The 71,853-nt window shown below is 40.8% G+C and overlaps 4 protein-coding genes across 4 annotated transcripts in view; 1 reads left to right on the forward strand and 3 right to left on the reverse strand.

Moving 5' to 3' along the window:
• The window catches only part of cdc42bpb (CDC42 binding protein kinase beta (DMPK-like)), a 50,254-nt gene extending 43,258 nt beyond the window's left edge, over positions 1-6,996 (forward strand). The window contains 7 exon segments of the mRNA XM_079642147.1: positions 3,130-3,227; positions 3,375-3,459; positions 3,608-3,725; positions 4,199-4,316; positions 5,718-5,826; positions 5,924-5,970; positions 6,375-6,996. Of these exon segments, the coding sequence (XP_079498273.1) occupies positions 3,130-3,227; positions 3,375-3,459; positions 3,608-3,725; positions 4,199-4,316; positions 5,718-5,826; positions 5,924-5,970; positions 6,375-6,485 (686 nt within the window). The 3' untranslated portion in view covers positions 6,486-6,996.
• A 3,753-nt stretch (positions 6,997-10,749) lies between these two features.
• LOC307016324 (putative G-protein coupled receptor 132) lies at positions 10,750-11,823 on the reverse strand (the record flags this gene model as incomplete). Its single annotated transcript, XM_079645365.1, has 1 exon — positions 10,750-11,823. The coding sequence occupies one exon, from the start codon at positions 11,821-11,823 to the stop codon at positions 10,750-10,752; it is 1,074 nt and encodes a 357-aa protein (XP_079501491.1).
• Positions 11,824-22,931: 11,108 nt separating this feature from the next.
• On the reverse strand, positions 22,932-59,274 carry vipas39 (VPS33B interacting protein, apical-basolateral polarity regulator, spe-39 homolog). The gene is made up of 19 exons (XM_079645083.1): positions 59,088-59,274; positions 54,441-54,533; positions 51,098-51,203; positions 49,813-49,950; positions 49,472-49,510; positions 47,039-47,103; positions 45,889-45,945; positions 43,319-43,411; positions 43,180-43,213; positions 42,496-42,598; positions 42,306-42,333; positions 38,749-38,822; positions 37,878-37,953; positions 24,359-24,478; positions 24,063-24,104; positions 23,801-23,977; positions 23,469-23,558; positions 23,268-23,372; positions 22,932-23,182 (listed from the first exon to the last, which is right to left on the reverse strand). Exons 2-19 carry the CDS (start codon positions 54,531-54,533, stop codon positions 23,162-23,164), a joined length of 1,461 nt encoding a protein of 486 aa, XP_079501209.1. The 5' UTR covers positions 59,088-59,274; the 3' UTR covers positions 22,932-23,161.
• Positions 59,275-66,895: 7,621 nt separating this feature from the next.
• Positions 66,896-71,853, reverse strand: part of LOC307016325 (transcription factor IIIB 90 kDa subunit-like) — a 20,605-nt gene continuing 15,647 nt past the window's right edge. The window contains exons 11-16 of the mRNA XM_079645366.1: positions 70,836-70,917; positions 70,667-70,719; positions 70,177-70,463; positions 70,039-70,090; positions 68,319-68,514; positions 66,896-68,169 (exon numbers count right to left, since the gene is read on the reverse strand). Of these exons, the coding sequence (XP_079501492.1) occupies positions 68,126-68,169; positions 68,319-68,514; positions 70,039-70,090; positions 70,177-70,463; positions 70,667-70,719; positions 70,836-70,917 (714 nt within the window). The 3' untranslated portion in view covers positions 66,896-68,125. The remainder of the gene's footprint in view (positions 68,170-68,318; positions 68,515-70,038; positions 70,091-70,176; positions 70,464-70,666; positions 70,720-70,835; positions 70,918-71,853) is intronic.

Below are 71,853 nucleotides of genomic sequence, written 5' to 3' on the forward strand. Positions count from 1 at the left end.
CACCAGCAGCTTCTGGTTCAGATGGTTCTTTCTGAGCAGTCTCAGGAAGTACAGTCGCTGCTGGGCCTTCTTTATCACTGCTGTGGTGTTTGTGCACCAGGTGAGCTCCTGAGCTCCTCCTCTTCTTCTTCTTCTTCTTCTTCTTCTTCTTCTTCTTCTTCTTCTTCTTCTTCTTCTTCTTCTTCTCTCGGTTTTTTGGCGGATTGCAAACAGCTTGAAGGTGCATACGGCCACCTCCAGAGTCGGCTTGACTCGGTTTGCATTTATAAAGACTGCACAAAAGTGTTTAATCGTTAATGTCAGATATGTTCTCAGTAAATACATTTGTTCCTGCTCAAGATTAGATTCAACTTTATTGATATTGCACAGATTACAGGTACTGAGACAACGAAATGCAGTTTAGCTTCCAACCAGGAGTGCAACAAGCAGTAAAGTGAAAAGTAATGTACACAATCTACAGAATAAAATATAGAATGAATTGAATGATGAATAAACAGTGAGGGGTATGAATACACTAGATACACACAGCAGCATGTGAGCAGTATGAACAGTGTGTATGAATACACTAGATACACACAGCAGCCTGAGAGCAGTATGAACAGTGTGTATGAATACACTAGATACACACAGCAGCCTGAGAGCAGTATGAACAGTGTGTATGAATACACTAGATACACACAGCAGCCTGAGAGCAGTATGAACAGTGTGTATGAATACACTAGATACACACAGCAGCCTGAGAGCAGTATGAACAGTGTGTATGAATACACTAGATACACACAGCAGCCTGTGAGCAGTATGAACAGTGTGTATGAATACACTAGATACACACAGCAGCCTGTGAGCAGTATGAACAGTGTGTATGAATACACTAGATACACACAGCAGCCTGAGAGCAGTATGAACAGTGTGTATGAATACACTAGATACACACAGCAGCCTGTGAGCAGTATGAACAGTGTGTATGAATACACTAGATACACACAGCAGCCTGTGAGCAGTATGAACAGTGTGTAGGAATACACTAGATACACACAGCAGCCTGAGAGCAGTATGAACAGTGTGTATGAATACACTAGATACACACAGCAGCCTGAGAGCAGTATGAACAGTGTGTATGAATACACTAGATACACACAGCAGCCTGAGAGCAGTATGAACAGTGTGTATGAATACACTAGATACACACAGCAGCCTGAGAGCAGTATGAACAGTGTGTATGAATACACTAGATACACACAGCAGCCTGTGAGCAGTATGAACAGTGTGTATGAATACACTAGATACACACAGCAGCCTGTGAGCAGTATGAACAGTGTGTATGAATACACTAGATACACACAGCAGCCTGAGAGCAGTATGAACAGTGTGTATGAATACACTAGATACACACAGCAGCCTGAGAGCAGTATGAACAGTGTGTATGAATACACTAGATACACACAGCAGCCTGAGAGCAGTATGAACAGTGTGTATGAATACACTAGATACACACAGCAGCCTGAGAGCAGTATGAACAGTGTGTATGAATACACTAGATACACACAGCAGCCTGTGAGCAGTATGAACAGTGTGTATGAATACACTAGATACACACAGCAGCCTGAGAGCAGTATGAACAGTGTGTATGAATACACTAGATACACACAGCAGCCTGAGAGCAGTATGAACAGTGTGTATGAATACACTAGATACACACAGCAGCCTGTGAGCAGTATGAACAGTGTGTATGAATACACTAGATACACACAGCAGCCTGAGAGCAGTATGAACAGTGTGTATGAATACACTAGATACACACAGCAGCCTGTGAGCAGTATGAACAGTGTGTATGAATACACTAGATACACACAGCAGCCTGAGAGCAGTATGAACAGTGTGTATGAATACACTAGATACACACAGCAGCCTGAGAGCAGTATGAACAGTGTGTATGAATACACTAGATACACACAGCAGCCTGTGAGCAGTATGAACAGTGTGTATGAATACACTAGATACACACAGCAGCCTGTGAGCAGTATGAACAGTGTGTATGAATACACTAGATACACACAGCAGCCTGTGAGCAGTATGAACAGTGTGTATGAATACACTAGATACACACAGCAGCATGAGAGCAGTATGAACAGTGTGTGTGAATACACTAGATACACACAGCATCCTGAGAGCAGTATGAACAGTGTGTATGAATACACTAGATACACACAGCAGCCTGAGAGCAGTATGAACAGTGTGTATGAATACACTAGATACACACAGCAGCCTGAGAGCAGTATGAACAGTGTGTATGAATACACTAGATACACACAGCAGCCTGAGAGCAGTATGAACAGTGTGTATGAATACACTAGATACACACAGCAGCCTGAGAGCAGTATGAACAGTGTGTATGAATACACTAGATACACACAGCAGCCTGAGAGGAGTATGAACAGTGTGTATGAATACACTAGATACACACAGCAGCCTGTGAGCAGTATGAACAGTGTGTATGAATATGCTAAGATATATAAAGTATGAAAACGGTAAGTAGTGAAAGTATAGTATAAATATATAGATATTAATTTCATGATGATAAACATTGTGGAACAATGATGAAATTGTGAATGGAGGGGGGGGGGGTAAAACTGACACAAAACAGCAACAAACATTTGCCGAGCCAATTGGAGAGTTTCATCAGCAGCACGGGGTAAAACCCAACAATGAGCGCTCAGCTCCAGATACCAGCGAGTCCTTTCCCATCAAGCATTTCGCTTCCTCAGCCCGTGGAGAGGAACTACGCCGCCGCGCCGCGCCTCGCTCTCAAGGCTGCGGGCGTCTTTGTCCCGTGAGATTTCAACGTCCCATGTAGGCGAGCCTCCAGAGCAAGTCGGACAAAATGACTAACCAACATGCAACGCAATAGCAAAACGGCGATCGCAATTGCGCAGGTCTGCGTCGGTCTCGCTCGTCTCAAACAAGCCTTCTAACTGCACCCACCAGTCTGTCTGCAGGCTCTAACTCCTCCCACCTGTCTCTAACTCCTCCCGCCTGTCTGTCAGAAGGCTCTAACTCCTCCCACCTGTCTCTAACTCCTCTCGCCTGTCTGTCAGAAGGCTCTAACTCCTCCCACTTGTCTGTCTGCAGGCTCTAACTCCTCCCACCTGACGGTCTACAGCGAGTACGGGCTGGACGTCTTCGACCTTCAGACCTCAGAGTGGATCCAGACCATCTCCCTGTGCAAGGTAACCAATAACAGCTCAGCACACAGTCACTTTGTAGAACCAGCCAATCACAGCTCAGCAAACAGTCACTCTGTATAACCAGCCAATCACAGCTCAGCAAACACTCACTGTGTAGAACCATCAAATCACAGCTCTGTGTTTCCTCAGATCAGACCTCTGAATGTTGAGGGGACGTTAAACCTGCTGAGCTCTGAGCCCCCCCGACTCATCTACTTCAGCAACACCACATCAGGTAACATACACACACACACACACACACACACACACACACACACACACACACACACACACACACACACACACACACACACACACACACACACACACACACTGTTATAACTAACTCTCCTGTCTCTCTCTCTCACCTGTCTGTCTCTCAGAGGGCGTCCTCACCCTCCCCCCCCCCTGTGATCACAGCAGGAAGTTGATGATGAGGACTCGCAGTAAGAGGAAGTTCCTGTTCAAGGTTCCTGAGGAGGAGCGCCAGCAACAGAGGAGGTACATATTAGGGATGCCAGCGATTCTTCGATTATTCAAATATTCGTTACAGTCTCCATAATCGAAAATTATTTTAAAAATTCGATTTTATTTATGTTTTTTTATTTTCTGGCTTAGTTTCAACCAAAATATAGACTAATGATAGTAATAGTATTAATAATTGTAAATGGCCATTGGTCACACCACCAGTTGGTTTTACTGTAAACTTGGAGGAAGCAAGCAGCGCAGGCTGCGCTGCTACACACCGACCCGAACAAAATCGAAAATCAGACAGCCCTGGCGAATAATAATCGATTATTCGCCGCCCGCGCCCCCCCCCTCTCTGTCACACGTGCGATTATTATTCGCCAGGGCTGTCCGATTTTCGATTTTGATCATGGTCAGTTTCTGGCATCCCTAGTACATATATACATATATATACTGTACTATACTATATATATATATACATGTAGTATATATTATACTCTTCATAGGGAGATGCTGAGGGATCCTGGTCTTCGCTCTAAGATGATCTCCGGACCCACCAACTTCAACCATGTGGCTCATATGGGACCAGGAGATGGTCTGCAGGTCCTCATGGACCTCCCTCTGGTAACTCCCCCTTATCATTAACTTGAAAATGACATTCCCAGAACAAATGACTATAACTTCACTTCTAAAAGGGGTAAATTAATAATCTTTGTTCTCAAAGCAATGATAAACCTGTGAGTTGGATGTAGAGAAGTCAGAATCAATATAGATGTTTTTTATTTTAAAGTAAATTCAGATTGAACATAGTAAAAAAATGAAAATTATAGTGTCCGTCCAAAAAACAAAAAAATGACTTATAGTGAAAACCACGCTTGGATGATGGGTTGGTAGACTAAAAGCTCTAGGAATCCAAACTATAACATATAATGAGTACCCTGTATCAAGATTGATGCAAAACAAGTGAAGTTTGACCTTTTTAGAGAGGTTTAGAAAAAAACCCACTTCTGGGGTCATTTGGGTGGATTTGACCTATCTATGGCCCCCCTCGGTCGATTTTGGTGATTGACACCTCTTTTGAACAGTTATAGCCAATAGAATCGAGGGGAAGTTCCTAAAATCCATTTAAACATTACCCATTGGTGAATGAGTGCTGCGCATCTAGAATGCCAAGGAACCGGAAGCTGCGATACACTCTGGTGGCTACCATTAGCAGCTAATATGAAATCTCAGTTTTTGACATAAAAATGGAATGATGGATTATCAATCGTTATTTCAAAGTGACAGACACGTTGGATTAACCTATGGATTAACCTTCAGCTGCATTTTTATCGTTTTAATGCCATTGAACACAACTTTTGATCAGAATTACACCTAAGGTGAGAATATCTACTGTGTTTGCTCCGTAATGCTCCGTGTTGTGATGTCTGTGTTTGCTTCCCCTGTCGCGTGTTCTGATCGCTCAGTGATTAGACCAATACCTATAGAATATATGGAATCTCAGCTTTAATCGGATATCTTGTATGTGCAGTTACGATTAGTAATAAGGGTATCTTTACCTTGAGTTCTGTGCCAAGTTCGTTAGCATGTTTTTGCTCAGGGGTCATTTAGACGCTTCTTATCAGACTACCGGGGGCTAAACAGGTTAAGCCCCACCTCTAACCATTGAGCCCCGTAACCCAAGTTCCAAAGGGGCGTGACCAGCAGAAGCTCGGTTTACATTTAAAGGGCCAGAGTCATCTCTTTAGTAACAGCTGGAAGAGAGGGGGGCGAGGTTACAAGGATCTGTTTGGTGTTAGGAGCAGGACACTTCAGAGACATGTCCTTATATATCTGTATATATCTGAGACCCATAATATCTGCCTACAAATTGTGTGTGTGTGTGTGTGTGTGTGTGTGTGTGTGTGTGTGTGTGTGTGTGTGTGTGTGTGTGTGTGTGTGTGTGTGTGTGTGTGTGTGTGTGTGTGTGTGTGTGTGTGTGTGTGTGTGTGTGTGTGTGTGTGTGTGTGTGTGTGTGTGTTGCAGAGTGCGATGCATTCCTCGCAGGACGACTTAGTTAAAGATAAGCCCCGCCCCCTTTCCAGTATTTCCCGGCAACAGAGGAGCAGGACACACATCACACGCACAGCCTCAGGTACACACACACACACACACACACACAGCCTCAGGTACACAAACACACACGGTGCAATCTGTGATGTCATCTGTTATCTTTGTTTTTATTGGTTCAGATTTTGGGGGCGGAGCTTCTCCTCGCAGTGACCAGGAGGACGGAGAGGTAACAGGAAGTTTACATAGCCCCTACAAAATAAAAGCATCGTCATTAAAGCATCATGAACTAACTTCTCTCTCTCTCTTTCTCTCGCTTTCCCTTTCCCTCTCTCTCCCTCGTCTCTCTCTCTTTCTTTCCCTTTCCCTCTCTCTCTCCCTCCTCTCTCTCTCCCTCTGTCTGTCTCTCTCTTTCCCTTTCTCTCTCCCTCCTCTCTCTCTTTCCCCCTCTCTCTCTCTCTCCCTCCTCTCTCGCTCTTTCCCCCTCTCTCTCTTTCCCCCTCTCTCTCGCTCTTTCCCCCTCTCTCTGTCTCTTTCTCTCTCTCTCTTTCCCTCTCTATCTCTCTTTCCCTCTCTCTCTCTCTCCCTCCTCTCTCTCTCTCTCCCTCCCTCTCTCTCCCTCCCCCCCTACAGCCTGAGTCCTCCCCCCCCTCTCACAGCTCTAATCCCAGTTCCCCCCCCAGCCCAAACTCCTCCCCGTACCGCAGCCGGCTGACTCTGGACAGCCTGGAGATGGAGCCCTGAGGCCCCGCCCCCTGCTACAAGAACCAATCAGACTGCAGACTGGGTTTTACACAATGATTTTATTGTGGCGGGGTGTGTCTGCGCTTCCTGCTGCTTTTATTAATGTTGGATTGTACCTGCTGGGAAGCCCCGCCCCTGGTTTTGGCCCCGCCCCTGGTTTTAACCCCCCCCTCCCCAGCTGCTGTGTTTTACCTTTGACCTGATTGGCTATCTGGGACCAATCACCTCTTCTTCTTTATTAAATGACCTCCTGTTGAGGGGAGGCCTCACTCTGGTGAAAAAACACTGTATGAAATAATTATAAAGTTTTGTTAAAGTTGCACATCATCATCGTCGTTGTTGTTGTTATAGGAGAAAATACTCTTTGATTTTGTGTGATGATCTTTCCTACTGCTCCCCCCGGTCAGGTGGGGGGGGGCACCTGAACACTACTGCTCTGTTTATCAAGAATCTGCATTAAAGGATCTCTGTCACTATGAACCGTGTACTCAATAAAGGATCTGCACAGGAAGTGATGTCACTTTGTAGTTTTCTAGTTTTTACAGGAAAAAAGGATGAAGACCTAAAGAAACAGTTTTATCACATTTTTTAAAACTCTTTATTTTTCACTACACAGGTAGAAAAACAACAAACACACAGAAAACAGGACACAAGTTTAGTCTTTCTCCCAGCGGTGTTCACAGATCTTTATTCTGAGACAGCAGGTCAGTCTTCCCTCAACAATGTCCAGGAGGGTCACTTTTTAACCAGTTCTGTGCGATGGCCTTTTGCCCGTTAGTATCAAGGATTTAAAGAGGTCCTCCTTTCCAATGATACTATCCGGAATCAGGGCGCTCTCCATGCTGTCTGCTGAGCAGACGATTCAGTGCCACAGCTGAACTGGACAAGGCAATGTTCAATAACACGGCGACTACTAACTCTTCTGATGACGCCACCCAGCGAGGGATCTGAGCCAGTGCAGCTCCACATTTCTGTTCTCACCTGTACTGTACACAGAAGGTTGGTGAATCAGCTTAAGAACAGAAAGTGCAAAACCATCTGTGTGAATTTATCAAATGTAACAGTAATTCCACGTACTCCACGGTTTATCACAACCAGAGTGATAGTATATCTAACACTTAAACTAGCTGTATTAAATGTCAGGTCTTTAGCAAGTAAAAACTTTTTAACCAATGATTTTGTCACAAAGCACAACCTGGATTTTATGTTTTGAACGGAAACTTGTATTGAACAAAATAACAGCACAGCTATTCTTATCGAATCAACCCTTATCAAAACATCTATTAGAAAGCTGCAGCTAATTCAGAACGCTGTTGCTCGAGTCCTCACTATCCTCACTAACACTAAGAAAGAGGATCAGTCCAGTTCTGAAGTCTTTACACTGGTTCCTCACTAACACTAAGAAAGAGGATCAGTCCAGTTCTGAGGTCTTTACACTGGTTCCTCACTAACACTAAGAAAGAGGATCAGTCCAGTTCTGAAGTCTTTACACTGGTTCCTCTCTAACACTAAGAAAGTGGATCAGTCCAGTTCTGAAGTCTTTACACTGGTTCCTCACTAACACTAAGAAAGAGGATCAGTCCAGTTCTGAGGTCTTTACACTGGTTCCTCACTAACACTAAGAAAGAGGATCAGTCCAGTTCTGAGGTCTTTACACTGGTTCCTCACTGACACTAAGAAAGAGGATCAGTCCAGTTCTGAGGTCTTTACACTGGTTCCTCACTAACACTAAGAAAGAGGATCAGTCCAGTTCTGAGGTCTTTACACTGGTTCCTCTCTAACACTAAGAAAGAGGATCAGTCCAGTTCTGAGGTCTTTACACTGGTTCCTCACTAACACTAAGAAAGTGGATCAGTCCAGTTCTGAGGTCTTTACACTGGTTCCTCACTAACACTAAGAAATTGTATCAGTCCAGTTCTGAAGTCTTTACACTGGTTCCTCACTGACACTAAGAAATTGTATCAGTCCAGTTCTGAAGTCTTTACACTGGTTCCTCACTGACACTAAGAAAGTGGATCAGTCCAGTTCTGAAGTCTTTACACTGGTTCCTCACTGACACTAAGAACGTGGATCAGTCCAGTTCTGAAGTCTTTACACTGGTTCCTCTCTAACACTAAGAAAGTGGATCAGTCCAGTTCTGAAGTCTTTACACTGGTTCCTCACTAACACTAAGAAATTGTATCAGTCCAGTTCTGAAGTCTTTACACTGGTTCCTCACTGACACTAAGAAAGTGGATCAGTCCAGTTCTGAGGTCTTTACACTGGTTCCTCACTAACACTAAGAAAGTGGATCAGTCCAGTTCTGAAGTCTTTACACTGGTTCCTCACTGACACTAAGAACGTGGATCAGTCCAGTTCTGAAGTCTTTACACTGGTTCCTCTCTAACACTAAGAAAGTGGATCAGTCCAGTTCTGAAGTCTTTACACTGGTTCCTCTCTAACACTAAGAAAGTGGATCAGTCCAGTTCTGAAGTCTTTACACTGGTTCCTCTCTAACACTAAGAAAGTGGATCAGTCCAGTTCTGAGGTCTTTACACTGGTTCCTCACTGACACTAAGAAAGAGGATCAGTCCAGTTCTGAGGTCTTTACACTGGTTCCTCACTAACACTAAGAAAGTGGATCAGTCCAGTTCTGAAGTCTTTACACTGGTTCCTCACTGACACTAAGAACGTGGATCAGTCCAGTTCTGAAGTCTTTACACTGGTTCCTCTCTAACACTAAGAAAGTGGATCAGTCCAGTTCTGAAGTCTTTACACTGGTTCCTCACTGACACTAAGAAAGTGGATCAGTCCAGTTCTGAGGTCTTTACACTGGTTCCTCACTGACACTAAGAAAGAGGATCAGTCCAGTTCTGAGGTCTTTACACTGGTTCCTCACTAACACTAAGAAAGAGGATCAGTCCAGTTCTGAAGTCTTTACACTGGTTCCTCACTGACACTAAGAAAGTGGATCAGTCCAGTTCTGAGGTCTTTACACTGGTTCCTCACTGACACTAAGAAAGTGGATCAGTCCAGTTCTGAGGTCTTTACACTGGTTCCTCTCTAACACTAAGAAAGAGGATCAGTCCAGTTCTGAGGTCTTTACACTGGTTCCTCACTAACACTAAGAAAGTGGATCAGTCCAGTTCTGAGGTCTTTACACTGGTTCCTCACTGACACTAAGAAAGTGGATCAGTCCAGTTCTGAAGTCTTTACACTGGTTTCTCTCTAACACTAAGAAAGTGGATCAGTCCAGTTCTGAGGTCTTTACACTGGTTCCTCACTAACACTAAGAAAGAGGATCAGTCCAGTTCTGAAGTCTTTACACTGGTTCCTCACTGACACTAAGAAAGTGGATCAGTCCAGTTCTGAGGTCTTTACACTGGTTTCTCTCTAACACTAAGAAAGTGGATCAGTCCAGTTCTGAGGTCTTTACACTGGTTCCTCAATAACACTAAAAAGTGGATCAGTCCAGTTCTGAGGTCTTTACACTGGTTCCTCTCTAACACTAAGAAAGTGGATCAGTCCAGTTCTGAGGTCTTTACACTGGTTCCTCACTAACACTAAGAAAGTGGATCCGTCCAGTTCTGAGGTCTTTACACTGGTTCCTCACTGACACTAAGAAAGTGGATTAATCCAGTTCTGAAGTCTTTACTCTGGTTTCTCTCTAACACTAAGAAAGTGGATCAGTCCAGTTCTGAGGTCTTTACACTGGTTCCTCAATAACACTAAAAAGTGGATCAGTCCAGTTCTGAGGTCTTTACACTGGTTCCTCTAACACTAAGAAAGAGGATCAGTCCAGTTCTGAGGTCTTTACACTGGTTCCTCACTAACACTAAGAAAGTGGATCAGTCCAGTTCTGAGGTCTTTACACTGGTTCCTCACTAACACTAAGAAAGTGGATCCGTCCAGTTCTGAGGTCTTTACACTGGTTCCTCACTGACACTAAGAAAGTGGATTAATCCAGTTCTGAGGTCTTTACACTGGTTCCTCACTAACACTAAGAAAGTGGATTAATCCAGTTCTGAGGTCTTTACGATTTAAGCGTTCCTTTTATAATTACATTTTCACCCTTTTGATCTGAGTATTCTTTCCCTCCTAGTCTGAGGAGGAGCCTGATCCAGATTCAGCTCAATATCCATCTAGCCTGATATCCTTCGGAGCAAACGATGTATCTCATTTGTGCTGCGTAGAAATATTTTCTAAGGTCTGGTGATGCTAGGCCCCCAGTTTCCTTGTGTGTGCCTGATCCTTGGCCTAGGTCCAGCACAAAAAAACCGGGAAATCAGCGAGATGGCGTCTGCCGGCTGAGGGTCTCGACCCTCTCCGTTGCGGTGTTCGGCTCCAATGAGTCCTGCAGCTGCATCTGGATCTGGATCTGGATCTGGTTCTGGTTCTGGTCCCTGTTGGGCCGGCGCCGGCCGCAGACCTGCATTAAGCAGCACTGCAGGTCTCTGCGTATGCTGGTGCTGGAGAGGACGTAGAGGAGGGGGTTAGCCGCACTGTTGACGGTGGAGAGACCGAGCGCCACGATGTACGGCGTGTAGAGTCTCCGCTCCATCAGGCAGGCCTGCAGGGGGGGGGCGGCCCTCAGGGGGGGGGCAGCTCTCAGCAGCAGGATCACATGGTACGGCCCGAAGCAGACCAGGAACAGCAGCACCACGGCCGCCGCCAGCCGGCCAACACGCTGCTTCTGCTGCCGCCGCAGCCCGCTGCTCTGCCGCACGCTAGCCAGCACGCCGCGGTTAGCTCCCAGCAGCACGAGCAGCGGTAGCAGGAAGCCCAGCAGGAAGCGGGCGTAGCTGAAACCCGTCACCGCGCCGCTCGGCTCGAAGCAGCGGCGCTCGCCCTCGGCGGCGTCGCCCTCCCTCATGGTGAACACCGGGAGGTGAGCGGCTCCCACCAGCAGCACCACGGCGAGCACCAGCAGGGCGGCAAGGCGCTGCCGGCGCAGGCCGATGGACTCCAGGCTGAAAACCACTGCTACGTAGCGGTCGCACGACACGCAGCACAGCAGCGAGATGCTGATGTACATGTTGGTGAAGAACACGTAGCCCGTTAGCTTGCAGGCTAATGAGCTCCAGGGCCAGCAGTGTCCCGCGCTCACGTAGACGGCCCACAGCGGCAGCGTGGACAGGTAGGTGAGGTCGCACAGCGAGAGGCTCAGCAGGTACACGGCCAGCACGTTGTTCCTGCGCACCTGCAGCCATGTGAGGCCGACGGTCAGTAGGTTAGCCGGCAGTCCCACCGTTAGCACGGCGGTGTACAGCAGCAGCAGCGGCAGGCGAGCCTCGCCGTACGGAGGCTCGCAGGACGAGGAGCTATTCTTCAGAGCGTCACTCAGCGGGGGGGCCATCATGTCTGCATGGAGACAGGGAAGGCCAATTAGAATCAATATCAGGAGAAACCAAACTGTTCATATACCTGAAGTCAAATCAACGTCAACGGTTCTGAAGGACACAAATCTCATTATTCTGACTTATTAACCCTTTAACCAAAGTCATCATGAACGTTATTAACCCTTTAACTAAAGTCATCATGAACGTTATTAACCCTTTAACTAAAGTCATCATGAACGTTATTAACCCTTTATCTAAAGTCATCATGAACGTTATTAACCCTTTAACTAAAGTCATCATGAACGTTATTAACCCTTTATCTAAAGTCATCATGAACGTTATTAACCCTTTAACTAAAGTCATCATGAACGTTATTAACCCTTTAACTAAAGTCATCATGAACGTTATTAACCCTTTAACTAAAGTCATCATGAACGTTATTAACCCTTTAACTAAAGTCATCATGAACGTTATTAACCCTTTAACTAAAGTCATCATGAACGTTATTAACCCTTTAACTAAAGTCATCATGAACGTTATTAACCCTTTAACTAAAGTCATCATGAACGTTATGAACCCTTTATCTAAAGTCATGATGAACGTTATTAACCCTTTAACTAAAGTCATCATGAACGTTATGAACCCTTTATCTAAAGTCATGATGAACGTTATTAACCCTTTAACTAAAGTCATCATGAACGTTATTAACCCTTTAACTAAAGTCATCATGAACGTTATGAACCCTTTATCTAAAGTCATCATGAACGTTATTAACCCTTTAACTAAAGTCATCATGAACGTTATGAACCCTTTATCTAAAGTCATCATGAACGTTATTAACCCTTTAACTAAAGTCATCATGAACGTTATTAACCCTTTAACTAAAGTCATCATGAACGTTATTAACCCTTTAACTAAAGTCATCATGAACGTTATTAACCCTTTAACTAAAGTCATCATGAACGTTATTAACCCTTTAACTAAAGTCATCATGAACGTTATTAACCCTTTATCTAAAGTCATCATGAACGTTATTAACCCTTTAACTAAAGTCATCATGAACGTTATTAACCCTTTAACTAAAGTCATCATGAACGTTATTAACCCTTTATCTAAAGTCATCATGAACGTTATTAACCCTTTATCTAAAGTCATCATGAACGTTATTAACCCTTTAACTAAAGTCATCATGAACGTTATTAACCCTTTATCTAAAGTCATCATGAACGTTATTAACCCTTTAACTAAAGTCATCATGAACGTTATTAACCCTTTAACTAAAGTCATCATGAACGTTATTAACCCTTTATCTAAAGTCATCATGAACGTTATTAACCCTTTAACTAAAGTCATCATGAACGTTATTAACCCTTTATCTAAAGTCATCATGAACGTTATTAACCCTTTAACTAAAGTCATCATGAACGTTATTAACCCTTTAACTAAAGTCATCATGAATGTTATTAACCCTTTAACTAAAGTCATCATGAACGTTATTAACCCTTTAACTAAAGTCATCATGAACGTTATTAACCCTTTAACTAAAGTCATCATGAACGTTATTAACCCTTTATCTAAAGTCATCATGAACGTTATTAACCCTTTAACTAAAGTCATCATGAACGTTATTAACCCTTTAACTAAAGTCATCATGAACGTTATTAACCCTTTAACTAAAGTCATCATGAACGTTATTAACCCTTTAACTAAAGTCATCATGAACGTTATTAACCCTTTAACTAAAGTCATCATGAACGTTATTAACCCTTTAACTAAAGTCATCATGAACGTTATTAACCCTTTAACTAAAGTCATCATGAACGTTATGAACCCTTTATCTAAAGTCATCATGAACGTTATTAACCCTTTAACTAAAGTCATCATGAACGTTATTAACCCTTTATCTAAAGTCATCATGAACGTTATTAACCCTTTATCTAAAGTCATCATGAACGTTATTAACCCTTTAACTAAAGTCATCATGAACGTTATTAACCCTTTAACTAAAGTCATCATGAACGTTATTAACCCTTTAACTAAAGTCATCATGAACGTTATTAACCCTTTAACTAAAGTCATCATGAACGTTATGAACCCTTTAACTAAAGTCATCATGAACGTTATCAACCCTTTAACTAAAGTCACCATGAACGTTATTAACCCTTTATCTAAAGTCATCATGAACGTTATGAACCCTTTAACTAAAGTCATCACGAACGTTATTAACCCTTTAACTAAAGTCATCACGAACGTTATTAACCCTTTAACTAAAGTCATCATGAACGTTATTAACCCTTTAACTAAAGTCATCATGAACGTTATTAACCCTTTAACTAAAGTCATCATGAACGTTATTAACCCTTTATCTAAAGTCATCATGAACGTTATTAACCCTTTAACTAAAGTCATCATGAACGTTATTAACCCTTTAACTAAAGTCATCGTGAACGTTATGAACCCTTTATCTAAAGTCATCGTGAACGTTATTAACCCTTTATCTAAAGTCATCATGAACGTTATTAACCCTTTAACTAAAGTCATCATGAACGTTATTAACCCTTTAACTAAAGTCATCATGAATGTTATTAACCCTTTATCTAAAGTCATCATGAACGTTATTAACCCTTTAACTAAAGTCATCATGAATGTTATTAACCCTTTAACTAAAGTCATCATGAACGTTATTAACCCTTTAACTAAAGTCATCATGAACGTTATTAACCCTTTAACTAAAGTCATCATGAACGTTATTAACCCTTTATCTAAAGTCATCATGAACGTTATTAACCCTTTAACTAAAGTCATCATGAACGTTATTAACCCTTTAACTAAAGTCATCATGAACGTTATTAACCCTTTAACTAAAGTCATCATGAACGTTATTAACCCTTTATCTAAAGTCATCATGAACGTTATTAACCCTTTAACTAAAGTCATCATGAACGTTATTAACCCTTTAACTAAAGTCATCATGAACGTTATTAACCCTTTAACTAAAGTCATCATGAACGTTATTAACCCTTTAACTAAAGTCATCATGAACGTTATTAACCCTTTAACTAAAGTCATCATGAACGTTATTAACCCTTTAACTAAAGTCATCATGAACGTTATTAACCCTTTATCTAAAGTCATCATGAACGTTATTAACCCTTTAACTAAAGTCATCATGAACGTTATTAACCCTTTAACTAAAGTCATCATGAACGTTATTAACCCTTTATCTAAAGTCATCATGAACGTTATTAACCCTTTAACTAAAGTCATCATGAACGTTATTAACCCTTTATCTAAAGTCATCATGAACGTTATTAACCCTTTAACTAAAGTCATCATGAACGTTATTAACCCTTTAACTAAAGTCATCATGAACGTTATTAACCCTTTATCTAAAGTCATCATGAACGTTATTAACCCTTTAACTAAAGTCATCATGAACGTTATTAACCCTTTAACTAAAGTCATCATGAACGTTATTAACCCTTTAACTAAAGTCATCATGAACGTTATTAACCCTTTAACTAAAGTCATCATGAACGTTATTAACCCTTTAACTAAAGTCATCATGAACGTTATTAACCCTTTATCTAAAGTCATCATGAACGTTATTAACCCTTTAACTAAAGTCATCATGAACGTTATTAACCCTTTAACTAAAGTCATCATGAACGTTATTAACCCTTTAACTAAAGTCATCATGAACGTTATTAACCCTTTATCTAAAGTCATCATGAACGTTATTAACCCTTTAACTAAAGTCATCATGAACGTTATTAACCCTTTATCTAAAGTCATCATGAACGTTATTAACCCTTTAACTAAAGTCATCATGAACGTTATTAACCCTTTAACTAAAGTCATCATGAACGTTATGAACCCTTTAACTAAAGTCATCATGAACGTTATTAACCCTTTAACTAAAGTCATCATGAACGTTATTAACCCTTTATCTAAAGTCATCATGAACGTTATTAACCCTTTATCTAAAGTCATCATGAACGTTATTAACCCTTTAACTAAAGTCATCATGAACGTTATTAACCCTTTAACTAAAGTCATCATGAACGTTATTAACCCTTTAACTAAAGTCATCATGAACGTTATTAACCCTTTAACTAAAGTCATCATGAACGTTATTAACCCTTTATCTAAAGTCATCATGAACGTTATTAACCCTTTAACTAAAGTCATCATGAACGTTATTAACCCTTTAACTAAAGTCATCATGAACGTTATTAACCCTTTAACTAAAGTCATCATGAACGTTATTAACCCTTTAACTAAAGTCATCATGAACGTTATTAACCCTTTAACTAAAGTCATCATGAACGTTATGAACCCTTTATCTAAAGTCATCATGAACGTTATTAACCCTTTAACTAAAGTCATCATGAACGTTATTAACCCTTTAACTAAAGTCATCATGAACGTTATTAACCCTTTAACTAAAGTCATCATGAACGTTATTAACCCTTTATCTAAAGTCATCATGAACGTTATTAACCCTTTATCTAAAGTCATCATGAACGTTATTAACCCTTTAACTAAAGTCATCATGAACGTTATTAACCCTTTAACTAAAGTCATCATGAACGTTATTAACCCTTTAACTAAAGTCATCATGAACGTTATGAACCCTTTAACTAAAGTCATCATGAACGTTATTAACCCTTTAACTAAAGTCACCATGAACGTTATTAACCCTTTATCTAAAGTCATCATGAACGTTATGAACCCTTTAACTAAAGTCATCACGAACGTTATTAACCCTTTAACTAAAGTCATCATGAACGTTATTAACCCTTTAACTAAAGTCATCGTGAACGTTATTAACCCTTTAACTAAAGTCATCGTGAACGTTATTAACCCTTTAACTAAAGTCATCGTGAACGTTATTAACCCTTTATCTAAAGTCATCGTGAACGTTATTAACCCTTTAACTAAAGTCATCATGAACGTTATTAACCCTTTAACTAAAGTCATCATGAACGTTATTAACCCTTTATCTAAAGTCATCATGAACGTTATTAACCCTTTAACTAAAGTCATCATGAACGTTATTAACCCTTTAACTAAAGTCATCATGAACGTTATTAACCCTTTAACTAAAGTCATCATGAACGTTATTAACCCTTTATCTAAAGTCATCATGAACGTTATTAACCCTTTAACTAAAGTCATCATGAACGTTATTAACCCTTTAACTAAAGTCATCATGAACGTTATTAACCCTTTAACTAAAGTCATCATGAACGTTATTAACCCTTTAACTAAAGTCATCATGAACGTTATTAACCCTTTATCTAAAGTCATCATGAACGTTATTAACCCTTTAACTAAAGTCATCATGAACGTTATTAACCCTTTAACTAAAGTCATCATGAACGTTATTAACCCTTTATCTAAAGTCATCATGAACGTTATTAACCCTTTATCTAAAGTCATCATGAACGTTATTAACCCTTTAACTAAAGTCATCATGAACGTTATTAACCCTTTAACTAAAGTCATCATGAACGTTATTAACCCTTTAACTAAAGTCATCATGAACGTTATTAACCCTTTATCTAAAGTCATCATGAACGTTATTAACCCTTTAACTAAAGTCATCATGAACGTTATTAACCCTTTAACTAAAGTCATCATGAACGTTATTAACCCTTTATCTAAAGTCATCATGAACGTTATTAACCCTTTAACTAAAGTCATCATGAACGTTATTAACCCTTTATCTAAAGTCATCATGAACGTTATTAACCCTTTAACTAAAGTCATCATGAACGTTATTAACCCTTTAACTAAAGTCATCATGAACGTTATTAACCCTTTATCTAAAGTCATCATGAACGTTATTAACCCTTTAACTAAAGTCATCATGAACGTTATTAACCCTTTAACTAAAGTCATCATGAACGTTATTAACCCTTTAACTAAAGTCATCATGAACGTTATTAACCCTTTAACTAAAGTCATCATGAACGTTATTAACCCTTTATCTAAAGTCATCATGAACGTTATTAACCCTTTAACTAAAGTCATCATGAACGTTATTAACCCTTTAACTAAAGTCATCATGAACGTTATTAACCCTTTAACTAAAGTCATCATGAACGTTATTAACCCTTTATCTAAAGTCATCATGAACGTTATTAACCCTTTAACTAAAGTCATCATGAACGTTATTAACCCTTTAACTAAAGTCATCATGAACGTTATTAACCCTTTATCTAAAGTCATCATGAACGTTATTAACCCTTTAACTAAAGTCATCATGAACGTTATTAACCCTTTAACTAAAGTCATCATGAACGTTATTAACCCTTTAACTAAAGTCATCATGAACGTTATTAACCCTTTATCTAAAGTCATCATGAACGTTATTAACCCTTTAACTAAAGTCATCATGAACGTTATTAACCCTTTAACTAAAGTCATCATGAACGTTATTAACCCTTTATCTAAAGTCATCATGAACGTTATTAACCCTTTATCTAAAGTCATCATGAACGTTATTAACCCTTTATCTAAAGTCATCATGAACGTTATTAACCCTTTAACTAAAGTCATCATGAACGTTATTAACCCTTTAACTAAAGTCATCATGAACGTTATTAACCCTTTAACTAAAGTCATCATGAACGTTATTAACCCTTTATCTAAAGTCATCATGAACGTTATTAACCCTTTATCTAAAGTCATCATGAACGTTATTAACCCTTTATCTAAAGTCATCATGAACGTTATTAACCCTTTATCTAAAGTCATCATGAACGTTATTAACCCTTTAACTAAAGTCATCATGAACGTTATTAACCCTTTAACTAAAGTCATCATGAACGTTATTAACCCTTTAACTAAAGTCATCATGAACGTTATTAACCCTTTAACTAAAGTCATCATGAACGTTATTAACCCTTTAACTAAAGTCATCATGAACGTTATTAATTACATGTTACTTGTTAGTCGCTTTTATCCAAAGCGACTTGCATACTTAATACTGTAGGCAATCCCCACAGGAGCACTTTGGGGTGAAGTGTCTCAGGGACACAACGACATGCTGACTGCAGGGGGGTTTGAACCTGTGACCCCTTGATCCGAACAACATCGCTTTATCCACTGCACCAGACGCCTCCGTCTATTAACCCTTTAACATAAGTCTTTATACATGTTATTAACCCTTCAGAAGACCCCTATCATGGTGATTCACAACTGATCAAACTTTATTTTGATTTCATTTACTTTATTAATAACTTAATTGGTTACTTAATTACTTAATTGGTTACCTCAGTCCCATTAAACACACTGTGCCCATGGGGGGAAACAGAGATGTATATTTAGAGTTTATTTTTATTTCTCGGGGTAAATATTGATGTTTACTGAATTGTTGTAATGTATAGTGTAAACTCCCAGCATGCACTCTGCTGCACTTTGTTTCCGCTTCTGGGCTCTGATTGGCTGTTGCACTGTGACCTCATTATGTCTGGAAACAGGAAACTTGTGTTCCACTTCCTGTTAATAATTAAATTATGTTGTAATGTCATCTGTTCTAACACGGCAGCGACCAATCAGGCGCTGCGGCTGCTGGGGGTGGGCGGGGCTTCTTTAATTATTGATCATCACCCTCTTTCTCGAAACTTAAATTATTAATAAACAAATGTTAAATAAATAATGACTTTATTGCTCCACTTCGTCCACAGAACAATAACACAATAACATAATTACAAAATATGTATTATGTATAATATTTAAAGTATTATATACAATATCTTATCAAGTGTTAGTGTTTCATAAAAGCCTCTCTCACACACACACACACACACACACACACACACACACACACACACACACACACACACACACACACACACACACACACACACACACACACACACACACACACACACACACACACACACACACACACACACACACACACACACACACACACACACACACACACACACACACACACACACACACACACACACACACACACACCTCTTTTCTTGTTTGAATGGTGAAACACTGAGATATTGACTCAAAGGAAGTGATTCATCTCATCTTCACATGTTTAAGATCTTCCTCAGAAACTGATGTGTAAATAAATAATACACACATTACAATCATTAGAGAAAATATAATACAGATACTATTAAAACACTAAGACTTTAATGTAACAAAGAGAGACTGACCTCGCTGCCTCGTCCTCCGTCTGCTCGCATCTATAATTCATGAGAGGCTTTTAATCTGAAGGGACAGGAAGAGGCTTTTACTCTGAAGGGACAGGAAGAGGCTTTTACTCTGAAGGGACAGGAAGAGGCTTTTACTCTGAAGAGACAGGAAGAGGCTTTTACTCTGAAGAGACAGGAAGAGGCTTTTACTCTGAAGGGACAGGAAGAGACTTTTACTCTGAAGGGACAGGAAGAGACTTTTACTCTGAAGGGACAGGAAGAGGCTTTTACTCTGAAGGGACAGGAAGAGACTTTTACTCTGAAGGGACAGGAAGAGGCTTTTACTCTGAAGGGACAGGAAGAGACTTTTACTCTGAAGGGACAGGAAGAGACTTTTACTCTGAAGGGACAGGAAGAGACTTTTACTCTGAAGGGACAGGAAGAGACTTTTACTCTGAAGGGACAGGAAGAGACTTTTACTCTGAAGGGACAGGAAGAGGCTTTTACTCTGAAGGGACAGGAAGAGGCTTTTACTCTGAAGGGACAGGAAGAGGCTTTTACTCTGAAGGGACAGGAAGAGGCTATTTCAGGCTGTGTCTGTCACTCTGAGTAATGTAGAGCTATCACTCAGTAATGTAGAGCTATCACTCTGAGTAATGTAGAGCGGTCACTCTGAGTAATGTAGAGCTATCACTCTGTATAATGTAGAGCTGTCACTCTCTGAGTAATGTAGAGCTGTCACTCTCTGAGTAATGTAGAACTATCACTCTCTGAGTAATGTAGAGCTGTCACTCTCCGAGTAATGTAGAGCTGTCACTCTCTGAGTAATGTAGAACTATCACTCTCTGAGTAATGTAGAACTATCACTCTGAGTAATGTAGAGCTCTCACTCTGAGTAATGTAGAACTATCACTCTGAGTAATGTAGAACTATCACTCTCTGAGTAATGTAGAACTATCACTCTGAGTAATGTAGAGCTGTCACTCTCCGAGTAATGTAGAGCTGTCACTCTGAGTAATGTAGAGCTGTCACTCTCTGAGTAATGTAGAGCTGTCACTCTGAGCAATGTAGAGCTCTCACTCTGAGTAATGTAGAGCTGTCACTCTCTGAGTAATGTAGAGCTGTCACTCTGAGCAATGTAGAGCTGTCACTCTGAGTAATGTAGAGCTCTCACTCTGAGTAATGTAGAGCTGTCACTCTCTGAGTAATGTAGAGCTGTCACTCTGAGTAATGTAGAGCTGTCACTCTCTGAGTAATGTAGAGCTGTCACTCTCTGAGTAATGTAGAGCTGTCACTCTCTGAGTAATGTAGAGCTATCACTCTGAGTAATGTAGAGCTATCACTCTGAGTAATGTAGAGCTATCACTCTGAGTAATGTAGAGCTGTCACTCTCTGAGTAATGTAGAGCTGTCACTCTCTGAGTAATGTAGAGCTGTCACTCTCTGAGTAATGTAGAGCTGTCACTCTGAGCAATGTAGAGCTGTCACTCTCTGAGTAATGTAGAGCTGTCACTCTCTGAGTAATGTAGAGCTGTCACTCTGAGTAATGTAGAGCTGTCACTCTGAGTAATGTAGAGCTGTCACTCTGAGTAATGTAGAGCTGTCACTCTCTGAGTAATGTAGAGCTGTCACTCTCTGAGTAATGTAGAGCTGTCACTCTCTGAGTAATGTAGAGCTGTCACTCTGAGTAATGTAGAGCTGTCACTCTCTGAGTAATGTAGAGCTGTCACTCTCTGAGTAATGTAGAGCTGTCACTCTGAGTAATGTAGAGCTATCACTCTGAATAATGTAGAGTTGTCACTCTCTGAATAATGTAGAACTATCACTCTCTGAGTAATGTAGAGCTGTCACTCTCTGGGTAATGTAGAGCTGTCACTCTCTGAGTAATGTAGAGCTATCACTCTGAATAATGTAGAGTTGTCACTCTGAGTAATGTAGAACTATCACTCTGAGTAATGTAGGGCTCCAGTTGCTATGTGTATGATGAACGGCAGTCTTATTATCTGTATACATTTTCAGAGGACTTTAATCAGTCATTGCTAGGGGTGTAACGGTTCACAGAGTTCACGGTTCGGTACGTACCTCGGTTTGGGGGTAACGGTTCGGTACGGGTTCGGTACAGCAAGAAAAAGCAAAAAAAAGTCCCAGATGCATAATTCCAGGTTTGTTATTTATTTTGAACAGTAGTGCAAGTTTCAGTTTAAAAATGCACTTTATTACACTGTTAAAACCAAACCAAAAAAAGTACCACACACACTCAGATGGCCGTATTATCTATAATGGATGATGTCAAACAAAAAGGTTCAATAAGTTGTAAAACTATCATAAATAATAAAGTGTTTCAAGAGCGCATAGTCGTTGAAATATATATGCCAATAGCTTGAGTTATTTATTTTGGTCTCTCGGCTTTCATGTCTATTGGCTTCTTAAAAACAGCGGGGAGAAGCTGTTGAACTGCTGTTGTCTTTTGCCGGGCTCCGTGATTGGTAAATCTGGGTGATGGCTTCTGATATTATTTAGCATGTTTGGCGTGTGTTACCATTAGCATACCGCACCGTTATCGAACAACGCGACACACTGTCCTCCTCCGATCCACAATTCGCACTCCATCAGCCGGTCTGCCTTGAAAAATAGATCGATGATCTCAATGGGATTCACCTGGTTAAAAAGGTTTGAAATTAAATCGTTATTGTTGTCCACAGGGAAATGTTCCCACACAGCTGATTTAAAAGAAGCAGGATCATGGATAATGCCCTGAATGACAGACATTTTTTCCCTCTCATAAAAAAAAAGGCGTATTCGTCGTGTGACTGCATGCACCGAACCTTGACGTCCGAACTGTGACGGTTCGGGACGAATAAGGATACCGTAACACCCCTAGTCAGCGTATTTGCAATATTGTTGGAAAGCGATTTTCGGCAGACTTCCGCTTCTCGTCTTCCAATAAAAAAGAAAAAGTCACATGTTTAAATAAAGTTTTAATAGTTTTTACAACATTATTTATCAAATCAAGAGGAATGTCGAATCGTTGACTCAGCAGAAATACAAGCCCCACCACACAGTGTCCTGTGGGCGGGGTCAATCAGCCTCTGCAATCTAATTGAATGTTCTTGTTGCCACGGTGACAGCTCTTCTCTTGTCTCTGGAAGAAGCCTCATTTTCAAAGTAAAAGTCTTTAGTTTAGGCTTTCAGTTCTTCCAACGAATTTGCTGAAAGAGAAGAAGAAAAAAGGTCACATGATGATCCCCCTTCAGGGTTGCCCCCCCCCCTCACCTGGTTGCCCCCCACCCTCACCTGATTGGTCAGCAGCTCATCGATCCTCTTCTCCTCGGCTGATCCCGTCTCGACCTTTCCTCGGTATCCTAGCAACTGCTGCCGGTCCTTCAGGTCTCGGTATGTCTGATTGGCCCAGAGAGACGCCAGTCATCATGACATCATCAACGTAAGTAAGCTTTTAAATACTCATTATTATTATTATTATTATGAAAGTCTCACGTTGATAACGATGTCGTGACATTTATGCTTCTGGGCCAAAGTGATCCTGAGCTCCGCATCATCAACCAGCGCCACGTAGTCCTGCAGCACCTGTCAATCAAACAACACACCTGTCAATCAATCAACACACCTGTCAAACAATCAACACACCTGTCAAACAACAACACACGTCAAACAACAGCACAACTGTCAATCAATCAACACACCGTCAATCAATCAACACACCTGTCAATCAATCAACACACCTGTCAATCAATCAACACACGTGTCAATCAAACAGCACACCTGCCAGTCGCACACCTGTTTTCAGCAGGGTAGTCCCGCCCTCTCACCTGTGTGGGGGCGGAGTTCTTCTGCAGGATGTCGACCACTCGCTGGAAGCTGAGTGGAGATTTCTTCTTGGTGAATCCAAGCCAGTTCCTGCAGGTAAACAGAGCGTCGACGTCTAACCACTCCTTCAGCTCCGCCCGTGCAGCTAGAGCCGTCACGAAGAACTGCTTCTCCGAGATCTGAGGTCAGAGGTCAACCAGGTGAGAGGGCGAAGACCTTACCTGTAACCTCCTGTAACTCACCTGTCAAACCACCACGGCTCACCTTGAAGGTCTGACGCACGTTCAGAGGGCTGCTGAAGGTGTTCTGCAAACAGGAAGAGACACAAGTTAAACTACTTTCAATATTCAGGTTCAGAATAACCTCGGCCTAGTTTAGTTTAACACGGACTCACCTGGAACTGGTTTAACCCGGACTAACCTGGGACTGGTGTGACCCGGACTAACCTCGGCCTGGTTTAAGCTGGACTAACCTCGGCCTAATTTAGTTTAACCCGGACTAACCTCGGTCTGGTTTAGTTTAACCCGGACTAACCTCGACCTGGTTTAACCCGGACTAACCTTGGCCTCAGAGTAGTGGTAGAAGCAGCAGTAGTACAACGTTGTGATCAGCGACATGTTGAGAATCGGCATCTTTTTCGTTGGAAGGTTCCCTCCTCGCTCAGCCTGTCGATCGGTGGCCTGCAACAAGTGGGATTACACTGGAGTTAAACTGGGATTACACTGGAGTTAAACTGGAGTTAAACTGGGATTACACTGGAGTTAAACTGGAGTTAAACTGGGATTACACTGGAGTTAAACTGGGATTACACTGGAGTTAAACTGGAGTTAAACTGGGATTACACTGGAGTTAAACTGGAGTTAAACTGGGATTACACTGGAGTTAAACTGGAGTTAAACTGGGATTACACTGGAGTTAAACTGGGATTACACTGGAGTTAAACTGGAGTTGGAGTTAAACTGGAGTTAAACTGGGATTAAACTGGAGTTAAACTGGGATTAAATTGGAGTTGTAGTTAAACTGGGATTAAACTGGAGTTAAACTGGGATTAAACTGGAGTTAAACTGGAATTAAACTGGAGTTAAACTGGGATTAAATTGGAGTTGTAGTTAAACTGGGATTAAACTGGAGTTAAACTGGGATTAAACTGGAGTTAAACTGGGATTAAACTGGAGTTAAACTGGAGTTAAACTGGAATTAAACTGGAGTTAAACTGGGATTAAACTGTAGTTAAACTAGAGTTAAACTGGAGTTAAACTGGAATTAAACTGGGATTAAACTGGAGTTAAACTGGGATTAAACTGGAGTTGAACTGGGATTAAACTGGAGTTAAACTGGAATTAAACTGGAGTTAAACTGGGATTAAACTGGAGTTAAAGTGGAGTTAAACTGGAGTTAAAGTGGAGTTAAAGTGGAATTAAACTGGAGTTAAACTGGGATTAAACTGGAGTTGGAGTTAAACTGGAATTAAACTGGGATTAAACTGGAGTTAAAGTGGAGTTAAACTGGAGTTAAACTGGGATTAAACTGGAGTTAAACTGGAGTTAAACTGGGATTAAACTGGAGTTAAACTGGAGTTAAACTGGGATTAAACTGGAGTTAAAGTGGAGTTAAAGTGGAGTTAAACTGGAGTTAAACTGGAGTTAAACTGGGATTAAACTGGAGTTAAACTGGAGTTAAACTGGGATTAAACTGGAGTTAAAGTGGAGTTAAACTGGAGTTAAACTGGGATTAAACTGGAGTTAAACTGGAGTTAAACTGGGATTAAACTGGAGTTAAACTGGAGTTAAAGTGGAGTTAAACTGGGATTAAACTGGGATTAAACTGGAGTTAAACTGGAGTTAAACTGGGATTAAACTGGAGTTAAAGTGGAGTTAAACTGGGATTAAACTGGAGTTAAACTGGAGTTAAACTGGGATTAAACTGGAGTTAAACTGGAGTTAAAGTGGAGTTAAACTGGAATTAAACTGGAGTTAAACTGGGATTAAACTGGAGTTAAACTGGAGTTAAACTGGGATTAAACTGGAGTTAAAGTGGGATTAAACTGGAGTTAAACTGGAGTTAAACTGGGATTAAACTGGAGTTAAACTGGAGTTAAACTGGAGTTAAACTGGGATTAAACTGGAGTTAAACTGGAGTTAAACTGGGATTAAACTGGAGTTAAACTGGAGTTAAACTGGGATTAAACTGGAGTTAAAGTGGGATTAAACTGGAGTTAAACTGGAGTTAAACTGGGATTAAACTGGAGTTAAACTGGAGTTAAACTGGAGTTAAACTGGGATTAAACTGGAGTTAAACTGGAGTTAAACTGGGATTAAACTGGAGTTAAACTGGAGTTAAACTGGGATTAAACTGGAGTTAAACTGGGATTAAACTGGAGTTAAACTGGAGTTAAACTGGGATTAAAGTGGAGTTAAACTGGAGTTAAACTGGGATTAAACTGGAGTTAAACTGGGATTAAAGTGGAATTAAACTGGAATTAAACTGGAGTTAAACTGGAGTTAAACTGGGATTAAACTGGAGTTAAACTGGAGTTAAACTGGGATTAAACTGGAGTTAAACTGGGATTAAACTGGAGTTAAACTGGAGTTAAAGTGGAGTTAAACTGGGATTAAACTGGGATTAAACTGGAGTTAAACTGGAGTTAAACTGGGATTAAACTGGAGTTAAACTGGAGTTAAACTGGGATTAAACTGGAGTTAAACTGGAGTTAAAGTGGAGTTGGAGTTAAACTGGGATTAAACTGGAGTTAAACTGGGATTAAACTGGAGTTAAACTGGAATTAAACTGGAGTTAAACTGGGATTAAACTGGAGTTAAACTGGAGTTAAAGTGGAGTTGGAGTTAAACTGGGATTAAACTGGAGTTAAACTGGGATTAAACTGGAATTAAACTGGAGTTAAACTGGAATTAAACTGGAATTAAACTGGGATTAAACTGGAGTTAAACTGGGATTAAACTGGAGTTAAACTGGAGTTAAAGTGGAGTTGGAGTTAAACTGGGATTAAACTGGAGTTAAACTGGGATTAAACTGGAATTAAACTGGAGTTAAACTGGGATTAAACTGGAGTTAAACTGGAGTTAAAGTGGAGTTGGAGTTAAACTGGAATTAAACTGGAGTTAAACTGGAGTTAAAGTGGAGTTGGAGTTAAACTGGAGTTAAACTGGAGTTAAACTGGAGTTAAACTGGGATTAAACTGGAATTAAACTGGAGTTAAACTGGAGTTAAAGTGGAGTTAAACTGGAGTTAAACTGGGATTAAACTGGAGTTAAACTGGAGTTAAACTGGGATTAAACTGGAGTTAAACTGGAGTTAAACTGGGATTAAACTGGAGTTAAACTGGAGTTAAACTGGGATTAAACTGGAGTTAAACTGGAGTTAAACTGGGATTAAACTGGAATTAAACTGGAGTTAAACTGGGATTAAACTGGAGTTAAACTGGAGTTAAAGTGGAGTTGGAGTTAAACTGGAATTAAACTGGAGTTAAACTGGAGTTAAAGTGGAGTTAAACTGGGATTAAACTGGGATTAAACTGGAGTTAAACTGGGATTAAACTGGAATTAAACTGGAGTTAAAGTGGAGTTAAACTGGAGTTAAAGTGGAGTTAAACTGGGATTAAACTGGAGTTAAACTGGAGTTAAAGTGGAGTTGGAGTTAAACTGGAATTAAACTGGAGTTAAACTGGAGTTAAAGTGGAGTTAAACTGGAGTTAAACTGGGATTAAACTGGATTAAACTGGAGTTAAACTGGGATTAAACTGGAGTTAAACTGGAGTTAAAGTGGAGTTGGAGTTAAACTGGGATTAAACTGGAGTTAAACTGGGATTAAACTGGAATTAAACTGGAGTTAAACTGGGATTAAACTGGAGTTAAACTGGAGTTAAAGTGGAGTTGGAGTTAAACTGGAATTAAACTGGAGTTAAACTGGAGTTAAACTGGGATTAAACTGGAGTTAAACTGGAGTTAAAGTGGAGTTGGAGTTAAACTGGAATTAAACTGGAGTTAAACTGGAGTTAAAGTGGGATTAAACTGGAGTTAAACTGGGATTAAACTGGGATTAAACTGGAGTTAAACTGGGATTAAACTGGAGTTAAACTGGAGTTAAAGTGGAGTTGGAGTTAAACTGGGATTAAACTGGAGTTAAACTGGGATTAAACTGGAATTAAACTGGAGTTAAACTGGGATTAAACTGGAGTTAAACTGGAGTTAAAGTGGAGTTGGAGTTAAACTGGAATTAAACTGGAATTAAACTGGAGTTAAACTGGGATTAAACTGGAGTTAAACTGGAGTTAAAGTGGAGTTGGAGTTAAACTGGAATTAAACTGGAGTTAAACTGGAGTTAAAGTGGAGTTAAAGTGGAGTTGGAGTTAAACTGGAGTTAAACTGGAGTTAAAGTGGAGTTGGAGTTAAACTGGAGTTAAACTGGAGTTAAAGTGGAGTTGGAGTTAAACTGGAATTAAACTGGAGTTAAACTGGAGTTAAACTGGGATTAAACTGGAGTTAAACTGGAGTTAAACTGGGATTAAACTGGAGTTAAACTGGGATTAAACTGGAGTTAAACTGGAGTTAAACTGGGATTAAACTGGAGTTAAACTGGAGTTAAACTGGGATTAAACTGGAGTTAAACTGGAGTTAAACTGGGATTAAACTGGAGTTAAACTGGAGTTAAACTGGGATTAAACTGGAGTTAAACTGGAGTTAAACTGGGATTAAACTGGAGTTAAACTGGAGTTAAACTGGAGTTGGAGTTAAACTGGAATTAAACTGGAGTTAAACTGGAGTTAAAGTGGAGTTGGAGTTAAACTGGAATTAAACTGGAATTAAACTGGAGTTAAAGTGGAGTTAAACTGGAGTTAAAGTGGAGTTAAACTGGAGTTAAAGTGGAGTTAAACTGGAGTTAAACTGGAGTTAAAGTGGAGTTAAACTGGAGTTAAAGTGGAGTTAAACTGGAGTTAAAGTGGAGTTGGAGTTAAACTGGAATTAAACTGGAGTTAAACTGGAGTTAAAGTGGAGTTAAACTGGAGTTAAAGTGGAGTTAAACTGGAGTTAAAGTGGAGTTAAACTGGAGTTAAAGTGGAGTTGGAGTTAAACTGGAGTTAAACTGGAGTTAAAGTGGAGTTAAACTGGAGTTAAAGTGGAGTTGGAGTTAAACTGGAATTAAACTGGAGTTAAAGTGGAGTTAAACTGGAGTTAAACTGGAGTTAAACTGGGATTAAACTGGAGTTAAACTGGAGTTAAACTGGAGTTAAAGTGGAGTTAAACTGGAGTTAAACTGGAGTTAAAGTGGAGTTAAACTGGAGTTAAACTGGAGTTAAAGTGGAGTTAAACTGGAGTTAAACTGGGATTAAACTGGAGTTAAACTGGAGTTAAACTGGAGTTAAACTGGGATTAAAGTGGAGTTAAACTGGAGTTAAACTGGGATTAAACTGGAGTTAAACTGGGATTAAAGTGGAGTTAAACTGGAATTAAACTGGAGTTAAACTGGAGTTAAACTGGGATTAAACTGGAGTTAAACTGGAGTTAAACTGGGATTAAACTGGAGTTAAACTGGGATTAAACTGGAGTTAAACTGGAGTTAAAGTGGAGTTAAACTGGGATTAAACTGGGATTAAACTGGAGTTAAACTGGAGTTAAACTGGGATTAAACTGGAGTTAAACTGGAGTTAAACTGGGATTAAACTGGAGTTAAAGTGGAGTTGGAGTTAAACTGGAATTAAACTGGAATTAAACTGGGATTAAACTGGAGTTAAACTGGGATTAAACTGGAGTTAAACTGGAGTTAAAGTGGAGTTGGAGTTAAACTGGGATTAAACTGGAGTTAAACTGGGATTAAACTGGAATTAAACTGGAGTTAAACTGGGATTAAACTGGAGTTAAACTGGAGTTAAAGTGGAGTTAAAGTGGAGTTGGAGTTAAACTGGAATTAAACTGGAGTTAAACTGGAGTTAAAGTGGAGTTGGAGTTAAACTGGAGTTAAACTGGAGTTAAAGTGGAGTTGGAGTTAAACTGGAATTAAACTGGAGTTAAACTGGAGTTAAAGTGGAGTTAAACTGGAGTTAAACTGGGATTAAACTGGAGTTAAACTGGAGTTAAACTGGGATTAAACTGGAGTTAAACTGGAGTTAAACTGGGATTAAACTGGAGTTAAACTGGAGTTAAACTGGGATTAAACTGGAGTTAAACTGGAGTTAAACTGGGATTAAACTGGAATTAAACTGGAGTTAAACTGGGATTAAACTGGAGTTAAACTGGAGTTGGAGTTAAACTGGAATTAAACTGGAGTTAAACTGGAGTTAAAGTGGAGTTGGAGTTAAACTGGAATTAAACTGGAATTAAACTGGAGTTAAAGTGGAGTTGGAGTTAAACTGGAGTTAAACTGGAATTAAAGTGGAGTTGGAGTTAAACTGGAGTTAAAGTGGAGTTGGAGTTAAACTGGAATTAAACTGGAGTTAAAGTGGAGTTGGAGTTAAACTGGAATTAAACTGGAGTTAAACTGGAGTTAAAGTGGAGTTAAACTGGAGTTAAACTGGGATTAAACTGGAGTTAAACTGGAGTTAAACTGGGATTAAACTGGAGTTAAACTGGAGTTAAACTGGGATTAAACTGGAGTTAAACTGGAGTTAAACTGGGATTAAACTGGAGTTAAACTGGAGTTAAACTGGGATTAAACTGGAATTAAACTGGAGTTAAACTGGGATTAAACTGGAGTTAAACTGGAGTTGGAGTTAAACTGGAATTAAACTGGAGTTAAACTGGAGTTAAAGTGGAGTTGGAGTTAAACTGGAATTAAACTGGAATTAAACTGGAGTTAAACTGGAGTTAAAGTGGAGTTGGAGTTAAACTGGAGTTAAAGTGGAGTTAAAGTGGAGTTGGAGTTAAACTGGAGTTAAACTGGAGTTAAAGTGGAGTTGGAGTTAAACTGGAATTAAACTGGAGTTAAACTGGAGTTAAAGTGGAGTTAAACTGGAGTTAAACTGGGATTAAACTGGAGTTAAACTGGAGTTAAACTGGGATTAAACTGGAGTTAAACTGGAGTTAAACTGGGATTAAACTGGAGTTAAACTGGAGTTAAACTGGGATTAAACTGGAGTTAAACTGGAGTTAAACTGGGATTAAACTGGAATTAAACTGGAGTTAAACTGGGATTAAACTGGAGTTAAACTGGAGTTGGAGTTAAACTGGAATTAAACTGGAGTTAAACTGGAGTTAAAGTGGAGTTGGAGTTAAACTGGAATTAAACTGGAATTAAACTGGAGTTAAAGTGGAGTTAAAGTGGAGTTGGAGTTAAACTGGAGTTAAAGTGGAGTTAAAGTGGAGTTGGAGTTAAACTGGAGTTAAACTGGAGTTAAAGTGGAGTTGGAGTTAAACTGGAGTTAAACTGGAGTTAAAGTGGAGTTGGAGTTAAACTGGAATTAAACTGGAGTTAAACTGGAGTTAAAGTGGAGTTAAACTGGAGTTAAACTGGGATTAAACTGGAGTTAAACTGGAGTTAAACTGGGATTAAACTGGAGTTAAACTGGAGTTAAACTGGGATTAAACTGGAGTTAAACTGGAGTTAAACTGGGATTAAACTGGAGTTAAACTGGAGTTAAACTGGGATTAAACTGGAATTAAACTGGAGTTAAACTGGGATTAAACTGGAGTTAAACTGGAGTTGGAGTTAAACTGGAATTAAACTGGAGTTAAACTGGAGTTAAAGTGGAGTTGGAGTTAAACTGGAATTAAACTGGAATTAAACTGGAGTTAAAGTGGAGTTAAACTGGAGTTAAAGTGGAGTTAAACTGGAGTTAAAGTGGAGTTAAACTGGAGTTAAAGTGGAGTTAAACTGGAGTTAAAGTGGAGTTAAACTGGAGTTAAAGTGGAGTTGGAGTTAAACTGGAGTTAAAGTGGAGTTAAAGTGGAGTTGGAGTTAAACTGGAGTTAAACTGGAGTTAAAGTGGAGTTGGAGTTAAACTGGAGTTAAACTGGAGTTAAAGTGGAGTTGGAGTTAAACTGGAATTAAACTGGAGTTAAACTGGAGTTAAAGTGGAGTTAAACTGGAGTTAAACTGGGATTAAACTGGAGTTAAACTGGAGTTAAACTGGGATTAAACTGGAGTTAAACTGGAGTTAAACTGGGATTAAACTGGAGTTAAACTGGAGTTAAACTGGGATTAAACTGGAGTTAAACTGGAGTTAAACTGGGATTAAACTGGAATTAAACTGGAGTTAAACTGGGATTAAACTGGAGTTAAACTGGAGTTGGAGTTAAACTGGAATTAAACTGGAGTTAAACTGGAGTTAAAGTGGAGTTGGAGTTAAACTGGAATTAAACTGGAATTAAACTGGAGTTAAAGTGGAGTTAAACTGGAGTTAAAGTGGAGTTAAACTGGAGTTAAAGTGGAGTTGGAGTTAAACTGGAATTAAACTGGAGTTAAACTGGAGTTAAAGTGGAGTTAAACTGGAGTTAAAGTGGAGTTAAACTGGAGTTAAAGTGGAGTTAAACTGGAGTTAAAGTGGAGTTAAACTGGAGTTAAAGTGGAGTTGGAGTTAAACTGGAGTTAAACTGGAGTTAAAGTGGAGTTAAACTGGAGTTAAAGTGGAGTTGGAGTTAAACTGGAATTAAACTGGAGTTAAAGTGGAGTTAAACTGGAGTTAAACTGGAGTTAAACTGGAGTTAAACTGGGATTAAACTGGAGTTAAACTGGAGTTAAACTGGAGTTAAAGTGGAGTTAAACTGGAGTTAAACTGGAGTTAAAGTGGAGTTAAACTGGAGTTAAACTGGAGTTAAAGTGGAGTTAAACTGGAGTTAAACTGGGATTAAACTGGAGTTAAACTGGAGTTAAACTGGAGTTAAACTGGGATTAAAGTGGAGTTAAACTGGAGTTAAACTGGGATTAAACTGGAGTTAAACTGGGATTAAAGTGGAGTTAAACTGGAATTAAACTGGAGTTAAACTGGAGTTAAACTGGGATTAAACTGGAGTTAAACTGGAGTTAAACTGGGATTAAACTGGAGTTAAACTGGGATTAAACTGGAGTTAAACTGGAGTTAAAGTGGAGTTAAACTGGGATTAAACTGGGATTAAACTGGAGTTAAACTGGAGTTAAACTGGGATTAAACTGGAGTTAAACTGGAGTTAAACTGGGATTAAACTGGAGTTAAAGTGGAGTTGGAGTTAAACTGGAATTAAACTGGAATTAAACTGGGATTAAACTGGAGTTAAACTGGGATTAAACTGGAGTTAAACTGGAGTTAAAGTGGAGTTGGAGTTAAACTGGGATTAAACTGGAGTTAAACTGGGATTAAACTGGAATTAAACTGGAGTTAAACTGGGATTAAACTGGAGTTAAACTGGAGTTAAAGTGGAGTTGGAGTTAAACTGGAATTAAACTGGAGTTAAACTGGAGTTAAAGTGGAGTTGGAGTTAAACTGGGATTAAACTGGAGTTAAACTGGAGTTAAAGTGGAGTTGGAGTTAAACTGGAATTAAACTGGAGTTAAACTGGAGTTAAAGTGGAGTTGGAGTTAAACTGGAGTTAAACTGGAGTTAAACTGGAGTTAAAGTGGAGTTGGAGTTAAACTGGAATTAAACTGGAGTTAAACTGGAGTTAAAGTGGAGTTAAACTGGAGTTAAACTGGGATTAAACTGGAGTTAAACTGGAGTTAAACTGGGATTAAACTGGAGTTAAACTGGAGTTAAACTGGGATTAAACTGGAGTTAAACTGGAGTTAAACTGGGATTAAACTGGAGTTAAACTGGAGTTAAACTGGGATTAAACTGGAATTAAACTGGAGTTAAACTGGGATTAAACTGGAGTTAAACTGGAGTTAAAGTGGAGTTGGAGTTAAACTGGAATTAAACTGGAGTTAAACTGGAGTTAAAGTGGAGTTGGAGTTAAACTGGAATTAAACTGGAATTAAACTGGAGTTAAAGTGGAGTTAAACTGGAGTTAAAGTGGAGTTAAACTGGAGTTAAAGTGGAGTTGGAGTTAAACTGGAATTAAACTGGAGTTAAACTGGAGTTAAAGTGGAGTTAAACTGGGATTAAACTGGAGTTAAAGTGGAGTTAAAGTGGAGTTAAAGTGGAGTTAAACTGGAGTTAAACTGGGATTAAACTGGAGTTAAAGTGGAGTTAAACTGGGATTAAACTGGAGTTAAAGTGGAGTTAAAGTGGAGTTAAACTGGAGTTAAACTGGGATTAAACTGGAGTTAAAGTGGAGTTAAACTGGGATTAAACTGGAGTTAAAGTGGAGTTAAAGTGGAGTTAAAGTGGAGTTAAACTGGAGTTAAACTGGGATTAAACTGGAGTTAAAGTGGAGTTAAACTGGAGTTAAACTGGAGTTAAACTGGAGTTAAAGTGGAGTTGGAGTTAAACTGGAATTAAACTGGAGTTAAACTGGAGTTAAAGTGGAGTTAAACTGGAGTTAAACTGGGATTAAACTGGAGTTAAAGTGGAGTTAAAGTGGAGTTAAAGTGGAGTTAAAGTGGAGTTAAACTGGAGTTAAACTGGGATTAAACTGGAGTTAAAGTGGAGTTAAACTGGAGTTAAACTGGGATTAAACTGGAGTTAAAGTGGAGTTGGAGTTAAACTGGAATTAAACTGGAGTTAAACTGGAGTTAAAGTGGAGTTAAACTGGGATTAAACTGGAGTTAAAGTGGAGTTAAAGTGGAGTTAAAGTGGAGTTAAAGTGGAGTTAAACTGGAGTTAAACTGGAGTTAAACTGGAATTAAACTGGAGTTAAACTGGAGTTAAACTGGAGTTAAACTGGAGTTAAACTGGGATTAAACTGGAGTTAAACTGGGATTAAACTGGAGTTAAACTGGGATTAAACTGGAGTTAAACTGGAGTTAAAGTGGAGTTAAACTGGGATTAAACTGGGATTAAACTGGAGTTAAAGTGGAGTTAAACTGGGATTAAACTGGAGTTAAACTGGAGTTAAACTGGGATTAAACTGGAGTTAAACTGGGATTAAACTGGAGTTAAACTGGAGTTAAACTGGAGTTAAACTGGAGTTAAACTGGGATTAAACTGGAGTTAAACTGGAGTTAAACTGGGATTAAACTGGAGTTAAACTGGAGTTAAACTGGAATTAAACTGGAGTTAAACTGGAGTTAAAGTGGAGTTAAACTGGAATTAAACTGGAGTTAAACTGGAGTTAAACTGGAATTAAACTGGAGTTAAACTGGAATTAAACTGGAGTTAAACTGGAGTTAAACTGGAGTTAAACTGGGATTAAACTGGAGTTAAACTGGAGTTAAACTGGGATTAAACTGGAGTTAAACTGGAGTTAAACTGGAATTAAACTGGAGTTAAACTGGAGTTAAACTGGGATTAAACTGGAGTTAAACTGGGATTAAACTGGAGTTAAACTGGGATTAAACTGGAGTTAAACTGGGATTAAACTGGAGTTAAACTGGAGTTAAACTGGGATTAAACTGGAGTTAAACTGGAGTTAAACTGGAGTTAAACTGGAGTTAAACTGGGATTAAACTGGAGTTAAACTGGAGTTAAACTGGGATTAAACTGGAGTTAAACTGGAGTTAAACTGGAATTAAACTGGAGTTAAACTGGAGTTAAAGTGGAGTTGGAGTTAAACTGGGATTAAACTGGAGTTAAACTGGAGTTAAACTGGGATTAAACTGGAGTTAAACTGGAGTTAAACTGGAGTTAAACTGGAATTAAACTGGAGTTAAACTGGAGTTAAAGTGGAGTTGGAGTTAAACTGGGATTAAACTGGAGTTAAACTGGAATTAAACTGGAGTTAAACTGGAGTTAAACTGGAATTAAACTGGAGTTAAACTGGAGTTAAACTGGAATTAAACTGGAGTTAAACTGGGATTAAACTGGAGTTAAACTGGAGTTAAACTGGAGTTAAACTGGGATTAAACTGGAGTTAAAGTGGAGTTAAACTGGAGTTAAACTGGAGTTAAACTGGAGTTAAACTGGAATTAAACTGGAGTTAAACTGGGATTAAACTGGAGTTAAACTGGAGTTAAACTGGAGTTAAACTGGAATTAAACTGGAGTTAAACTGGAGTTAAACTGGAGTTAAAGTGGAGTTGGAGTTAAACTGGGATTAAACTGGAGTTAAAGTGGAGTTAAAGTGGAGTTAAACTGGGATTAAACTGGAGTTAAAGTGGAGTTAAAGTGGAGTTAAAGTGGAGTTAAACTGGGATTAAACTGGAGTTAAAGTGGAGTTAAAGTGGAGTTAAACTGGGATTAAACTGGAGTTAAAGTGGAGTTGGAGTTAAACTGGGATTAAATTGGAGTTAAACTGGAGTTAAACTGGAGTTAAAGTGGAGTTGGAGTTAAACTGGGATTAAACTGGAGTTAAACTGGAGTTAAACTGGAGTTAAACTGGAATTAAACTGGAGTTAAACTGGAGTTAAACTGGAGTTAAACTGGGATTAAACTGGAGTTAAACTGGAGTTAAACTGGGATTAAACTGCAGTTAAACTGGAATTAAACTGGAGTTAAACTGGAGTTAAAGTGGGATTAAACTGGAATTAAACTGGAGTTAAACTGGAGTTAAACTGGAGTTAAACTGGGATTAAACTGCAGTTAAACTGGGATTAAACTGCAGTTAAACTGGAATTAAACTGGAATTAAACTGGGATTAAACTGGAGTTAAACTGGAGTTAAACTGGGATTAAACTGCAGTTAAACTGGGATTAAACTGCAGTTAAACTGGAATTAAACTGGAATTAAACTGGGATTAAACTGGAGTTAAACTGGAGTTAAACTGGGATTAAACTGGAGTTAAACTGGAGTTAAACTGGGATTAAACTGGGATTAAACTGCAGTTAAACTGCAGTTAAACTGGGATTAAACTGGAGTTAAAGTGGAGTTAAACTGGGATTAAACTGCAGTTAAACTGGAGTTAAACTGGGATTAAACTGCAGTTAAACTGGAATTAAACTGGGATTAAACTGGAGTTAAACTGGAGTTAAACTGGGATTAAACTGGAGTTAAACTGGAGTTAAACTGGAGTTAAACTGGAGTTAAACTGGGATTAAACTGGAGTTAAACTGGAGTTAAACTGGAGTTAAACTGGGATTAAACTGGAGTTAAACTGGAGTTAAACTGGGATTAAACTGGGATTAAACTGGAGTTAAACTGGGATTAAACTGGAGTTAAACTGGGATTAAACTGGGATTAAACTGGAATTAAACTGGAATTAAACTGGAATTAAACTGGGATTAAACTGGAGTTAAACTGGAGTTAAACTGGAGTTAAACTGGGATTAAACTGGAGTTAAACTGGGATTAAACTGGAGTTAAACTGGGATTAAACTGGAGTTAAACTGGAGTTAAACTGGGATTAAACTGGAGTTAAACTGGAGTTAAACTGGAGTTAAACTGGGATTAAACTGGAGTTAAACTGGGATTAAACTGGAGTTAAACTGGGATTAAACTGGAGTTAAACTGGAGTTAAACTGGAGTTAAACTGGAGTTAAACTGGGATTAAACTGGAGTTAAACTTCAGTTAAACTTCAGTTAAACTGGGATTAAACTGGAGTTAAACTGGAGTTAAACTGGGATTAAACTGGAGTTAAACTTCAGTTAAACTTCAGTTAAACTGGGATTAAACTGGAGTTAAACTGCAGTTAAACTGGGATTAAACTGCAGTTAAACTGGAGTTAAACTGGGATTAAACTGGGATTAAACTGGAGTTAAACTGGAGTTAAACTGGAGTTAAACTGGGATTAAACTGCAGTTAAACTGGAGTTAAACTGGGATTAAACTGGGATTAAACTGGGATTAAACTGGGATTAAACTGGGATTAAACTGGAGTTAAACTGGAGTTAAACTGGGATTAAACTGCAGTTAAACTGGAGTTAAACTGGAGTTAAACTGGAGTTAAACTGGGATTAAACTGGGATTAAACTGGGATTAAACTGGGATTAAACTGGAGTTAAACTGGAGTTAAACTGGGATTAAACTGCAGTTAAACTGGAGTTAAACTGGAGTTAAACTGGAGTTAAACTGGGATTAAACTGGGATTAAACTGGGATTAAACTGGGATTAAACTGGAGTTAAACTGGGATTAAACTGCAGTTAAACTGGAGTTAAACTGGGATTAAACTGGGATTAAACCGACCTCGATGATGATTTGTCTCTCCAGCAGAGTGTAGTGATCCTGGACGAGAGCCAAATCTTCTGGAGAAAATGGAAGACTGGAAACAGAGTGATTGTACGTAAACGTGAGTTCAGAGTATTTGTATACGTGTTAAAGTATGTAAACATCAGTTCAGAGTATTTGTATACATGTTAAAGTATGTAAACATCAGTTCAGAGTATTTGTATACATGTTAAAGTATGTAAACATCAGTTCAGAGTATTTGTATACATGTTAAAGTATGTAAACATCAGTTCAGAGTATTTGTATACGTGTTAAAGTATGTAAACATCAGTTCAGTGTATTTGTATACGTGTTAAAGTATGCAAACATCAGTTCAGTGTATTTGTACACGTGTTAAAGTATGCAAACATCAGTTCAGTGTATTTGTACACGTGTTAAAGTATGTAAACATCAGTTCAGAGTATTTGTATACATGTTAAAGTATGTAAACATCAGTTCAGAGTATTTGTATACGTGTTAAAGTATGTAAACATCAGTTCAGAGTATTTGTATACATGTTAAAGTATGTAAACATCAGTTCAGAGTATTTGTATACGTGTTAAAGTATGTAAACATCAGTTCAGAGTATTTGTATACGTGTTAAAGTATGTAAACATCAGTTCAGAGTATTTGTATACATGTTAAAGTATGTAAACATCAGTTCAGAGTATTTGTATACGTGTTAAAGTATGCAAACATCAGTTCAGAGTATTTGTATACGTGTTAAAGTATGCAAACATCAGTTCAGAGTATTTGTATACGTGTTAAAGTATGTAAACATCAGTTCAGTGTATTTGTACATGTGTTAAAGTATGCAAACATCAGTTCAGTGTATTTGTACACGTGTTACCTGAGGCAGCTCTTCAGGAAGTCCCGCCTCTTGTTTTCGTCAGCAATGCTCAGGTGTTCTTTATACTTTAGCAGCTGTCGCCATGGAAACAGAAACAGAAAGTGAAATCACCTGTGAACTGAGGAAGAGTGTGTGTGTGTAGTGTGTGTAGTGTGTGTTTGTGCTATGTGTGTGTAGCAGTGGTGAGCCGTCAGGGCCATCTAGGATTGATTTTATTTATTTTGTATAAAATATTCAACAAAATAATATTTGAAAACATAAAACGCTTTTTTTTTTTTTTATATTTAAAAAATATATATTTTTCATTAGTTTTACCAAAATTATTTGATTTAATTGTATTTAAAATAACATTCCAAATAAATAAATCCTTCCAGTCAGCCTGTTCAGTTTGTTTGAATGTGAAGGGTTAAATGAAAGAAGCTCCTTTGGCCGTCTCTGCCAGTCGCTGTGAAGACAGGAGCTGATTGGTGGTCCCTCTGTACATTCACAGAGGGCCCGCTACAGTAACTGAACGAGAGAGTCATGTCAAATGACAGCACAATTGACCAATCATATCTTCCCTCTAAATGGGTGGGCTTTATTTTCGCTGACTTTATGACAAGTTCCGCCCGCTGTGAGGTTTAAACATGTGTATAAAGTGTTGCAGTGAAGCGTCCTAAAACCCGGAAGTAAGCTACGCTCGGGTTCCCTCGACAGAAAGCATTGGGGTTTCTCCACAGGGTTTTGGAAAATAGCTGGAAATAAGGTCAGTGGAACGAACCTGTTAGATGAATGCACGTTTTGTTCAGCCGGATAATATCCACATGTCTACCCTACTTTTATTATTTTCTAATCATAAATCTAATCGATAGATTTATGATTAGCATAAGTTCGTTCATGATGGCTCATGTCAGTGATAGTGATGACATCGTTGCAAAATTATTAACCGAGTCATTTTCAAGATTGAGTTACAATGATAAACTGGAGTGACAAAGGATCAGCTGAATGACCCGCCATCAAGTGCTTCATCCAAAAGGACAGGAGGATGGACTTGGTGTTTAAAGGGGACCTATCATGCAAAATGCACCTTTGTACGTCTTTTATACATGAACATGAACACGGTGTGTCAGGGAACTCACCAAGTGTCAGAAAACACAACCCTCTCTATTCCTCCATACTCAAATCTCTAAAAACGGGGCTGCAACCGATCTGATACAGACTGATCCAGATTTGAAATATCTCTGATGTCAGAAACGGGGTGGTCCGCCTATATGGGCAACTCTCCACCTATCAGGGGAATGAGAGGTTGCGTGGCATGGTAACAGCATGGTAACATGACGCTCGTGCGACGCCCCCCTCCTTTGCAGGGGGGCGTGGTCAGCTGCAGCTCATTTGCCACAGAATCAGCCCTTGTGAAAACAGGGCTGGAAAAGAGCAAATGGAGCGAAATGAGGCATAACTAAAATGCATGATCGGTTTGGTATTTTGAAAACAAAACTTCACAGACATGTTTCATAAAGGTATGGCCCTACAATATATGTTTCAAATATAGCATGATAGGTCCACTGTAAGTGATTTGATCATCAAAGGTAGGCCTAAGTCATTTTCAATGTGGGCCGTCGTGCCGACTTAGTTCATTTGTAATGAGCACTGTGGGTGCCCTGTTCTGAGAGGTGTTTCTATACATGGTGCTGTTCTGTGTGGCAGAGGCTCGCTGCCAGTGAAGCGTTTTGCACCCGGCCCGCAGAGGCTCGCTGCCAGTGAAGCGTTTTGCACCCGGCCCGCAGAGGCTCGCTGCCAGTGAAGCGTTTTGCACCCGGCCCGCAGAGGCTCGCTGCCAATGAAGCCTTTTGCACCCGGCCCGCAGAGGCTCGCTGCCAGTGAAGCGTTTTGCACCCGGCCCGCAGAGGCTCGCTGCCAATGAAGCCTTTTGCACCCGGCCCGCAGAGGCTCGCTGCCAGTGAAGCGTTTTGCACCCGGCCCGCAGAGGCTCGCTGCCAATGAAGCCTTTTGCACCCGGCCCGCAGAGGCTCGCTGCCAGTGAAGCGTTTTGCACCCGGCCCGCTGTTCTGATATTCCACTGAAGTCCAATGTATTACGCTGAGACGTGATAACTCTGCTTTTCTTCAGGGAAGGGGGGTCAGAGGGTATAACAGTCACGGCTTGCCACTGGTGTGTAGTGTGTGTGTGTGTGCTATGAGTGTGTAGTGTGTGTTTGTGCTATGTGTGTGTAGTGTGTGTTTGTGCTATGTGTGTGTAGTGTGTGTTTGTGCTGTGAGTATGTAGTGTGTGTAGTGTGTGTTTGTGCTATGTGTGTGTAGTGTGCGTTTGTGCTATGAGTGTGTAGTGTGAGTGTGAGTGTGTGTGTGTGTGTGTATGTGTGTGTATGTGTGTATGTGTGTTTGTGTGTGCTATGAGTGTGTAGTGTGTGTGTGCTATGAGTGTGTAGTGTGTGTGTGCTATGAGTGTGTAGTGTGTGTGTGCTATGAGTGTGTAGTGTGTGTGTGTGTGTGTAGGTGTGTGTGTGTGTGTGTGTGTGTGTGTGTGTGTGTGTGTGCTATGAGTGTGTAGTGTGTGTGTGTGCTATGAGTGTGTGTGTGTGCTCTGAGTGTGTAGTGTGTGTGTGTGCTATGAGTGTGTAGTGTGTGTGTGTGCTATGAGTGTGTAGTGTGTGTGCTATGAGTGTGTGTGTGTGCTATGAGTGTGTAGTGTGTGTGTGCTATGAGTGTGTAGGGTGTGTGTGTGCTATGAGTGTGTAGTGTGTGTGTGTGCTATGAGTGTGTGTGTGTGTGCTATGAGTGTGTAGTGTGTGTGCTATGAGTGTGTAGTGTGTGTGTGCTATGAGTGTGTAGTGTGTGTGCTATGAGTGTGTAGTGTGTGTGCTATGAGTGTGTAGTGTGTGTTTGTGCTTTGAGTGTGTAGTGTGTGTGTGTGCTTTGAGTGTGTCGTGTGTGTTTGTGCTATGAGTGTGTAGTGTGTGTGTGTGCTTTGAGTGTGTAGTGTGTGTGTGTGCTTTGAGTGTGTAGTGTGTGTTTGTGCTATGAGTGTGTAGTGTGTGCTATGAGTGTGTAGTGTGTGCTATGAGTGTGTAGTGTGTGTGTGTGTGTGTGTGTGTGTGTGTGTGTGTGTGTGTGTGTGTGTGTGTGTGTGTGTGTGTGTGTGTGTGTGTGTGTGTGTGTGTGTGTGTGTGTGTGTGTGTGTGTGTGCTATGAGTGTGTAGTGTGTGTGTGCTATGAGTGTGAAGTGTGTGTTTGTGCTATGAGTGTGTAGTGTGTGTGTGCTATGAGTGTGTAGTGTGTGTGTGTGTGTGCTATGAGTGTGTCGTGTGTGTGTGTGCTATGAGTGTGTAGTGTGTGTGTGTGCTATGAGTGTGTAGTGTGTGTGTGCTATGAGTGTGAAGTGTGTGTTTGTGCTATGAGTGTGTAGTGTGTGTGTGTGCTATGAGTGTGTAGTGTGTGTGTGTGTGCTATGAGTGTGTAGTGTGTGTGTGTGCTATGAGTGTGTAGTGTGTGTGTGTGCTATGAGTGTGTAGTGTGTGTTTGTGCTATGAGTGTGTACTTGTTATTTGTTGTACGTACCGCCTCGTCCTCCGTTCGGCCCAGAGCTCTAAGCAGCAGAAGAAGGAATCACATCAGATAAACTCAGTGTTTACAGGTATGTGTAGGTGTGTGCAGGTGTGTGTAGGCGTGTACAGGTGTGTATAGGTGGTGTAGTTGTGTATAGGTGGTGTAGGTGTGTGTAGGTGTGTGTACAGGTGTACTCAGAGACCTGAACAACTCCTGCAGCAGACGGTGGTCTCGGCTCTCTCTCAGGTAGCAGATTAAATGTCTCAGAGCCGTTTGTCTGGACTGCAGCTCGCGGAACAAAACCTCTGTCAGAAACAGAAAGTAACATCAGGTTCAAGAGGAAGTAACATTAGGTTCAACAGGAAGTAACATTAGGTTCAACAGGAAGTAACATTAGGTTCAACAGGAAGTAACATCAGGTTCAACAGGAAGTAACTTCATGTTCAACAGGAAGTAACATCAGGTTCAACAGGAAGTAACATCAGGTTCAACAGGAAGTATCATCAGGTACAACAGGAAGTAACATCAGGTTCAACAGGAAGTATCATCAGGTACAACAGGAAGTAACATCAGGTTTAACAGGAATTAACTTCAGGTTCAACAGGAAGTAACATCAGGTTCAACAGGAAGTAACTTCGGGAACAACAGGAAGTAACATCAGGTTCAACAGGAAGTAACTTCAGGTTCAACAGGAAGTAACATCAGGTTCAACAGGAAGTAACTTCAGGTTCAACAGGAAGTAACTTCAGGTTCAACAGGAAGTAACTTCAGGTTCAACAGGAAGTAACATCAGGTTCAACAGGAAGTAACTTCAGGTTCAACAGGAAGTAACATCAGGTTCAACAGGAAGTATCATCAGGTACAACAGGAAGTAGTATTCTCTCACCTTTACTTAGAGTCCTCTTTAAATAGATCAAAACCTATGTGGAGAGAACAGCTGTTAATAAAGTTATATGAGATAGTGTTGTCATGCTTCAGATTATAAATAAAGTTATATATGATGTTGTCATTATGAATAAAGTTACGGCGGTGATGACGTTCCCATCGTTGGCGCTGACGGAGAAGTCGAGCAGCAGCAGTTTGTCCTGCAGGGAGCGGAACTTCTCCAGAGACACGGCCTGAAGTACAAGTACAGAGTACTGCATTATGCACGGCCTGAAGTACAAGTTCACAGAGTACTGCATTACTTTTTTTATTTAACCAGATAAAAAAGCATTGAGATAAAATCTCATGTTCAAAGCTGAGCTGGCCAAGAAGTCAGCAACGTGAGACAGACATGTAAAATACAGAGAACGTAACTAAGTAAACAAAAGAGGAAAAAGCAGTCCCTACATTGAGCACATTGGGACAGTAAGAAAGGTACACTACTTATTACTGCAAGAGCAGCTGGTGGTAAGGACTTCAGACAACTTCAATTTAAAACAGGCTATAGAGACAAGTGCCCTCAGTTTGAGGCGTGATTGAAGGTCATTCCAAGACCAAGGACCATAATGAAAAACACTCCTTTTTCCAGCTTCAGGGATAAGCCAGAGACCAACCTTTTACGGGATAAAGTTGAAAAACAACATTTAAGTCTGTAAAGGAAGCCAAGAGTGAATTTCAATTTCTTAGTTAGAACTTCAATGTGGTGTTTGAAGTTCAGATGACTGTTACATTACATTACATTACATTTCATTTAGCTGAGGCTTTTATCCAGAGCGACTTACAATAAGTGCATTCAACCAACAAGATACAAACTTGAAGAAAACAGAATCATATAAGAACATCAGGTTTCATAGAGCCAAACATTTCAAGTGCTACTCAACTGGCTTTAGATCAGCCAGCCCTTTATTAGTATATAAGTGCTTTGTTAGTAATTCTATCTCTGGAAGTGGAGTCCAAAGAGATGAGTTTTCAGTCTGAAGAAGATGTGTAAGCTTTCTGCTGTCCTGATTTCAATGGGGAGCTCATTCCACCATTTTGGAGCCAGGATAGCAAACCCACGTGTTTCTGCTGATGGGAACTTGGGTCCCCCTCGCAGTGCGGGTGCAGCGAGCTGTTTGGCTGATGCAGAGCGGAGTGCACGTGCTGGGGTGTACGGTTTAACCATGTCCTGGATGTAGGAAGGGCCAGATCCATTCACAGCATGGTACGCAAGTACCAGTGTCTTGAAGTGGATTCTAGCAGTTACTGGAAGCCAGTGAAGGGAGCGGAGGAGCGGCGTGGTGTGGGAACATTTAGGAAGGTTGAAGACCAGACGAGCCGCTGCATTCTGGATGAGCTGCAGAGGTCGGATGGCACATGCAGGTAGACCAGCCAGGAGGGAGTTGCAGTAGTCTACTGTCCAACCAAAAGCCCAGATATTTGTAGGTATCGACAAACTCAACAGAAAAGCCATCAAGGGTGTCAATGGAGAGGCAAGAGGACGCTGACTTGGGAGCAAAAAGCATTGCTTTGGTTTTCTTACTGTTCAAAAGCAGTTTGGAATCAAGAAGCGCATGCTGCAGCGTGATGACATCTGATTTTAAATAGGAAATGGTCATATCCAGAGAAGGAGCACATGAATATACAATAGTGTCATCAGCATACATATGATAGGTAGAAAATGTCATCAAATATTGTTTACATGTAATAAAAAGAGCAAAGGCCCCAAAATAGAGCCCTGTGGAACTCCCTTCTTCAAGGTGACAAGCTCAGAGACAGTGCTACCCAACCTGACGCTTTGAGTACGGTCGGTTAGATAACTCTAAAACCAGGAAATGGCATTATGACCGAAACGAGACACCAACATAACGTTAGACAGAATGTGGTGATCTACAGAGTCAGATGCTTTGGCTAGGTCAATAAACAACACAAACAGATGTTTATCCAAAGCAGCCTTCATATCGTCTAAGACTTTCAGACTGGCAGTCACAGTACTGTGCTTTGATCTGAATCCAGATTGCATAGGGTTAAGGATGTTGTGTGAATTTAAAAAGAGCTTTAGCTGAGTAGAAACTAGGGACTCAAGAATCTTTGATAACACAGAAAGATTTGAGATAGGACGATAGTTATTCAACTCCGTGGGATCACCAGCTTTCAAGAGGGGCGATACCCGAGCTTGCTTCCACACAGCTGGCAGTGTGTGAGAGGACAGGGAGAGGTTACACATATCACTTACTGGTTGTGCTATAATCTGAGCTGCAACTTTTAAAAACAACGGGTCGAGTACCCCGGCAGTCTTTTTAGGATCAATTGAGTGCAAACCGTGTGAGACTTCAGAGACCGAGAAAGAAGCAAGTTCATCTCTTGACTAGGGCTGTGAGTACGACCATTTAGAGAGTCATGCCTTTGCTCATCAAACATGTGACCAGCCTTTTTGAAGTGAGCATTAAAGGCATTAGACATACCATCTGAGTCTGAAATAAAAGAATCACTGACCTTCAGCTTTTGTGGGAAACTAGAAACCTTCTTGTTCTGAAGTGATTTAAGTGCATTATACACAGCCTGAAGTACAAGTACAGAGTACTGCATTATACACAGCCTGAAGTACAAGTACAGAGTACTGCATTATACCCTGTATTTGCAGAACATGTGTACTCTGTAGTACTGCAGTGTGTGTTTACAGGTGTGTTACCTTTCCGTGCTGCATCCTCTGAACCGTCTCCTCAGGCGACCAATCACTGATGTAATCCTGAAACAGAAACAACCAATCACTGATGCTATCCTGAAACAGAACCAATCACTGATGTAATCCTGAAACAGAACCAATCACTGATGCTATCCTGAAACAGAACCAATCACTGATGCTATCCTGAAACAGAACCAATCACTGATGCTATCCTGAAACAGAACCAATCACTGATGTAATCCTGAAACAGAACCAATCACTGATGCTATCCTGAAACAGAACCAATCACTGATGTAACCCTGAAACAGAACCAATCACTGATGCTATCCTGAAACAGAACCAATTACTGATGCTATCCTGAAACAGAACCAATCACTGATGTAACCCTGAAACAGAACCAATCACTGATGTAACCCTGAAACAGAACCAATCACTGATGCTATCCTGAAACAGAACCAATCACTGATGTAACCCTGAAACAGAACCAATCACTGATGTAACCCTGAAACAGAACCAATCACTGATGTAACCCTGAAACAGAAACAACCAATCACTGATGCTATCCTGAAACAGAACCAATTACTGATGCTATCCTGAAACAGAACCAATCACTGATGTAACCCTGAAACAGAACCAATCACTGATGTAACCCTGAAACAGAACCAATCACTGATGTAACCCTGAAACAGAAACAACCAATCACTGATGCTATCCTGAAACAGAACCAATCACTGATGCTATCCTGAAACAGAACCAATCACTGATGCTATCCTGAAACAGAGCCAATCACTGATGCTATCCTGAAACAGAACCAATCACTGATGCTATCCTGAAACAGAACCAATCACTGATGCTATCCTGAAACAGAACCAATCACTGATGTAACCCTGAAACAGAACCAATCACTGATGCTATCCTGAAACAGAACCAATCACTGATGCTATCCTGAAACAGAACCAATCACTGATGCTATCCTGAAACAGAACCAATCACTGATGCTATCCTGAAACAGAAACAATCACTGATGCTATCCTGAAACAGAACCAATCACTGATGCTATCCTGAAACAGAACCAATCACTGATGCTATCCTGAAACAGAACCAGCTCGTTAGGAAACGGATCAAATTAAATTCCTTCATCAGATTTATTTCGTACCTTGTATTCAGATTTGGGTTTTCGGAGTTCTGGAGCATAGAGCCGGAGAGAGGAGTCGGTGAGCGCTACGACACAAACACCTTAACATTAGGCTAACCCATTAACTCATTAACCCATCCATTCACTAACCCATTAACCCTTTCATTCACTAACACATTAACCCTTTCATTCACTAACCCATTAACCCATTAACTCATTAACCCTTTCATTCACTAACCCATTAACCCTTTCATTCACTAACCCATTAACCCATTAACTCATTAACCCATCCATTCACTAACCCATTAACCCTTTCATTCAATAACCCATTAACCCTTTCATTCACTAACCCATTAACCCATTAACTCATTAACCCGTCCATTCACTAACCCATTAACCCTTTCATTCACTAACCCATTAACTCATTAACTCATTAACCCATCCATTCACTAACCCATTAACCCTTTCATTCACTAACCCGTTAACCCATTAACCCATTAACTCATTAACCCATCCATTCACTAACCCATTAACCCTTTCATTCACTAACCCATTAACCCATCCATTCACTAACCCATTAACCCTTTCATTCACTAACCCATTAACCCTTTCATTCACTAACCCATTAACCCTTTCATTCACTAACCCATTAACCCTTTCATTCACTAACCCATTAACTCATTAACTCATTAACTCATTAACCCATCCATTCACTAACCCATTAACCCTTTCATTCACTAACCCATTAACCATTTCATTCACTAACCCATTAACTCATTAACCCATCCATTCACTAACCCATTAACCCTTTCATTCACTAACCCATTAACCCTTTCATTCACTAACCCATTAACTCATTAACTCATTAACTCATTAACCCATCCATTCACTAACCCATTAACCCTTTCATTCACTAACCCATTAACCCTTTCATTCACTAACCCATTAACTCATTAACCCATTAACTCATTAACCCATCCATTCACTAACCCATTAACCCTTTCATTCACTAACCCATTAACTCATTAACCCATCCATTCACTAACCCATTAACCCTTTCATTCACTAACCCGTTAACCCATTAACCCATTAACTCATTAACCCATCCATTCACTAACCCATTAACCCTTTCATTCACTAACCCATTAACCCATCCATTCACTAACCCATTAACCCTTTCATTCACTAACCCATTAACTCATTAACCCATCCATTCACTAACCCATTAACCCTTTCATTCACTAACCCATTAACTCATTAACCCATTAACTCATTAACCCATTAACTCATTAACCCATCCATTCACTAACCCATTAACCCTTTCATTCACTAACCCATTAACTCATTAACCCATTAACTCATTAACCCATCCATTCACTAACCCATTAACCCTTTCATTCACTAACCCATTAACTCATTAACCCATCCATTCACTAACCCATTAACCCTTTCATTCACTAACCCATTAACTCATTAACCCATTAACTCATTAACCCATCCATTCACTAACCCGTTAACCCATTAACCCATTAACTCATTAACCCATCCATTCACTAACCCATTAACCCTTTCATTCACTAACCCATTAACCCATTAACCCATTAACTCATTAACCCATCCATTCACTAACCCATTAACCCTTTCATTCACAAACCCATTAACTCATTAACCCATCCATTCACTAACCCATTAACCCTTTCATTCACTAACCCATTAACTCATTAACCCATCCATTCACTAACCCATTAACCCTTTCATTCACTAACCCATTAACTCATTAACCCATTAACTCATTAACCCATCCATTCACTAACCCATTAACTCATTAACCCATTAACTCATTAACCCATCCATTCACTAACCCATTAACCCTTTCATTCACTAACCTATTAACCCATCCATTCACTAACCCATTAACCCTTTCATTCACTAATCCATTAACTAATTAACCCATTAACTCATTAACCCATCCATTCACTAACCCATTAACCCATTAACTAATTAACCCATTAACTCATTAACCCATCCATTCACTAACCCATTAACCCATTAACTCATTAACCCATTAACTCATTAACCCATCCATTCACTAACCCATTAACCCATTAACTCATTAACCCATTAACTCATTAACCCATCCATTCACTAACCCATTAACCCATTAACTCATTAACCCATCCATTCACTAACCCATTAACCCTTTCATTCACTAACCCATTAACTCATTAACCCATCCATTCACTAACCCATTAACCCTTTCATTCACTAACCCATTAACCCATTAACTCATTAACCCATTAACTCACTAACCCATTAACTCATTAACCCATTAACTAATTAACCCATCCATTCACTAACCCATTAACCCTTTCATTCACTAACCCATTAACTCATTAACCCATTCACTCACTAACCCTTTCATTCACTCACTCACACAGAGTGTATTTTACTCACAGTCTGTGAACTGCTGGAAGCTTCCTCCTTTAGTTTTCCCTGCAGAGAAAAAAATCTACCTTCAGTTTCATACATTCACCTATATGTCTCTGTCTGTCTCTCACCTGTCTCTCTCTCACCTGTCTCTCTCTCACCTGTCCGTCTTTCACCTGTCCGTCTCTCACCTGTCCGTCTCTCTCTTACCTGTCTCTCTCTTACCTGTCTCTCTCTTACCTGTCTCTCTCTTACCTGTCCGTCACCTGTCCGTCACCTGTCCGTCACCTGTCTGTCACCTGTCTGTCACCTGTCTGTCACCTGTCTGTCACCTGTCTGTCACCTGTCTGTCACCTGTCTGTCTGTACCTTTGAACAGGGAGCTCAGGGAGTATCCTGATTGGCTCTTGCTGGTCGTTGAGGAGTCAGTGTTGATTTTGGGGAAGGCGGGCTCTCTGTCTGTCCTCTGATTGGACGCTGCCGTCTCGTTCACAGACCAGGATATACCTGAGGAGACGAAGCAGAATGATTACAACTAGAGAATGCAATTCCTGAAGAAATTGCTAGTGTGAATGCTTTATGCTGAAAACCTGACGCTGAACTGCTATGCTGAAATGTAATGTGTAAGAAGAAAGTGAAGAATTTAGATTGAAATGATACATGAACACTGGGGGCTTGAATGTGTGATGAGAGAAGAAAAGAAAGTAAAAAGGCTTGGAAAAGCAGCAGAATATTTGAACTGCAAACTTTTGAACTAACTTGATGCTGACTGATCTGTTGCCATGGCAACGGCATTTGATGACATCCCATAATACGCTTAGATGCGTTGATGGCTGCATCGTTACCAAACCTGTGAAGTTTTGGGCAATTTCGAGCATTTGAACTGAAGTTAACCGTGTTTCATAGTGAGCATGGCATTTGAAGAAATCTTAAAACTGTACTGAAGTGTACTTTGTGTGTACTTTCGGGTCAATAAGGTGGTGTTTTTGGCAGATTATCTAAAGGTGTGCAGCTGCTGCTGTGAGGAAATATCAGCTTGAATTTACATTTGGCTTTAATGGAGACATGTTGAAAGTTTTTGTCACTTCATGCCCTCAAGAGGCATTTTGTTCAAATCTGTGTTCAAATCTGAAGAAGGCCTCTTTACCAAGGTCTGAACAATGTTTAATATCTCTAAAAGTAAGAATCAGATTTAAAAGTTGTTTAATATGAATAATGTCAGAAAGATGTGTAACATTTTAAAGTTGGGATGAGGTCTCTGAGTGAAAGTATGAATGAACAGTTAGCAGTTGAAGTTGCATGAAGATTTGTTGAAGTCTGAAGAGTTTCTCCATTGACTTCAATGTTAAAAATGGGATGTATTATGGGATGTATCTCTGGAATTATGAAAGTTATGAATGAGGAAAGTAATAGCCATCGATTCCCGACCGAGCTGAACGTTTTGATGTTTGAACTAACTTTCTGCGATGTTCAATGCAGGAGGAGAAGCAACGCAAAATAACCCGGCGGAATAATAAAGAATTTCGTGCGTAGGAGAACAGAGAGTGAGAGCAGTGTCAGCGTTCCAACTAAATCATAAACTCAGCTGCGACAATCCCAGCCCAGAACTGCCCACAGGTGTTGATAATAATAATAATAATAATAATGAACTCACTCCCCACAGGCTCTCCGCTCCAGCTGATCTTCTCCACGTCCTCTTCATCATCATCTTCCTCCACCAGGCGGCGGATGCTGTTCACCGCCTGCTTCGACTCTTTCAACTGAAACACAGAGGAAGAACTCATAACGCTGACAAAGGGTTCAGGACTCATAATGCTGACTCAGGGTTCAGGACTCATAACGCTGACAAAGGGTTCAGGACTCATAATGCTGACTCAGGGTTCAGGACTCATAACGCTGACAAAGGGTTCAGGACTCATAATGCTGACTCAGGTCAGGGTTAAGGACTCATAACGCTGACTCAGGGTTCAGGACTCATAATGCTGACTCAGGGTTCAGGACTCATAATGCTGACTCAGGGTTCAGGACTCATAATGCTGACTCAGGGTTCAGGACTCATAACGCTGACAAAGGGTTCAGGACTCATAATGCTGACAAAGGGTTCAGGACTCATAATGCTGACTCAGGGTTCAGGACTCATAACGCTGACTCAGGGTTCAGGACTCATAACGCTGACAAAGGGTTCAGGACTCATAATGCTGACAAAGGGTTCAGGACTCATAATGCTGACTCAGGGTTCAGGACTCATAACGCTGACAAAGGGTTCAGGACTCATAATGCTGACTCAGGGTTCAGGACTCATAACGCTGACAAAGGGTTCAGGACTCATAATGCTGACTCAGGGTTTAGGACTCATAATGCTGACTCAGGGTTTAGGACTCATAATGCTGACTCAGGGTTTAGGACTCATAATGCTGACTCAGGGTTTAGGACTCATAATGCTGACTCAGGGTTTAGGACTCATCATGCTGACTCAGGTCAGGGTTAAGGACTCATAATGCTGACTCAGGGTTTAGGACTCATAATGCTGACTCAGGGTTTAGGACTCATCATGCTGACTCAGGTCAGGGTTAAGGACTCATAATGCTGACTCAGGGTTCAGGACTCATGATGCTGACAAAGGGTTCAGGACTCATAATGCTGACTCAGGGTTTAGGACTCATCATGCTGACTCAGGTCAGGGTTAAGGACTCATAACGCTGACTCAGGGTTTAGGACTCATCATGCTGACTCGGGGTTCAGGACTCATAATGCTGACTCAGGGTTAAGGACTCATAATGCTGACTCAGGGTTCAGGACTCATAATGCTGACTCAGGGTTTAGGACTCATCATGCTGACTCAGGGTTTAGGACTCATCATGCTGACTCAGGGTTCAGGACTCATAATGCTGACTCAGGGTTCAGGACTCATAATGCTGACTCAGGGTTCAGGACTCATAATGCTGACTAAGGGTTCAGGACTCATAATGCTGACTCAGGGTTCAGGACTCATAATGCTGACTCAGGGTTTAGGACTCATCATGCTGACTCAGGGTTCAGGACTCATAATGCTGACTCAGGGTTCAGGACTCATAATGCTGACTCAGGGTTCAGGACTCATAATGCTGACTCAGGGTTCAGGACTCATAATGCTGACTCAGGGTTCAGGACTCATAATGCTGACTCAGGGTTCAGGACTCATAATGCTGACTCAGGGTTCAGGACTCATAATACTGACTCAGGTCAGGGTTCAGGACTCATGATGCTGACTCAGGGTTCAGGACTCATAATGCTGACTCAGGTCAGGGTTCAGGACTCATGATGCTGACTCAGGGTTCAGGACTCATAATACTGACTCAGGTCAGGGTTCAGGACTCATGATGCTGACTCAGGGTTTAGGACTCATAATGCTGACTCAGGGTTCAGGACTCATAATGCTGACTCAGGTCAGGGTTCAGGACTCATAATGCTGACTCAGGTCAGGGTTCAGGACTCATAATGCTGACTCAGGGTTTAGGACTCATAACGCTGACTCAGGTCAGGGTTTAGGACTCATAATGCTGACTCAGGGGTTAGGACTCATAACGCTGACTCAGGGGTTAGGACTCATAATGCTGACTCAGGTCAGGGTTCAGGACTCATAATGCTGACTCAGGGTTTAGGACTCATAATGCTGACTCAGGTCAGGGTTCAGGACTCATAATGCTGACTCAGGTCAGGGTTCAGGACTCATAATGCTGACTCAGGTCAGGGTTCAGGACTCATAATGCTGACTCAGGTCAGGGTTCAGGACTCATAATGCTGACTCAGGGTTCAGGACTCATAATGCTGACTCAGGGTTCAGGACTCATAATGCTGACTCAGGGTTCAGGACTCATAATGCTGACTCAGGGTTCAGGACTCATAATGCTGACTCAGGGTTCAGGACTCATAATGCTGACTCAGGGTTCAGGACTCATAATGCTGACTCAGGGTTCAGGACTCATAATGCTGACTCAGGGTTCAGGACTCATAATGCTGACTCAGGGTTCAGGACTCATAATGCTGACTCAGGGTTCAGGACTCATAATGCTGACTCAGGGTTCAGGACTCATAATGCTGACTCAGGGTTCAGGACTCATAATGCTGACTCAGGGTTCAGGACTCATAATACTGACTCAGGGTTCAGGACTCATAATGCTGACTCAGGGTTAAGGACTCATAATGCTGACTGAGGTCAGGGTTCAGGACTCATAATGCTGACTCAGGGTTCAGGACTCATAATGCTGACTCAGGTCAGGGTTCAGGACTCATAATGCTGACTCAGGGTTCAGGACTCATAATGCTGACTCAGGGTTCAGGACTCATAATGCTGACTCAGGGTTCAGGACTCATAATGCTGACTCAGGGTTCAGGACTCATGACGCTGACTCAGGGTTCAGGACTCATAATGCTGACTCAGGGTTCAGGACTCATAATGCTGACTCAGGTCAGGGTTCAGGACTCATAATGCTGACTCAGGGTTCAGGACTCATAATGCTGACTCAGGTCAGGGTTCAGGACTCATAATGCTGACTCAGGGTTCAGGACTCATAATGCTGACTCAGGGTTCAGGTCTCATAATGCTGACTCAGGGTTCAGGACTCATTACGCTGACTCAGGTCAGGGTTCAGGACTCATAATGCTGACTCAGGGTTCAGGACTCATGATGCTGACTCAGGTCAGGGTTCAGGACTCATAATGCTGACTCAGGGTTCAGGACTCATAATGCTGACTCAGGGTTAAGGACTCATAATGCTGACTCAGGGTTCAGGACTCATAATGCTGACTCAGGGTTCAGGACTCATAATGCTGACTCAGGGTTCAGGACTCATCATGCTGACTCAGGTCAGGGTTCAGGACTCATAATGCTGACTCAGGGTTCAGGACTCATAATGCTGACTCAGGGTTCAGGACTCATAATGCTGACTCAGGGTTCAGGACTCATGATGCTGACTCAGGTCAGGGTTCAGGACTCATAACGCTGACTCAGGTCTCACCCGGCTGAACTCGTCGTCTTCATCATCGAAGGTGAAGGCTTTGTACTTGGAGCTGTTCCAGTATTCTTCCTCGTCGGCTTTACTCTTCATCATCTGGAAACAACAACACTTTATTAATCAAACCGTCATCACAGACAGAAACAATAAAGATCTCCCTGTTTTGAATATCAGACCCTCCTGATGTTATTCCTGACTTTAACCACAGACCCTTTAGATACCAGACCCTGTTGTTAGCAAGTTAGTCTGTTAGCATGTTAGTCTGTTAGCATGTTAGTCTGTTAGCATGTTAGTCTGTTAGCATGTTAGTCTGTTGGTCTGTTAGCATGTTAGTCTGTTAGTTTGTTAGCATGTTAGTCTGTTAGCATGTTAGTTTGTTAGCATGTTAGTTTGTTGGCATGTTAGTCTGTTAGTTTGTTAGCATGTTAGTCTGTTAGCATGTTAGTCTGTTAGCATGTTAGTCTGTTAGCATGTTAGTCTGTTAGTCTGTTAGCATGTTAGTCTGTTGGTCTGTTAGCATGTTAGTCTGTTAGTTTGTTAGCATGTTAGTCTGTTAGCATTTTAGTCTGTTAGCATGTTAGTCTGTTAGTCTGTTAGCCTGTTAGCATGTTAGCCTGTTAGTCTGTTAGTCTGTTAGTCTGTTAGCCTGTTAGCCTGTTAGCCTGTTAGTCTGTTAGTCTGTTAGTCTGTTAGTTTGTTAGCATGTTAGCATGTTAGTCTGTTGGTCTGTTAGCATGTTAGCATGTTAGCATGTTAGCATGTTAGTCTGTTAGCATGTTAGTCTGTTAGCATGTTAGCCTGTTAGCCTGTTAGTCTGTTAGTCTGTTAGCATGTTAGTCTGTTGGTCTGTTAGTCTGTTAGCATGTTAGTCTGTTAGCCTGTTAGTCTTTTAGCATGTTAGTCTGTTAGCATGTTAGTCTGTTAGTCTGTTAGTCTGTTAGTCTGTTAGCATGTTAGCATGTTAGCATGTTGGTCTGTTAGTCTGTTAGCATGTTAGCCTGTTAGCCTGTTAGCCTGTTAGTCTGTTAGCATGTTAGTCTGTTGGTCTGTTAGTCTGTTAGCATGTTAGCCTGTTAGCCTGTTAGTCTGTTAGCATGTTAGTCTGTTAGCATGTTAGTCTGTTAGCATGTTAGTCTGTTAGCATGTTAGTCTGTTAGCATGTTAGTCTGTTGGTCTGTTAGTCTGTTAGCATGTTAGCCTGTTAGCCTGTTAGTCTGTTAGCATGTTAGTCTGTTAGCATGTTAGTCTGTTAGCATGTTAGTCTGTTAGCATGTTAGTCTGTTAGCCTGTTAGCATGTTAGCCTGTTAGCCTGTTAGTCTGTTAGCATGTTAGTCTGTTAGCATGTTAGTCTGTTAGCATGTTAGTCTGTTGGCATGTTAGTCTGTTAGCATGTTAGTCTGTTGGCATGTTAGTCTGTTAGCATGTTAGTCTGTTAGCATGTTAGTCTGTTGGTCTGTTAGTCTGTTAGCATGTTAGCCTGTTAGCCTGTTAGCCTGTTAGTCTGTTAGCATGTTAGTATGTTAGCATGTTAGTCTGTTAGCATGTTAGTATGTTAGCATGTTAGTCTGTTGGCATGTTAGTCTGTTGGCATGTTAGTCTGTTGGTCTGTTAGCATGTTAGTCTGTTAGCATGTTAGCCTGTTAGTCTGTTAGCATGTTAGTATGTTAGCATGTTAGTCTGTTAGCATGTTAGTCTGTTAGCATGTTAGTCTGTTAGCATGTTAGTCTGTTGGCCTGTTAGTCTGTTAGCATTTTAGCCTGTTAGTCTGTTAGTCTGTTGGTCTGTTAGCATGTTAGCCTGTTAGTCTGTTAGCATGTTAGTCTGTTAGCATGTTAGTCTGTTGGCATGTTAGTCTGTTGGCATGTTAGTCTGTTAGCATGTTAGTATGTTAGCATGTTAGTCTGTTGGCATGTTAGTCTGTTGGTCTGTTAGCATGTTAGTCTGTTAGCATGTTAGCCTGTTAGTCTGTTAGCATGTTAGCCTGTTAGTCTGTTAGCATGTTAGTATGTTAGCATGTTAGTCTGTTAGCATGTTAGTCTGTTAGCATGTTAGTCTGTTGGCCTGTTAGTCTGTTAGCATTTTAGCCTGTTAGTCTGTTAGTCTGTTGGTCTGTTAGCATGTTAGCCTGTTAGTCTGTTAGCATGTTAGTCTGTTAGCATGTTAGTCTGTTGGTCTGTTAGCATGTTAGTCTGTTAGCATGTTAGTCTGTTAGCATGTTAGTCTGTTGGCCTGTTAGTCTGTTAGCATGTTGGTCTGTTGGTCTGTTGGTCTGTTAGCCTGTTAGCATGTTAGTCTGTTAGCATGTTAGCCTGTTAGTCTGTTAGCATGTTAGCCTGTTAGTCTGTTAGCATGTTAGCCTGTTAGTCTGTTAGCATGTTAGCCTGTTAGTCTGTTAGCATGTTAGTCTGTTAGTCTGTTGGTCTGTTGGTCTGTTAGCCTGTTAGCCTGTTAGTCTGTTAGCATGTTAGCCTGTTAGTCTGTTAGCATGTTAGTCTGTTAGCATGTTAGTCTGTTAGCATGTTAGTCTGTTGGTCTGTTAGCATGTTAGTCTGTTAGCATGTTAGTCTGTTAGCATGTTAGTCTGTTAGTCTGTTAGTCTGTTAGTTTGTTGGCATGTTAGTCTGTTGGTCTGTTAGCATGTTAGTCTGTTAGCATGTTAGTCTGTTAGCATGTTAGTCTGTTAGTTTATTAGCATGTTAGTCTGTTGGCATGTTAGTCTGTTAGCATGTTAGCCTGTTAGTTTATTAGCATGTTAGTCTGTTGGCATGTTAGTCTGTTAGCATGTTAGTCTGTTAGCATGTTAGTCTGTTAGTTTATTAGCATGTTAGTCTGTTAGCATGTTAGTCTGTTAGCATGTTAGTCTGTTAGTTTATTAGCATGTTAGTCTGTTGGCATGTTAGTCTGTTAGCATGTTAGTCTGTTAGCATGTTAGTCTGTTAGCATGTTAGTCTGTTAGTTTATTAGCATGTTAGTCTGTTGGCATGTTAGTCTGTTGGCATGTTAGTCTGTTAGCATGTTAGCCTGTTAGCATGTTAGTCTGTTGGCCTGTTAGTCTGTTGGCCTGTTAGTCTGTTAGCATGTTAGCCTGTTAGCATGTTAGTCTGTTAGCATGTTAGTCTGTTAGTTTATTAGCATGTTAGTCTGTTGGCATGTTAGTCTGTTGGCATGTTAGTCTGTTAGCATGTTAGTCTGTTAGCATGTTAGTCTGTTAGCATGTTAGTCTGTTAGCATGTTAGTCTGTTAGTTTATTAGCATGTTAGTCTGTTGGCATGTTAGTCTGTTGGCATGTTAGCATGTTAGTCTGTTAGTTTGTTGGCATGTTAGTCTGTTGGTCTGTTAGCATGTTAGTCTGTTAGCATGTTAGTCTGTTGGCCTGTTAGTCTGTTAGCATGTTAGCCTGTTAGCATGTTAGTCTGTTGGCCTGTTAGTCTGTTAGCATGTTAGTCTGTTGGCCTGTTAGTCTGTTAGCATGTTAGCCTGTTAGTCTGTTAGTCTGTTAGCATGTTAGTTTGTTGGCATGTTAGTCTGTTGGTCTGTTGGCATGTTAGTCTGTTGGTCTGTTAGCATGTTAGTCTGTTAGCATGTTAGTCTGTTGGCATGTTAGTCTGTTAGCATGTTAGCCTGTTAGTCTGTTAGTCTGTTGGCATGTTAGTTTGTTGGCATGTTAGTCTGTTGGTCTGTTAGCATGTTAGTCTGTTAGTTTGTTGGCATGTTAGTCTGTTAGCATGTTAGTCTGTTAGCCTGTTAGTCTGTTAGCCTGTTAGTCTGTTGGCATGTTAGTCTGTTGGTCTGTTGGCCTGTTAGTCTGTTGGCCTGTTAGCCTGTTAGTCTGTTAGTCTGTTGGCCTGTTAGCATGTTAGTCTGTTAGCCTGTTAGTCTGTTGGCATGTTAGTCTGTTAGTCTGTTGGCCTGTTAGTCTGTTGGCCTGTTAGTCTGTTGGCCTGTTAGTCTGTTAGCATGTTAGTCTGTTGGCCTGTTAGTCTGTTAGCATGTTAGTCTGTTGGCATGTTAGTCTGTTAGCATGTTAGTATGTTAGCATGTTAGTCTGTTAGCATGTTAGTCTGTTGGCCTGTTAGTCTGTTAGCATGTTAGCATGTTAGCATGTTAGTCTGTTAGCATGTTAGCATGTTAGTCTGTTAGCATGTTAGTCTGTTAGCATGTTAGTCTGTTAGCATGTTAGTCTGTTAGCATGTTAGTCTGTTGGCATGTTAGTCTGTTAGCATGTTAGCATGTTAGTCTGTTGGCATGTTAGTCTGTTAGCATGTTAGCATGTTAGTCTGTTAGTCTGTTAGCATGTTAGTTGGCATGTTAGTCTGTTGGTCTGTTAGCATGTTAGTCTGTGCAGCATGTTAGTTTGTTGGCATGTTAGTCTGTTGGTCTGTTAGCATGTTAGTCTGTTAGCATGTTAGTCTGTTAGCATGTTAGTTTGTTGGCATGTTAGTCTGTTGGTCTGTTAGCATGTTAGTCTGTTAGCATGTTAGTCTGTTCAGCCATATATTACAGACAATCAGCTGTTACCTTATTACATACGGTACAGAGACTATCAGCTGTTATTAAATACGGTACAGAGACTATCAGCTGTTATTAAATACGGTATATTACAGACTATCAGCTGTCACCTTATTACATACGGCATATCAGCTGTTTACCTTTTTATTCTTCTCTGATGGAGGCTTCACGGCTTCCGGTCACGCAGAGGCTGCTGGGAGCTAGCAGGCTTGTTTGAGACGCGTTGCGGTTCGCCTCGAAAGTAGACGAGAATAGCCGATCGCAGCCGGGGGAGGTCTCAAAAAGCTCGCCTGAAGTCGGACAGCTCCGAGTCGGCTTCTTCTTCTTCTTCTTGTAGGTGCATTACCGCCACCAATTGGACTGGAGTGTGGACAAGAGACTAAGCAGAAAACAATAAACAAAAGAAACAAAACAAAGAACCAAAACTCTAGATTATTTTAAATTTATCAATTTCTCTTAGAAATGTAATAATCTCACAATATATACTGCCTGATGTTTTCCCTAACAGTCCTGATAGCGACAAGTCATGGCATTTGGCTTTCTTCAGTGTCTGGAAAAACACATTTCTCTTAGTACTATATTTCCTGCAAAGCAGTAAAACATGCTCAACAGTTTCTGGCTGGCTACAGTGTGTACACTTTCCGGTTGGATGCTTTCCTATTATACTTAATATATGATTGAGACCTGTGTGACCTATTCTCATCCGAGAAATGACATTTTCCTCCCTTCTTTTAAACCCCAGCTTCCTTCCATCCCCCACATACCTTTGAATGTTATAAAGATGTCTTCCTGTATCACTAAGGTCCCAAAGATGTTGCTTGTGCATATTTCTGTATGAATGTTTGAACCTCCGCTTTGCTGAGTGGAACTTCAATGTCTATGTTCATACTTCTGAGTGTTTGTTTGGCCAGAATATCCACCTGTTCATTCCCCTCCACACCAACATGAGCAGGAAGATGAAACGAGTTGCTATGCCTTTGATTTGCATTTTATATCAAATTAGATATATTTCATTTATTATGTCCATTCTAGATGAAGATCTACCTGAGGGAGCTAGTGCTCTGACATGGCGGAGTCTTTATCTGAGAGCTGCAGTCGGGGGGATTTAAGATCCAGAGGGCTGACTCACATCGGTGACGCAGTCGTGCAGGGTGCTGAGACTGAGTAGACGGAGATTGGAGTGAACGTTGACGTGAGTGCGAGATTGAGAGCAGCTGGTGGAATGGCGTCTTTGAGTCCTGGAGAGGAGGATATGGAAAGTGCATCTGAAGGAGGATGGAATGAAGTAAGCAAAAAGACTTCAAGAAAGAAGATAGACATGTCAAGTGACAGTCTTAGTGAATCTGATTCACAGAATGAATTGAAGAAAGTAAAGAAAAGGATTGAGAATGAAGAGTGGAAAGTGATTGTGAAGTTTGGTGAGCAATCCGCAGCTAAGCTACATCCAGTGGCCCTGACTAAAGCAATTCACAAAGAAATTGGATCGATAAAACAAGCAAGATTTCTGAGCAAAGGACGGATGTTGGTTGAGTTGATTAATGCAAGACAACAGGAAAAGTTACTGAAAATGAAGACCCTGAATGAAGTTCGAATTAAATGCCATGTTCCTGGAGCAAATGGGAAAATACTTGGAGTTATCAGTGGAGTTCCCATAGAAATCGGCATAGAAGAACTCAAGAAAGAAATGAAAGGGGGGAAAGTGACTGTAGTAAAGCGTCTTCCTAGGTATCAAGGTAAGATAGTGGATAGTTTGTCTGTTCTTCTTCAGTTTGAAGAAACAATTCAACAGAAGATAATGATCGGTTGCATGAGCTTTCCAGTAAGAGAATTCATCCCTAAACCTCTGCGCTGCTTTAAGTGCCAAAGGTTTGGGCATGTGGCAGACGAGTGCAAAGCAACTAAGCCCAGGTGTCCAACATGTGCGGGGGAACATGAATACGGTAGTTGTACTGCAGGTGCTAAGGTGACATGTTGTAACTGTGGTGGGAACATAGTGCTGCGTATCAGGGCTGTGAAGTGCAGAGAAAGGCCAAGGAGGTGCAGAGATACAAAGTGCAAAGTCTCATATGCTGAAGCAACAGAAAAGCTTTCACTAAACATAGCTAGGAAATCCCAAGTAGCATCAATGATGTTCTCTTCAAAAGATTTTCCCAAACTCCCACAGGCAAAGGAAAGCTCCACAAAGTGTTCACATCAGTGTGTGATAGGAGAGGATGCATTGATTGTTAATAAGAACAAGTTTGTGGCCTTTATTGGAAAAGTGGTGAATGTTGCTTTACAACAAACAAAAAAGAGGTCAAGACTGAAAACAATAGTGGAGGCAGCAGGTGCATTTTTAGGGATAAAGGATATAACCGTTGAAATGATACATGAAATGCTAGCCCCCAATAATGATGATTCACAGATTAGTGAGTAGATGAATGGTTTTTCTCATTCTGCAATGGAATGCTAGAAGCCTTATTGCAAATGGACAAGAATTCAAGACCTATATATATCAGTTAAAAGAAAAACCAGACGTTATTTGTATTCAAGAAACATGGCTGAAGACTCATTTGGACTTCATCATTGGGGGATATACTGCTATAAGACAAGATAGAAATGATGGCCAGGGAGGGGGATGTGCAATCTTTATCAGAGAAGTCATGTCTTATAGTAAGCTGACTTTTAAGAACAGTCATGATTTAGAAATAGTGGTTGTAGAAGTTTGGATTAATAAAAGGAAAATTAGTGTCCTGAATTTTTATAATCCATGTAATAAACTCAAAATAGAGGAATTAGACAGTCTTTGCCAAGGAAATGAAATAATATGGTGTGGTGATTTTAATGCACATGATACAATGTGGGGAGGGAGATCAACAGATTACAACGGACAGGTGGTGGAGGACTTAATGGAGGCAAAGGAATTAGTTTGTTTAAATAATGGGCGAGGTACAAGACTCCATGTTAGAGATGGAACAGAGTCTGCGATCGACCTAACTCTTGGATCAAGTGAATTAGCTTCTGGTAGCAGTTGGGAAGTATTGGCAGATAACAGTATTGGGAGTGATCATCTTCCAATTATAATCAAGTTTGATATAAATCATGTGGTTGAGCTAGACGGTATCATGAGATGGACTTTTTCTAAAGCAAATTGGGAGATGTTTGCTAAATTGTGCGATAATGAATTGGATCAGATTGATATGGCAGAAAGTATTGATGAAATAAATGAGCAATTTACTTCAAATATAATTAAAAGCGCTAATCAAACTATTGGGAATAAAACTGGGAAACTTGGTAAATGTGTTAAGATGGTACCGTGGTGGAACAAAGACTGTAATGATGCAATCCAAACAAAATCAGGCTGTTTGGAAAGTTAAGAAAGACATTCATTACATCATTTATTAGAATCTAAAAAGGCACAGGCTCAGGTAAGGAACATTGTTAAAAGAGCAACAAGGGAGTGTTGGAGAGGATTCTGTTCAAGTATTGGGAGAACTACACCATTAGATAAAGTATGGGGAATGGTTAAGAAGATGAGGGGAATAAGACAGCAGAGTAACCTGCCAGTGTTAGAGATTGGAGGGGAAGTTGCCACTGGTGCTTTGGAGAAGGCAGAAATTCTAGCTAGAAAATGTTGTCAAAGTTCATTCTTCTGAACATTTGACAGAAGAAGGTAAGACCAGGAGGCAGGAAGTGTTAGATGAACATCCTAATGTATATGAAGAAAGACATTCGTCGCAGAGTGTTGTAAATATACCTTTCTCTATTCAAGAGTTGAGAAGAGCATTAAGTAAGTGTAAAATGACTGCTCCTGGGAAAGATAATGTATGTTATATAATGTTGACCAAATGAAGTGATTTTGCATTAGGAAAGCTTCTGGAGATGTGCAATAAGATCTGGGAGAAAGGGAAGCTGCCAATAATCTGGAAAGAGTCAGTCATTATTCCTATTAGGAAACCTGGGAAAGATCCAAGCAGTCCAGGCAGTTATAGGCCTATAGCTCTGACATCACACTTGTGTAAAGTTATGGAAAGAATGATAACAGAAAGGCTAACATACCACATTGAGAAAAATGAACTAATGACTCCTTATCAGAGTGGGTTTAGAAGAGGGCGGAGTACTTTAGATCCACTGCTGTGCCTGGAGTCTGAAGTCAGGAAAGCCCAAGCGAACAAGGAGTGTGTTGTAGCTGTATCCTTTGATGTGGAAAAAGCTTACGATATGATGTGGAAGGAAGGGTTATTAATAAAACTGGACATCATGGGTCTGCGAGGTAATGTATGTAATTATGGATGTTTCGTTTGGCCGTGCCATCAGAGTCCGAGTTGGCAAGTCATATTCTCGCAGGCATGAAGTTGAAAATGGAACTCCGCAGGGGAGTGTCATCAGTCCTCTTTTATTTTCTATCATGATCAATGATATATACACACAAGTAGGATCTGATATTGGTAAGTCACTTTTTGCAGACGATGGAGCCATTTGGAAAAGGGGCAGAAATGTAAAATATATTGTAGCTAAGATTCAGGAAGCCATTAGGGAAATAGAAAGCTGGTCTCTGACATGGGGGTTTAGATTGTCGGTGGAAAAAACTGAAACTTTATTTGTAACGAGGAAAAGGATAGGTGAGGAGGTTAGGTTAACACTTTATGGACAAGATCTAAAGAAAGTGAAGACATTTACGTTTCTGGGAATATGGTTGGACGAGAGAGTCACATGGAGAACTCACATTGATAAAGTAGTAGATAAATGTAAAAGGGTTTTAAATGTTATGAGGTGCTTGGCAGGCACTGAGTGGGGGGCTGATAAATCTGCTTTGAGGAACGTGTACACGGCCTTAATTAGATCAGTCATAGAATACGGACTAATAGTGTATGGGTCAGCTGCATACTCTTCTCAAAGAGACAGAGTCCAGGCACAAGCACTAAGGATATGCTGTGGGGGGGGGCAGTCAGATCTACACCAGTGTCGGCACTTCAGGTAGAGGTCGGAGAAGTACCAATTTCTTTGAGGAGAAAGCAGTTAATTGTTAATTACTGGGCAAATCTACAGGGTCATAAAGATACTCACCCTACGAAACAAACTGTACAAACAAGTTGGGAAAGTAACAACATTAAAAAAGAAAGTTTTTGTGTTTGTGTTTCGGAAATATGTAAGGAATTCAAAGTTAAAGAATGGAATATTAGTCTGAAGGTGTTGTGATCAGCTGTTCCACCATGGTTGCTACCTCAACCTATAGTAGATCTATCATTATTGAAACGGGTACATTCAATGAAAAACAAATTCAATGTACGGGCTTATGTGAACACTGTTCTACATGAACAATATGGGCACTTTATAAAAATATTTACTGATGGATCCAAAAATCCAGAAAATGGTCTAACTAGTTGTGCATTTTATGTTCCTGAGTTAAAAGTCAAAGTGGGAAAGCGAGTGAGTGATCACATTGCAGTATATACAGTAGAGATGATGGCTATCTCTCTAGCACTTCAGTGGGTAGAGGAAATACAGCCAATGCGAGTGGTCATTTGCTCTGACTCCAGCTCTGGAGAGTATAAACAACTTCTCTTCAGAATGTCGTCAGGATATTTTACATGAAATGTTACAAAGCATGTTTAGGTTAGTTCATCTGGGAATTGTTGTTCAATTTGTGTGGGTTCCAGCGCATGTGGGCATTAGAGGGAATGAAGTAGTGGATCAACTGGCAAAATGTGGTTTGAAAGCAAACCAGATTGATATTATGGTACCCATCAGTAGAGCAGAAGTCAAATCTTTTACAAAAGTGGTTATCAAGCAACAATGGCAAAGACTATGGGACAGTAACACCAAAGGAAGACATTTATACCAGATACAAAGGGAAGTAGGAACAGGAAGCACGTGGGGGAGTAGTAGAAGAGAGCAGAGCATTAACAGCAGGATAAAATTGGGACACTCTGGACTAAACTCATCACTGCATCTGATTGGAAAACATCCAAATGGCAATTGTGATGGTTGCCAACAACCAGAGACAATACATCATGTATTTTTTAGCTGCCCGGATTATAACAGACAAAGATTCATTCTGAAAACTGCACTGGAACAACTCAACATCAAGGACATGGATTTCAAGTCAATATACGAAAGTAAATCAAGAAATGAAGCAAACAAGCTGATCTTCAAATTCCTCAAAAGCACTGGTCTGAGGACAAGGATTTAATATGAACATTTAATAACTAAACAGTAGGTGGCGATATATGCTCCAAGTGGAAGCGATTCGCCATTAAAGAAAAGAAGAAGAAGAAGAAGAAGAAGCAGGGGGGATTTAAACTACACATTAAAAAAATATACAATCCCCCTGTTGTATGTCTGCTGTTACATGTCTAATCTCTGAGACCTCTGCAGGGGAAACAGTTACGTCTACACTACAGGCATCAAAAAATGCTTTCAACGCTTCGCCCATTCACTTGAATGGGGTGACGTAGAAGATTTTGAATCTTCGCCGAACTGCATTGTGGGGAGCATGGCATGGCTTTGCGAGCATCACGAGCATCTATCAGCATCAAAAGTTGAACAATGTTCAACTTTTGAGGCTCGATGCTTGGCATCAGCCAATGAAATCCCGTTTATGCAAATCCCGCCAGTGCAAGCGCAGCCAATCAAACCGCGTGCAAGCTGGGAGAGCCAGACCGCAGTTCATTTCCTCATATTCCAAACGAGATATTACGGTAGCAAATCACCCGGTTCTTTACGACCAGAACTATTTACCGGGATACAAACCGGAGGAACAAGGCATGGAGGGAGGTGGCAGAGACAGTGGGTGAAACTGACAGTTTTTTCGCCTGTTTGGAGATTTTATATCTAGTTTACTTCGTTTTAACATTGCTATTGCTTCGTATGTCGGGGGCGGGAGATTCATGTGATTGGTTGCTCGCAAAAAATCGCCAAGCTTCAGACACGCCCAGCTTCAAGATTTTTTGATGCCTGTAGTGTAGACGGGCCTAGTTTAGCATCAGGGCTGAAAGCTTTGGAAACAGTTAGCCTAGCTTAGCGTCAGTATTGGAAGCACCTAGTTTAGCATCAGGACTGAAAGCTTTGGAAACAGTTAGCCTAGCTTAGCATCAGGACTGGAAGCTTTGAAAACAGTTAGCCTCGCTTATCGTCAGGACTGGAAGCTTTGGAAACAGTTAGCCTAGCTTAGCATCAGGACTGGAAGCTTTGAAAACAGTTAGCCTAGCTTAGCGTCAGGACTGGAAGCTTTGGAAACAGTTACGTCTACACTACAGGCATCAAAAAATGCTTTCAACGCTTCGCCCATTCACTTGAATGGGGTGACGTAGAAGATTTTTAATCTTCGCCGAACTGCATTGTGGGGAGCATGGCTTTGCAAGCATCACGAGCATCTATCGGCATCAAAAGTTGAACATTGTTCAACTTTTGAGGCTCGATGCTTGGCATCAGCCAATCAAATCCCGTTTATGCAAATCCCGCCAGTGCAAGCGCAGCCAATCAAACCGCGTGCAAGCTGGGAGAGCCAGACCGCAGTTCATTTCCTCATATTCCAAACGAGATATTACGGTAGCAAATCACCCGGTTCTTTACGACCGGAACTATTTACCGGGATACAAACCGGAGGAACCAGGCATGGAGGGAGGTGGCAGAGACAGTGGGTGAAACTGATAGTTTTTTCGCCTGTTTGGAGAGTTTATATCCAGTTTACTTCGTTTTAATATTGCTATTGCTTTGTATGTCGGGGGCGGGAGATTCATGTGATTGGTTGCTCGCAAAAAATCGCCAAGCTTCAGACACGCCCAGCTCCAAGATTTTTTCATGCCTGTAGTGTAGATGGGCCGAAGCATCAGGACTGGAAGCTTTGGAAACAGTTAGCCTAGCTTAGCATCAGGACTGGAAGCTTTGGAAACAGTTAGCCTAGCTTAGCATCAGGACTGGAATGACTGAATATGATGTAGAAGAATAGATGATATGAAATAAAAGGTAACATCAACACGATGAGTTTTATTTTCACCATTTTTGTAAATACATCTTTTTTTTTATCCCAGGAAGTTCATTAAAGTGAAAATACACATAGTACACAAACTACACTTAGTACACAAAATACACAAACTACACAAAATACACAAACTACACAAAATACACGTATAAAACGGTTGAAACCGCAGGAAGCTGCTTCAGGAGGGAGTGATGTCATATCAACATTCATATAAAAATACAGACGCATCTATAGCTAGAGCTTTTTTACAATATAAACAACTCCAGGTGAGGGTCAGGTGACCTCCATCACTCCAGGTGAGGGTCAGGTGACCTCCATCACTCCAGGTGAGGGTCAGGTGACCTCCATCACTCCAGGCGAGGGGTTAGGGCTAGAAAGGATCCGTCTAGTGTAAATATGAGGTCACGTTCTTGTTGTAACTCTCGTTGTAATCGGAGCGGCTCGGAAACACATCTCCAGCAGTAACATGATGCAACATACACATTAATGCAGTAGCAATATGAATAGAGAAACATCAGACTTAATAGTAAAACACTGCAAGAGAACGTTTTATTGCACCAGGAGCTATCTTGGGACTTTTACTGCGACAACGTTGACTTGCCTGTGAATAAAAAATAAACCATAGTGTTGGTGATCTACAGTGTTGTCATTCTTCTTTGAACACCAGCAAGACCGCTAACACCCTATTTCAACAATCACACTCCCTGTAATTGACATCATTAATAGATAGTTTAGCTTCTCATCATCATTTGCTGTGGCCCACTGATGTTAACGATCGTAACTGAAAGGCTGCCTGCCAAACGTAAACATTCAGCCACGTGACTTTCAGCCAAACTCTCGCTAGAGTTTTACACAAGACGGATCCTTTCTAGCCATAACCCAGGCGAGGGTCAGGTGACCTCCGTCACTCAAGGTGAGGTTCAGGTGACCTCCGTCACTCCAGGTGAGGGTCAGGTGAGGGTCAGGTGACCTCCATCACTCCAGGCGAGGGTCAGGTGACCTCCATCACTCCAGGTGAGGGTCAGGTGACCTTCATCAGGTCAGGTGAGGGTCAGGTGACCTCCATCACTCCAGGCGAGGGTCAGGTGACCTCCATCACTCCAGGTGAGGGTCAGGTGACCTCCATCACTCCAGGCGAGGGTCAGGTGACCTCCATCACTCCAGGTGAGGGTCAGGTGACCTCCATCACTGCAGGTGAGGGTCAGGTGACCTCCATCACTGCAGGTCGAAACTCATCTCGTCCTCCTCGCAGCCGTAATCTGAAAACAGGATCAGGTTCAGGTTTTTATATTTGACTGAACAACTATAATGTCTGTAATATATATCTCTTCACATCCTGCAAGGAAACACATTGAAAATAAAACAGAATAACACAATCTAGTTTTTCAAAATAAAAGCCTGGACGGACCTCCTACGAGCTGCAGAGCGCTGACACACTCTTCCTCCTCCACTTCCTGCACCTCCTGCTCCTCTTCCTCCTCTTCCTCCTCTTCCTCCACCTCCTCTCCCTCCTCCTGCTGGTCCTGGTCTACAAACGGGGGGGCAGCGGTGGGGCAGGAGGCCTCAGGTGATGCATCTGTTGTCATGGTGACAGCGTTCCCTGCCTGAGAAAAACAATTACATTACATCACATGTGGCTGAGGCTTTTATCCAGAGAGACTTACAATAAGTTCATTCGACCAACAAGATACAACCTTGAAGAAAACAGAATCATATAAGTTCATCAGGTTTCATAGAGCCAAACATTTCAAGTGCTACTCAACTGGCTTTAGAAAGCCAGCCCTTTATTAGTATATAAGTGCTTTGTTAGTAATTCTATCTCTGGAAGTGGAGTCCAAAGAGATGAGTTTTCAGTCTGAAGAAGATGTGTAAGCTTTCTGCTGTCCTGATTTCAATGGGGAGCTCATTCCACCATTTTGGAGCCAGGATAGCAAACCCACGTGTTTCTGCTGATGGGAACTTGGGTCCCCCTCGCAGTGCGGGTGCAGCGAGCTGTTTGGCTGATGCAGAGCGGAGTGCACGTGCTGGGGTGTACGGTTTAACCATGTCCTGGATGTAGGAAGGGCCAGATCCATTCACAGCATGGTAGTATTCATACTGTGATTGCCCCCTGTGTAATGTGGTAGTATTCATACTGTGATTGCCCCCTGTGTAATGTGGTAGTAATCATACAGTGATTGCCCCCTGTGTAATGTGGTAGTATTCATACTGTGATTGCCCCCTGTGTAATGTGGTAGTAATCATACAGTGATTGCCCCCTGTGTAATGTGGTAGTATTCATACTGTGATTGCCCCCTGTGTAATGTGGTAGTAATCATACAGTGATTGCCCCCTGTGTAATGTGGTAGTATTCATACTGTGATTGCCCCCTGTGTAATGTGGTAGTATTCATACTGTGATTGCCCCCTGTGTAATGTGGTAGTAATCATACAGTGATTGCCCCCTGTGTAATGTGGTAGTAATCATACAGTGATTGCCCCCTGTGTAATGTGGTAGTAATCATACAGTGATTGCCCCCTGTGTAATGTGGTAGTAATCATACAGTGATTGCCCCCTGTGTAATGTGGTAGTAATCATACAGTGATTGCCCCCTGTGTAATGTGGTAGTAATCATACAGTGATTGCCCCCTGTGTAATGTGGTAGTAATCATACAGTGATTGCCCCCTGTGTAATGTGGTAGTAATCATACAGTGATTGCCCCCTGTGTAATGTGGTAGTAATCATACAGTGATTGCCCCCTGTGTAATGTGGTAGTAATCATACAGTGATTGCCCCCTGTGTAATGTGGTAGTAATCATACAGTGATTGCCCCCTGTGTAATGTGGTAGTAATCATACAGTGATTGCCCCCTGTGTAATGTGGTAGTAATCATACAGTGATTGCCCCCTGTGTAATGTGGTAGTAATCATACAGTGATTGCCCCCTGTGTAATGTGGTAGTAATCATACAGTGATTGCCCCCTGTGTAATGTGGTAGTAATCATACAGTGATTGCCCCCTGTGTAATGTGGTAGTAATCATACAGTGATTGCCCCCTGTCTAATGTATTGGTTTTGTTATTATCTGTGTGTTTATTGACTATGTGAAACAGAGTGCTCTGATTGGTCAGGACATGTGAATGACATCACCTGGACGGCAGGTTTCTTCTTCTTTGAGGTTGAGGACAGGAGGAGGCGGACCCTGAAAAAAGGAGACGACATTCATCAGGGGTCATCAGGGGTCGATCAGTTTGTTACTTCCTATTCTGACTGTTGTGTAACACCAACCTCTTGCTCATGATGCTAGTGTTAGCCGCCAGCTCTCGGTTAGCGTCGCTCGTCCTCCTGCGACGGCGGTTGAGTTGTTTCATAACGGAGGGCGAGTCGGGGGAGTGGGGGGGGGAGGCTCTGCTGGGACTGCTGCCCCCCCCACTTCCTGTCCCGCGGCTGTTCAGGTCCCGAAGGACCTCATAGTTGATCTTACTGGAGATCTTCTTCTTCTCCAGCATCCTCTCGATGGCCTCGCCCGCCGTGGACGCCGCCACCTGATCCTTCTTCCTCTTGGCCTTCTTCGGCTACAGACACACAGACACACACATCAGCAGGTAGAAACACCTGATCCTTCTTCGGACACACACACACACACACACACACACACACACACACACACACACACACACACACACACACACACACACACACCAGCAGGTAGACACACCTGCACTCACCTGCTCCAATCAAAGATGAGGTGAGCTTCCCGGAAACCCTGTTCACTCACCTTCTCCTTATACGTCCCCTGTTCCTTCTCCTTCCTGATCCTCTCCTCTTTCTCTGCAGATACACAGGCAGCCATTACACCACAGAAGAAGAAGAAGAAGAAGAAGAAGAAGAAGAAGAAGAAGAAGAAGAAGAAGAAGAAGAAGAAGAAGAAGAAGAAGAAAAACTACCTTTCTGCTCCTTCAGGTACTCTGCGTTCTGTTTCATCCATAGCTCAGTCTTCACCTCGACCTCCCGATCATTCAGGATGTACTGCAGCAAGAAATGTTCACAATAAAGATTGTATAGAAGTCTATGAGGAAATGTTCCTACTTCTCTCTCTCTCTTTATTACCTCAGATTGTATAGAAGTCTATGAGGAAATGTTCCTACTTCTCTCTCTCTCTTTATTACCTCAGATTGTATAGAAGTCTTTGAGGAAATGTTCCTACTTCTCTCTCTCTCTTTATTACCTCAGATTGTAGAGAAGTCTATGAGGAAATGTTCCTACTTCTCTCTCTCTCTTTATTACCTCAGATTGTATAGAAGTCTATGAGGAAATGTTCCTACTTCTCTCTCTCTCTTTATTACCTCAGATTGTATAGAAGTCTATGAGGAAATGTTCCTACTTCTCTCTCTCTCTTTATTACCTCAGATTGTATAGAAGTCTTTGAGGAAATGTTCCTACTTCTCTCTCTCTCTTTATTACCTCAGATTGTAGAGAAGTCTATGAGGAAATGTTCCTACTTCTCTCTCTCTCTTTATTACCTCAGATTGTATAGAAGTCTATGAGGAAATGTTCCTACTTCTCTCTCTCTCTTTATTACCTCAGATTGTATAGAAGTCTATGAGGAAATGTTCCCACTTCTCTCTCTCTCTTTATTACCTCAGATTGTATAGAAGTCTATGAGGAAATGTTCCTACTTCTCTCTCTCTCTTTATTACCTCAGATTGTAGAGAAGTCTATGAGGAAATGTTCCTACTTCTCCCTCTCTTTATTACCTCAGATTGTAGAGAAGTCTATGAGGAAATGTTCCTACTTCTCTCTCTCTCTTTATTACCTCAGATTGTATAGAAGTCTATGAGGAAATGTTCCCACTTCTCTCTCTCTCTTTATTACCTCAGATTGTAGAGAAGTCTATGAGGAAATGTTCCTACTTCTCTCTCTCTCTTTATTACCTCAGATTGTAGAGAAGTCTATGAGGAAATG

This window comes from Notothenia rossii (genome assembly GCF_949606895.1).
Source record: "Notothenia rossii genome assembly, chromosome: 8".
Taxonomy (NCBI): Eukaryota; Metazoa; Chordata; class Actinopteri; order Perciformes; family Nototheniidae; genus Notothenia; species Notothenia rossii.

Bases quoted from the DNA above. Each gene is read 5' to 3' on its own strand.
- vipas39 (XM_079645083.1), bottom strand. From the start codon at position 54,533: ATGATGAAGAGTAAAGCCGACGAGGAAGAATACTGGAACAGCTCCAAG. The intron at 38,823-42,305 runs GTACGTACAACA...CCATGGCGACAG, and splicing joins GCCGAACGGAGGACGAGGCG to CTGCTAAAGTATAAAGAACA. The intron at 24,105-24,358 runs GTTAGTCCGGGT...TCCTGTTTGCAG, and splicing joins ACCACTACTCTGAGGCCAAG to AACACCTTCAGCAGCCCTCT.